The sequence below is a fragment of the Manis pentadactyla genome, chromosome 4 (assembly GCF_030020395.1).
Source record: "Manis pentadactyla isolate mManPen7 chromosome 4, mManPen7.hap1, whole genome shotgun sequence".
NCBI lineage: Eukaryota > Metazoa > Chordata > Mammalia > Pholidota > Manidae > Manis > Manis pentadactyla.
The window spans coordinates 181,453,027-181,525,115 of NC_080022.1; the positions used below are offsets into that span (position 1 = coordinate 181,453,027).

General features: G+C 40.2%; 1 long non-coding RNA gene across 1 annotated transcript; it reads right to left on the reverse strand.

Annotated features, from left to right (window-relative positions):
- Window positions 1-778: 778 nt before the first annotated feature.
- LOC130683713 (uncharacterized) lies at window positions 779-60,312 on the reverse strand. The gene is made up of 3 exons (XR_008997586.1): window positions 60,266-60,312; window positions 35,941-36,079; window positions 779-842 (listed from the first exon to the last, which is right to left on the reverse strand). It is a non-coding gene; the product is annotated as an uncharacterized LOC130683713 (long non-coding RNA).
- Window positions 60,313-72,089: the final 11,777 nt, after the last annotated feature.

Here is a 72,089-nt window from a genome sequence, read left to right on the forward strand (position 1 = left end):
AAGGGAGGGCTCCTGGCATAGCCCCGGAACTAAGCTTTTAGTCTAGCTCCTTTTTCTAATCCTAAATCAAACCACTATACTCAGTCTCTCACTTTAATAAGCACTAAATCCACATGCTAGGTTTCAAAAGAAAGAAAAAACCAACCTTAACTATTAAAACTTCCCTGAAATCTACTCATGGGAACAGAGAACATATGGTGTTGTAATTTTTTTTTTTAAGCAAGACATCTGTACTATTCAAGAAATAGCTAAAATCTGTTGGATTCCAAGAAATTTTATAAGCTGAACTCCAAAACAGATAAATTATTTTTATTAGATTCAGCAATGGACAATTCATGGAGATGATTCTAGCGGGAAAACAACTTTTTAAAAGAGGAACTTCGGTTAAGTGTAAGTTCGCCTCTTGATTTCAAACAGCAAGTGCTAAGAAAATTAATTATCAATGCATGTGTGACTGAGTACAGCTTAAAAAAGAATCCTGTACATAAACAAGGGGATACAATGGTGATCAGATCAATTCTCCTGCTGTGGTCTCTCTAGGGAGCATTTCTGAGTGTTGCTGGCTATTCACACAACAAATATTTTTGAGCACCTACTATATACCAGGCATTATGCAAAGCACTTGGAATGCAGCGCCACACAAAACAACAGAATACCAGCCCACAGAGAGCTTAAATCTAAAGACAGATATTAAAAATGACAGATAATTAATTGACTCTAATGCCTCTGGAAAAACTTACTGAAAAGGTTGGTTTTTACCTGAAGACTGAACGTTGAGTAAATGCTCATCAACGCAACAGCTGGCTGGGGAGTCTTCCCGGCACCTGGAACAGCATCTAGGGCTTAAGGAGAAGACATGAAACATGATTGAGGAAAGTAAATCTTCTTCACATAGTTAGAGCAGAGAAAATGAAGGAAACAGAAGTGTGCAATTCTGAGAGAGGGGGATGGGAAAAGCACTACAGGGATCTAGATAACACACAAAGGACTTAAATTTTCATCTGCATAATCCTTTTCTTTCTCCTTTCAAAAGTGGATTTCCCCAAAGCACTTTGGATATATACTCCATTCCCAGAAAGAAAACATGCCATGCAACCGGCTCTAAATACTTGGATACAATGCTTAAGCCAATCTTTGAGTCACTGCACACAAGTTTTACATCATAGCTTCTCTGTTCTGTAGAAATAAACAGGATTAGTTAGTAAACAGTTTATCTTAAAGGAGATGTCTGAGGTACCACAAAGAAGCCAAAAGAGGGAATGGGTGCCTAGTACAGTGAAAAAACATATAGATATTTCACATTTTTCACAGCGATGCACTTCTTTCTAACCAGAAAATGACTAAAACTACTTTCTAATGGAAACAAAATAAACTAAGTGCAACGGAACAAGACCTGTCACTGAAAAAAAATCCATTATAAAAATTCCACATAACAAATTCAATTGTCTGGGGACAGAGAAGGAAAAAAAAAGATCTCATCACTCCTATTATCAATGATTATATTTATTTTTATGCAAATTGTTGTCCTTTTTTGTACCTTTACACAATCATTCATTTAGCTTCTGTATGTTTCTGCTTAATGTTCTTTCCACAGTTCAAAAGATTCCCCATCACTGTCATTTCTAATAACTGCAGACGCACCGTGTCTAAGTAATTAACTGTGGCAATTGGGTCACTGTTGGATGATGGAGAAAGCTCTTTAAAAAGGAAAAGGTTTTCTGCACTAGGGTTTAATATATATTTGAGTCATTGAATTTAAGTTAAAAGAAATGAATCACTTTAATGAAATTATTGGAATGGAGCACGGGCCTTTCACCTTGAAAATCCGACAGTGCCAAAATGAATGGAATTAAATTTCAGAAATCTCAATATCTGCTAAACCCAGTTATTATTTAAATACTAATTATTTTTAATAAACTATTTTTTAGAGCAGTTTTAGGGTCCACAACAAAACTGAAAGGCAAGTACAGAGTTTCCATTGACCCCCACTACCGCCACCCCCAACACATGGCCTCCTCTACTACAAACATCTCACACCACAGTGGTACATTTGTTACAGCCAATGAGCCTACCCTGATACATTGTCATCACCCATAGTCCATAGTTTACATTAGGGCTCACTCTTGGTGTTGTGCCTTCTATGGGTTTTAATCAACGTATAATGACATGTATCCACCATTAGAATATCATACAGAACAGCCTCAGTGTCCTGCCTATTGATCCCTCCCTCCTCCATAACCCCCGGCAACCACGGGTCTTTTTCATTGCTTCCAAAGTTTTACTTTTCACAGAATACTATACAGTTAGAATCATATAGTATGTAGCCTTTTCAGACTGACTTCTTTCACTTAGTATTATGCACTTATATTTTGACCATGTGTTTGCATGACTTGATAACTCATTTCCTTTCAGCACTGAATAATATCCAACTGTCTAGATGTTCCGTAGTGTATCCATTCATCTACTGAAGCTTTGGAAATTATTAATAAAGTTGCTATAAACATCCACAGGCAGATTTTTTTCTTGGACATGTTTTCAACTCATTTGGGTACAGATCAAGGAGGGCAGTTACTGGATCATATGGTAAGAATGTGCTCCGTCTTGCAAGAATCTTTGAAACTGCCTCCCAAAGTGGCTGCAGCATTTTGCATTCCCACCAGCAATGAACGAGAGTCCCATCTGCCCCACATCCTCAACAGGTTTCGGTTGTGTCAGTGTTTTGGATTTTCACTATTCTCATAGGTGTGTAGCACTACTAATTTTTTTTTTTTTAAGGAAAAGAACAAAAAAAAATACTCCTACTTCAGTAATGACTTGAAATCATTTTGCCAAGTTTCTTTCTCCATACTTCTTGTTTTCACTAAGTATTGTGAAAGTATTGATACCGAAGAATTGATAATACAATGAAACTCCATTTCCTGCCACCCAGGGGCACAGTCTCAAACAGACCGTGGAGTCATATTTTGGACCTTTCTTATTTAACATTTTTATCAGGAGTATTGATGAAAATAGAGAGAAAAAGTCAGAAAACTTGCAACCAAGCACACCGTGTACATCATGATCTCCGTCTCTTCCTCTCCTTTTCTTTCTCTCTCTCTCTCTCTCTCAACTCTTCAGGCCACTCCCAGCACCCTTTGGCTTCCACCACTCCAGAGAAACTATTCTTGTCAAGATCACCGACTCCTTATTGCCAAATCCAGAAACCAACCATGTGGCTACTAGGGCAGCTTCCGTGTGCCACACTTCCCTGTAACGCCATGCACCCCCTTGAACACACCACCTCATTCTGTGTCCCTCACTGCTCTACCTCGTACCCAACTCTAAACTTCAGAATCCAAAAGGACTCAGTCATAGAAAACCTACTCTTCATGACATATACTTTGTTCCGTAAGGAATCTCATCCAATCTGGTGGGTTTAAAATCCTCCATCTGCTGATAAGTTTGAAATTCATAGCTTGAGTCCTGAACCCTCCCTGAACTCTAAACTCATAAATCCAACTCTAAAACTTAAAATATATAGAACAACTCGTTCATAAATCTTCCTTTTCACATACCCCATCTATACCCTAGATGCAATAATCTTCAGTCTCATGTATCTGAGAGAATGGCATCTCTCTTTGTTCATGGGTTTGGGCCAAACATTCTAAGTCTACCTTTATCCCTCACTACCTCCAATAGCCAAATCAATAGTTCAGTTTTTGAAGTTCTATCTTCAAAACACCCTAGTCATCACCACCTTCCTTCAAAGCAGTCACTGAGTCTCCCTGGGACTACTATTGCTCACCCAGTCTCACTCTTCCCTTTTTCCTAAGCAATGCATTCTTTACACAGTGGCTGGAGTCATGAACACAGTATAAGAAATGCTCTCCTTGCCCTAGTTTCACCAAAACATCAATATCAGGTACCAAAGCATGTGTCCAGCAAATCCTCCCATGCTGGTTTTCAAAAAAAATCCCCAACAACTGGTTGGAAGCGTATTGACTTCTCCCAGCCATTCTTAACCAGAAAGAGCCCGGCAGGAAGAGGATTTGGGAAGATGCTAGGTAAAGGAATAGTTTTTTGCCTCCTGTCCCATAGAGCTTCCAGGCAGACAAGGAACTTGCAATAGAAAGGCCTGGAATGCTCAGCAGCCTAGCAAAACTGTTTAGTGGTCAATTTTAAAGAGACAGAAAGAACCCAGGTCCAAGGAAATACAGGAAACCTGGGCCCACAACACTGTCTCTGAGGAACACAGCCAGGTCTCACCCCCGCCTGCAAGGGGAGTGCAGAGAGGCCCTGCTGGGTGGGGAGAGAGGTCAAAGCCACCCCTTTCCAGTGCACGCAGGCATCCCACAGAGGTCCAGCCTGACTGGGAGAAAGGAGAGAAATGAACACTACGTCAATTTCAAGATTTGGATTGTTACACAGGGCTGGACACTCTCCTGAACTTAAACTCTGTTTGCCATTTCGAGTCATTATCAAGCTGTTTATGATGAAAGAGGGAGCAGAAATGTGGTGGCCTGCCAGTTTTCATACATCACCAAGGCAAGATGATCCCCGTTGAATACATTTTAAAGAGATGGTGGGAATAATACATAAGGGCATTTGACTTTTGTTACCAGTCACGCATGTTCAGAAATCCAGTTAGGTGATCTACTAAAAATATAAAACAGATTATTTGTCTCCTCTATAATGCCCTCCAATGCCTTTCATTGTATTTAGACTAAGATCTAAATTTCTTCCATGGCATTTATAATAAAATCCACATTAGATCTATCTCACATCCTTCAACACTTTACCCAATCTGACCCCCGCTGAGCTCTGCCACCTCCCCTCTAAGCACCTTCCCTCTTGATGACTTTTTCAGCCACATGGTCTTCCTGACATTCTTTGAATATGTCAAGCTTTGTCCTTCCTGAGGGACTTTCGCCTTGCTGTTCCTCAACTCTGGAGTTTTCTTCCTTTAGATATTTGCAAATGAGAACCCTCATTTCTTTTAGGTCTGCTAACATATCACTCTATCAGAGGGATCTTACTAGATGGCATTATCTAATTATCACCCTCGTGCCAGCCCATGATGATCACATGACCCTTCATTAGCTGTTCTCATACCAATGATCACCACATAGAATTATATTTTGTATTCATTGATTTGTTGGTTGGTTGCATGTTCCTTCCTCACTACCATAGTCATAGTTCGCCTTGTTCACCACCATGGTCTGAGCAATCAGAAGAATGCCTGGGACACAGTAGACTCTCAAACACTCTTTTTGAAAAAATCAACGAGTCAATGTACAGAACTGAGTAATTAGATTGTTCTTAAGCACAAGTCATAGCAAAATGTCTGTGCCTTTTACTGCTGCCTGCTCTGGACTGAACTGCGTGCCCTGCCCAAAAATTCAGACGTGGAAACCCTAACCTCAGCTTTAGAGTGTGACCTCGCTTGGAGAGAGGACCTGCAAATAAGTGGTTAAGTTAAAATGCGGCCGTAAAAGTGGGCCCTGATCCAGTTTGACCGGTGTCCTTTTAGGAGGAAGAGCTCAGACACCTGGAGAGAAAGTGCAGACGTGCGCACACGGAGGGGCACCCAGGTGAGGCGGGAGCAGCAAGGCGGCCGTCTGCAAGCGAGGAGCGCGGCCAGAGGCATCTGCTTCCCTTCCGGCCCGCAGGAGAAGCCAACCCTGATCCTGGGCTTCCAGCCTCCAGAGCCGTGAGAACGTGCATTTCTGTTGTTTACGCTGCCCAGCCTTGGTGTACTGTGAAGGCAGCCCCAGCAGACCTGAACGCACCGTCCCTCCCCACCCACGCCCCCAAGAAGGTATTCCTGCAAGCTCTGCAAAGGAGAAATTTCAAAAAGTTAGTAATCAAGCACTTCATCACCATAATCACAATGAAGAGTATGGGATATGCAAAGACCCCTTTTAAGTTAGAAGAATAAGGGGTTTTTTTTTTTTTGGCTACAGATGACTAGCAAATGGACTGTTGAGAATAATTTTTTATCGTGATAAAATATATATAACATAAAATGTACCATTTAATCTGTTTTTAGTGGACAGTTCAGTGGCCTTAAGTACATTCACATTGTTATATTTCCTACCAACCATCTCTATAATTTTTTCATTTTTCCAAACAGAAACTCTACACCCATTAAACACTAACTCCCCATTTCTCCTCCCTCCAGACCCTGGAAACCCCCACTCCACCTTCTGACTCTCTGACTTCTACTACACACGATATTTGCCCTTTTATTCCAGCCTTGTTTCACTTAGCATAACGTCTTCAAAGTTCGTTCATGTTGTCACATATGTCAGAATTGCATTCCTTCTTGAGGCTGAATAATATTACATTGCATGTATGTACTACTTTTGGTTTATCTATTCATCCCTTGATGGACATCTGGGTTATTTCTGCTTCTTGGTTGCTGTGAATAATGAGGCTATGACTATGTATACAAATATCTATTTGAAACCTGCCACCGTTTCTTTTCAGCACGTATCTAGAGGTGGAAATACTAGCTCACATGGTAATTCCACATTTAAAATTTGTGAGGAACTGCCACACTGTTTTCCACAGCAGCACACGGACTTTTAACTATATGGTAACAATCACAAATGTGTGTGATTCATTTTCTCTGTGTCAGGTCTTTTGCGTAGGTGCCTGACTTATCACATTCCATTCGCTTATGAGACAGGCTTGTCTTTTATCCTCAGTGTACAGGAGAGGAGAGTTGCCCGAAAGGAAACATTAGTTCAGTTGCAAAGCCCAGACTAGAGTTCAGATCAGCCTGACTCCATTGCCCATGCCCTCGTCCACCGCACTCGGTTCCTTCCTCGATCACCTGTGTGGCATTGTCAGAGAGGAGAAGTGTGGCCCAGCTATCTGTCTGTGGCTTGCCTTGCCAACAGGTTTGTCTTATAAGCAGATGGCAAGATAATACATCGTCATCTCTAGAAACCAAAGAACTCTTGGCATCATAAAAGGTTAAGTCCAAGGAAGCAGAACTCGTATTTTACCTGTAGGAAAGGAAATGATGAATTGTTGTTTATTTTTACATGGTAGATTATTCTAGGCTTGATTCTGTTAGCGCCTGAGCCGTTTTGAATTGAAGGTCACTTTCTGAACTTTCTTCCGACTTAGATGTATGAGAAAAGGCAGACAACCGTTTCGTAGAAGAATTGCAGATGAGCCAGTATGTGGACACATGTCAGTGAGACAGAAGAAGAAGAAAAACAAGTGGCCTTACCAGGCAACCACTCATGGCATTACTTACTCCTCCAGCCGCAACCAAAGTGACCTCCCCAACAGGAATATCAAGACAAACAGGGGTCTCCCGCCAACCTGAACAAGGCCTCCTTCCACGTTCTAAACCAGGGTTAGGACAGCAAATTACACTGAGACGCAGACAACATGCCAGTAAGCAGCAGCCCAAAGAGGAAATCCCAGATTTTATGATTCACTGTTTTGAGCAAATATTAACATTGGCTAGCCAACATTTCTCTTTGTTTCCCTTTTCCAGATCGCCAGAGAGTTATATAATACTTCAAAGTAGTCAATACAGGCAGAATAAACTAGATAAACTAGATTACAAGTTTCATTACCAACAGCTTCAGTCAATTTACTATTTTTTTGAAACACAAAAGAGGGACGAAGCATTTCCCAGGGATTAAAACAGATTAGTCCTACTCTGAGAAGGGCCGAGCTAAGAAAGGATCTAGACAGCATTTCTTCCACCAGCCAGTTTCACATCATCTCAGTGTGTGAGCATAACTGGAGCATCACGGAAACCAAGTTTTGCAAACGTCCAAGCGCCCCTTCTTCAGAAACTTTTACCTAGACTAACCCATTGCACCGGCATACACAATATGTTAACAAATCTTTGGCAATAACAAACAAACATAAATAATATAGATTTCTCTGCTGAGATGGGTAAACTCACTTTTTCCCTGGGAATTACAAAATAATAACAACATTGTTCAGCATATAAATGTGCCACATGCAAAATGATAATCCCATTGACCTGAATCAAAGGATTAGGTTAGATGCACTATAAACTAAGTCCTTCCCAGACCTAAATCCTTAAGGTTCTTCATTTTTCATGAAAACCAAATTTATATTTTACTTCCATGCTCTCATATAAGCATAAGTAAGTACATTGCTCCTCCTTATTCCATTGTAGGTGTAAGGTGTGCAGAAATTTTGTGTAAGGTAGCTGATATGTGTGAGGGGATATGCTGGAGGAGATTGTGGATAAGGAAGACTGGGCGATTTATCCCATAGGATTTAGTGACCGCACAAGCTCTGGGATTTTCATCTTTATTATTTGCCCAAAAGTGTCCAGAAATGTCAGGAGGTCATAAATGTTTCAAAAGTGTATTGCATTTGCAGAATCCTGCACTGACTGTGGCATGGGTAACCGTATGTGAACACACATACTGGCAGAACAGAGGGCTTGTAGGGGAGGGTGAAGAGCAGTGGGTGAGGGGCATCGGACGGCAGGAGAGCAGAAGGGAAATTCAGTTTTTGGAACATACACATGAATTAGGAACCCTTGGAGACCATCAAGTAAAATAAATTCTCAAAGGACACAAGAATTTCTGTATGTCCTTCTCATCAAGTGATGAGAAGAAGTGTGTGTGTGTGTGTGTGTGTGCGTGTGTGTGTGTGGCTATATAATACTACAGAGAATAATACGCGTGTATATAGTATAGTAATTATAGGTACAATTATTCTGGAAGACATAATTTCTAAGATGAAGTTAACACCCAGGAGAGGAGGAAAGAAGACAGAGCAAAGAAGAAAAAGGAAAATTAGCAAGGTCATAGTTTGGCTTTGCTTGGACAATTATGGATTCCCCTTAACCTAGCTCTCGCTTCCTAGGCTATCGATTCAGCTTTGATTCGAACACTGCCTCTTGGATGCCACGTGCTTCAGAAACAGGAAAAAAAAAAAAAAAGTCCATTGATTTTTCTCATGGTCAGTCTGTTCCCGAGGCCCTTACAGCTAATCAGTTACCACCTCCTCTCACTTATCTTATCAGGGCTTTAATTTCCTCCATTAAGAGATGTCTGACTCTGTAGTTGCTGAAATCTCGCAGACTGGGTACATAAGGAGATTAAGTTGAGTCACTGAGACCCCTTGATCTTCTCTACTTCCCCTTATCGAAGGCGTGTCTCTGTTTACCAGGCAAGATAAGGGGCTGCAGACAAGGCAAGAACAGGACCTCAGCAGATGCAAAAGATTTAGGTATTTGTGTTGTGTATACAGTAGGTGACAAGAAAATTCCACATGGAAAAACTAGAAAGGGTTCTTCAACTATAGTTCATTATATCCAGTTTATGAAAAACCCAGGGCTCTGATGTCTGAGGGTGTAACCAGATTCCAGCCCTTTTAAAGAGTAGTGATTAGTTGAAGTGTGTCTGACAACTAAATAAATATTTTCTAAATAAAAATATACTGTATGTTTTAAATGGAGTATCAGAACCATTTTTAGAAAGAGGATTGCTACTCTGGGATTCCTGAGCTGCCAGGTTCTCTTCTAAGTAGAAACTGCTATTTTCTGACTGTCGCCAGCTGGAAGCTCCACTGTGCCCAAATTAAGTGGCATTTTGGTTAAACCATATGAGGTCTAGAGCTGCAAGAAACACATCCGAATGAGTAATGCAAGCTTTAGAAAAGTCAATTTGGAAAGCTTTGTGAAAATATGGGTAGACTTCCAGATTCAGAGCCTGAATAAATGAGCAATACTTGAAGAGATACACAGAGAAATATAGATTCCCAAAGAGTCCGGATGAAGAAAGAAACCCTTATCATGCAGTAACCAATCCCAGCAATGGTGGGTAGCATGGGAACGACAGAAATCAGTGTGGCAATGCTGAGTTTTCTCTCTCAAGATTAAAAAGGGTTTACAACACAGTAGGAGTGAGACGTAACCAAAGACAACTAGAAAAATTCACAAAACTGTGGAAGAACATTGTCAGAGTCCTTAAAGACCAGAGTGACTGGAGAATCTAGATTATAAATGTTTATGATTCTATTATAATCATACATAAACTGAGTAAAATCTTCCAATAGCACAAAAGTTACTCTTAATCCCTGCCCCTATTCCAAAGAAGCAATCCCTTAGTTTCTTACATATTTTCCAGGAATTTCCTACTTGCATGCAAGCATAACTTATATCAGTTCTCAAATGGAGGCAAATTTGTCCCCTTTCGGAGCTCATATTCCAGTTAGAAAATAGAAACTGAATAATTATTTCTATCAATGACTTCTAGAATATCTGGAACTAGGTAACTATAACAGAAAGAAATGATCTCAAGGCAAATGTCAGAAATCCTTACACTCACGAAAACCAAGAGACAAGTGAGATCTATATTGACTTCAAAGACAGAGATTGGATAATTTCTGATAAAAGCAGACTAGAATCAGAAGGTCTGTGTCTAGAATCAGACATTCTGGAACACACTGTCAAACAAATGCCTCATAGACAGAAAATGTGTAATCAACACTAGAGGTTAATGTGGGTCCCAAAGAATAAATCACATGAAGAAACTTTCTTTTACGTTTTAATGAAATAAAAATGTACATCAGGTGAAATATACACAGAGCAGTTTTATTCAGCAAAATATTTGTAGTTTTCCATGCTAGCATGATTCATAAGGTGGAGACATTTATACAGGAGAGTATTATTAGGCAAATTTGTATCTGGAAAACTTTCAGGAGTGTCAACCAGAAACATCCAAGTAAAAGGGTCTACATGTAGTAGTCAATGCAAATTCTGTCCTGTAGGTCATTTTAAAAGGTTTTTTTTGACAAAATTAATTTAAAAAGACCTTCAGAAAAAGCACATTTATTAAATTTTAAATAAGTTACATTGTTGTATAGGTAGCTAATTAATAGTAAGAATTCTTCTACGTATTCAGCACTTAACTATGTTCTTTGCTTTTTTTTCCCACTGTCTAGTCTTCACAAAACATTATCACCATAACAATTGAAGGGGATACTGAGGAACAGAGAAGCTAAATAGCTCATCTGAAGTCACACAGCTAATACTTTTGGATCAGAGCTATGAGTCCAGATCATCTGGTGCCAGAGTCTGTGTCATCAATCATGATGCCTTCCTGCCTCTTGCATATAATGAAGTCAGGAATAATACATATGGAAGTCAAGATTCAACATTATTTCAATAGGCCATAATATCATGAAAAAGCTTGTTCGTGACAAATGTCAAGTCTCATACCAGTCTCCAAAAAATTCATTATTTCAATTATAGCCTAGACATCGGCACTTTATAGGATTAATATAGCAATTCTGAACGCCTGACAACATCAGTTTTCACTCTGTCCAGCTTTGCTCAGCTGGTGCCTGGCAGGTGTGAGCCAATGCAGAGAAGGTGGGTTCTTACATGTAGCACCTCCTGTCCACCAGCAGAGCAGGACTTGGGAGTAACATTTCATCCGATACTCAGTTTCAGGTAGTCACTGGGGACCTGAGCAATGACCACACCAAACCTTTGCCTAACTCTCACAAAAGGCAGATTGCTCAGAAATTGAGTATTCCACAAGGCAATGGGCTTGGGTTTCTGAAAAACTTAAGTAATGACCAATGATATATTATCTACATCATCCATACTAGTAGGGGCTTCAGTATACTTCACACAAAAGCCCTCAGCTATATGTTCGTACAGAAAGGAAAGTAACTTTGGAATAAGCAGGTCCAGGAATGAAAGAATATTGGGGGGACGGTTCCCCACAGGGGTTCCCTGCAGTCAAAAATCATGGAAGTGGAAGGTGTGGGTGTATTTCAGGCCTTTCAATGACAAGGACAGGAATCTGGGGGTAGGATACAGCACCAGGGGTCTTTAAACTAGGACGAAAACTATGTTTCTTTCCATATGCCAAGTCTAACTGATACATGGTGGCTGCCTAAGGGTGTTAGAGAAAGCTTCTGAGGCTGCCCCCCTGCCCTGTGACCAGGTGACTGGTGATTATTCACATGCATGGCTTCCCTTTAGCAAATAGCACTACTTTATATTTAGTGATATGGGGGGGTGGGCAGTCATGGTTCTAGCAAACAGCTCTCTGGGCAGAAGCAAGAAACCCCAACCACTCTCTGGAAATATGTGTACAGAGGATAATTCCAGCGAGAAATGATGAGTCAGAGTTAGGCAGGCTTTCGGGACACAGCCCCACCCCGAGCAGGAATCAGAGCAGGGACGAAGAGGGATGCTACCGATCACAGCATCTGAATCCCCATAATGAGGGTTAGGAGGGAAAATCTGCCTGAACAATCCCACTGTTGTACACAGGCTCAACCGAGGCACACTGGACCCTCAATTACAGATGTCACGATACTTAGCTGTTGAATATACAGTCCACAAATGAAGTGATAGAGCAATTCTCACAAATATGTGAAAGAAGTTTTCACATTTTCATTTTAATTTATTTCAAATATATCATACTGTCAAATACGTAAGGAACTTCAAACACAAATTTAAATGTTAAAGGAAGAAGGCTACTCCTATCAGAAGGAAATTTCAGACAGTCCTTTGGAGAGCAAACAAAAAAGGAGACAAATGAAGATGTTCCCACCACGGTGGTCTTAAAAAGCTACCTGTATCTTTCTTTTGAATCATTTCTATCCCTGGGTGGAAACATCTACTTCTAAGGATTCTATTTACCTCTTTCACCCTAATAATCCAAATTCAGAAGTTAAACAGAGGCCTTTTTTTTTTGCATCTTAATGGAACATATGTTTGGGAACATGGTTCTCATTTGATATGATATAGTTAAGGTGTGAAATCAATAAAGAGAAACCTCGCAGAAGCAATCGGAAGCCTTCCAAGGGGCAGTTACACCACTTGATGTCTGTTGCCGAACCCAAGAGAGGAACACTCAATATAAGCACATGCCCCAGTAGGGAAAATGTAGATACATCTCCTATAAGAGACTGATTACCCTGAAACTCAGCCCATGAGAGGCCATCATCACCCTGAATTCTTACTCATCTCCAATGAACTTTTGTTCAGAACCACCCCTCCCAACTTTCTCCTTCTCCATAAAAGAACCTTCCTCTCCTTTGCTGGATTTGCCTGTGGTTTCGCCATAGTGCGCATGTGTGAATTGCCGTTCTTTACTATTCCCAAATATATCCATTTGGCTGGTAAAATGTATGGTGGTTTTATTTTTTAGGTTCACGTAGGTTTTGCCTGGTTACTCATGAGAATGCACTCTAATGAAGGGCCCATGCTCTTAAAACTGCTGTTACCGAGGTTTTATTACTTTTTTCTTTTGTCATGTAGGATTCCAGACATATTTCACTATTATCATTCAGCTGTGAATGAAAAATAATTGCAGTAATAATAGAAATAGGAATTACTGAGAAGCATCGTTTGGCTTTCAATAATCCCATTGACAGCCTAGATTTGATGTCATGGTTTAATGAGTGGTTGCTATTTTTCCCCTGAGAAAATGAGTAATGTCTCTTCTGTTAGAAAGTGCTCTTCTGCAACTACTATTTTCAGAAAATGCAAAAGTATTCATGACTTTTTAATGAATCAAGTGACTCGCAGCAATAAAAAAGAAAGAAAGAAGATGAGATAATTAAAAGGTAAAGAAGAGAATCCCCTTTCTGGAGAACTAGGGACACCCCATAAGTTCCTTTTGATAATCCACCTCTTGTCATTTTCTTAAAGTGACTTCTATTTCTCCTTACAGCCTTCCATGAAAAGCAATGTTTAAGTCCAAGATACGATAAAGCTCCAATTTAAGGACTTTCGAACCGACATTGAACTAAGACACCAGGTATTATCTTATCACTGATGCTATCATTAAAATGCTAGGCTACCCTGTTTACCAGACAAAGCAGATGGTAAAAAAAAAAGGATGAAGGTTTAAAACTAGGTAGAAACAAATTATTTCACAAACTGTTTCATTGGCCAACTACTGGGTTATAACTTTGGGGATTTTAAGGAAAATTGCTTCCAAGATATTTAAAAAATATATAAAAATTTAATTAAAGAACCATCAGTCCTATATCAGGTCAAAATATTATGTGTTCCATGTGACTTTGTAGCAAGAAACTCAGAGAAGTTTAAAATAACAATTAGAATTAACAATTAAAAGAGACTTGTAATTATCAATTAAAATACAGTTGTCCTGTTCCATAATAAGATTAACACCAGAAATTGAGGCATTCTTGGTGTCCCTCAGGCCTCCCTCAGAAGGTGTAGGAGATTTAGGATTCAAGGAACATTAGGACCACTTTCATTGTCTTTTGTATCTAACCAGTTTAAAGATAAACAACTGGGTGAAAAGAAACCCCAATTTTTCTCTCCTCTCTGTAACCATCTTTTATTTCTTCATTTGAGACCCTGATTGCCAGCATCTCTACATTTATCCCTTTAACACATTTGTCTGATTTCCCACTCATAAAAAGTTTCCATTTAGAAATAAAGATTATGAAAATCCAAGACTTTCTATCTAGAGTCCTTTCTTTCCCAACATTTCTGCAGAGCTAAATTTCCATCTTTGCAGTTCCATCTAATGCAGATTGATTTTTTTTTTTCTCTCTAAAGATCATTGCAGTGTGAGAGATTTGATTTAAAGGAGGTATGGGTGGAGAAAGGAAAAGTCTCTATTTAACTTCTGGTGAGAAATTATACTTACAGACCTCACACTAGCCCTTAAAAGCCATGATTTTTATGATGGAAACACTACTTTCAATTTTTGCTTTACGTCTGCATACCAGCTTCATTGTGCATGAATTCCAAAGATCACAGATCACCAAAAGGTCAGGGACCCTAAGGCCGAGCATCGTCTAAGAGCTGAATTGCTGATCATAGAATTATTTCAACCATGAACACTACAGTGACTTCGGAACCTTCCTCTCTTTACCTGGTCACCACACAGTGCAATTTAGTGTGGGTTGATAATCCACTGTTACCCTACTAGTATTCTTCAAGATCATGAATAACCTCCATAGGCCCACACCCACTGATCATTTCTCATTTCTGTATTTTACTGACTCTCTCAGCAGCACTGGGGGACTCCTCTCTTGTTTGAATTATTCTTCATTTGGCTTCCATAATACCACATTCTCTGTTTTAATCTCACTTTACAGACCACCCTTAGAGACTTCTGTATGGCTCCTTCCTTTTCCATCAGACCTCTAACTATGAGAACAGCCCTCCCTTCTATCTACACACTTTCGAGAAAGCTCACTCATCGAATCCCTTCACTTTAATCTCAGCGTAATTGCCAAAGATTCCTGAAGTGGCTCCAGTCCTCACTTCTACTCAGAATTTCAACTGCCTTCTTGATATCGATATTGATGCCTAATAAGTACAATTAAATGCATATTAATCAAACTATTGGTGTTTTCCCTACAACTCTATCTGATCACAGATTTTTTTTTTCCCTACCAGAATGAACCACAGCATCACCCTCCTTTATGCTGAAGCCAAATATGTAGGAATTATCTTTATTTCTTTTGCTCACTCCCCAACCAGTTCACCCTATACCTTCAAAGGCAGACAAAAATCTAGTCATTTTCTCCCCATCTTCCCTACCATACCACTAGCTAGAGCCACCATCAGGTTTTACCTGGACTTCTGAAATGGCCACCTTTCTTTTTCTCTTGTTCTTCTGCAGCTGAGCTTCTGCTCATTACAGCCAGAGGGTGTTTAAGATACACAAGCCAGACTGGCTTGTGTCTCTTCTCAAAACCCAACAGGTGCTTCCCTCAACAATTAAAATTGAGCAAAAGTGATTCCTCTCCTTTACAAAGCTCACAGAGCCGTGTCGGCAACTCATTTTGTACCAAAGTCTCCTTCCCCACTACACTGGAGCATATGTGCCTGAAACACATCAAATTGTTTTCTATTTTAGGAGGATTGCAGCAGCTGGTCCCATAATCTTCTACACTGATGACTTCTGGACATTCATATTGAGACAGGGACCGTGGGTGTAGTCAGAGTAGGGTGAGGGCCTCCAGAAAAAGTAAGGCAGGATATTTACAGTCAGAGCAATGTAACAATGTGTAAAGAAGTCCCTTTAGAAACTCTATGTTAAGCATTATGCAAAGTTAAGGTCACACTAATTCTCTAGGGTAAAGATACCAGACTAGGAATATAGACATTCTTCAGTGAGATCGGTTAAAGCTCAAAATTGCCAGGAGAAACTTGGCCTGGAATGTTTGAGTGTTCTGCAAGGGTACCTCAGCATAACCTGTGACTTCACTCTCTCTCAACTATAAATAGCAAACAGACAACAACCCAGCCCACCTTGGGGAAAGGGCAGGTGGTACAAGTCTGCACCCCTAGCCCTTACCGACATTCCTGAAAATCCTTAGCTTACTATAAATCCCCTAGACAAACATCATCACGGGCTCTCTTGTCCCCTCCTGGCAGGAGCCAGGAGCTCTGTCTTCTCACTGTATCTCTCCATAAAAGCCTCTCCCTGGCTCTCCAACCTTGGGTGTTTGCTAAGTTCATTCTTCGACTTCACAAACAAAGACCCCGGCATCAATATCACTGCCAAACTATCATCTCAATAGACTTTCGCTGAACATCCACATTTTCAGAACCTACGTAGTCTCTAATAAATTATCAGCGTGTTTCTCCTCATGACGGCAATTGTTTATTTCTGTCATTTTCCATGGAGAGGAGCAGCTTCTCCAGCTGCTTTGCTGATGTGCCTCCACCACCTAGAATGAGGCCTGACACTGAGTAGATAGCTAAGATTTTTTTACTAAATGTGGGTAAAATTGCAGTATTTCCAGAATCTCTCACCCAGACTTAGTGCATCTCCGTATCAATGGGTGTTTCCAAGGGGTGGGGAGAAATAGTCCATCTCCATATCAAGAGGTGATTTCAAGGGGGTGGGAGGAGCGAGGGTATATCTGGACTGGGGAGATTCGGTGGGGGGGTCCTTTTGCAGCCAGGTCGCAAGAGACACAGGCGAGCAGAAGTAGATGACTGCTTGTTGGCGATAAATGGGTTTCTCCCACTTTATTTCTCCCTTGGATTTTGGCTTCAGAGGTTATTTGCCTCAGGCTGGGAACATATTTTCCCCCTGGAGTTACACTAAATAAGACTAAATTTTAAATAAGAAGACAAAATGAACGGCAATTCCCATGTAGGTCCGCTCATAGCTGACTGCTACAAGCTCGTAGCTAGTTACAAGATGCAGAAACTCAGACTCAGAGGCTGTTTTTTACTTCATTCATTTGCATCCTGATCTACTTCAAACAGGCCTTATTTATGGCTGGGGTTGTTTTTTTTTTCAGAAGTGTACCAAGTGTTTACAATAAAGAAAATGGTCATTTATATTACTTAGGAAAAAGAAAGAAATAGAGGAAAATGGAAGGAAGGAAATATGGAGGGAAGAAAGAAAGGAGGGAGGAAGAGAGAGAGAAGGAGGGAGGGAGAGCAGGAGAGAAGGAAGAAGGGAGGAAGGAAGGAAGAAAGCAGCTGAGGAAGGAAGCAGTACTTAGGGGTGGAGGAATGCTTTTATGTATTTGAGCTTTGTGTTCTAAACAAGGCTGTCTCAGACTTTTCTTTTCAGTTCTTTTCTGCCCTGTCAGTGTTGTCTCCATTCCTTTTGGGGTAGCCCTCATTCACAGGGCCCCCAGACATTTTCAAGGCTACAGTATGAAGCCAGAACCAAACTTATGAACTGGTAGACCTCGCTTTTATGACCTGGTGGGTACCTGAGCCCACAAAGGCTGCCTACCCATAGATTTCTTCCCACCCACTGCTCTGTCCCAGGGTCATTCAATGATTTCTTTTCTGAAGGCTTTCCAGGTTTTTGGGCTCCACAGCAAAATGCTAAAACCTCGGTACTAATTCCTCTTGGGAGCCAGAAGGCTTTAAACCATTATCACAAACACCTAAAGGGAAGTACTTGAAAAAGGGGAGCCAGATTAAAACCCGATGGGGTGAGGAACGAAATACCCAGGAAGGGGAAAGAGAAGCACTGAGAGAGGAGGGAGAGGGAAGGTGCCAAGACAAATCCCACCTCCCTGCCGGATGTCTCAGAGGTACTAAGTGAAGTGAGAGATGCTTCTGCTGATACCAAGCCTTTCTGAAACCAATACTTTCCATGGGAATAGAAAAAAGAGGATACGATGTTGCCGTTGATGTATTCATATATATTCATATATACATTCATTGAAACATAATCAAAACCTTCTCATCTCAATTTGGGAATGGGTTCAGTTTTCTGCAGTCCTTAGTGGCAGCCCATTCTGTCTTTGAGCTTGTTTGTGCTGGTGAACTCCCTGGTGACAGAGCAGTCTTCTGAGATCATGTGGTGGAGTCAATTTCTAGAACTCTTCCCATATTTTCTGATGCAATCAAGTGTAACAACATTGTATCCTAGTAAACATGGGAAAGGAGCAAGGGAAACATTACCCTGTCCATTTCTGAAAATAATAGACTGGGTTAGAACTTAGGTTTGAATCCAGGAACTTGCTTGAAGTCTTCGTTTTATACTAGGCTCTTATATTCTGTTTGCCTACAGATGAAAAAAAATTAGCAAGAAGAACAGGAGCCAGCTATGTAAAACCCATTATGTATTCAGTTATACAGATTTCAGAATGAATAGGTGCCAAAACAGGCTGAAAACATACCTGATCTTTAGACATTCCAGCTGTCTTTCCTATATACAGAAAGTTGGATTTGATCTCCTGCTATGCAAATGTCTTTCCTTTTCATGCTAATCTTTCTGGCTAGGTGGCAAGGAGGAGACCCTCTTCTTGTTATGAAATCATTCACCAATGTCTGACCTTGAGGAAGCCTCTAATATCTCTGGACATCTATTTATTCATATATAAGATGAGAGAATTATATTAGGTAATGGCTAAATTCTTATGAATATGAAATGCTCAAGAAATAGACTTCTAAACTTTGTTTTTCTATATTTTAATTAAAAAAAAATGTATCCTTAAACAAGTGCACAGCTTTTGTTTTAAGAAAGTACTTGGATTTTTCCACATCAGAGAACATTCCAGATTTCCTCCTTTTTATTTTTAAATTGTGCTAAGAGTATTTAACATGAGACCTACTCTCTTAGTAGAATTTTAAGTATACAATACAGCATCATTATCTGTAGGCACAATGTTGTACAGCAGATCTCTAGAGTTTATTCTTCTTGCATAACTGAAATGTTATACATGTTGATTAGCAACTCCTCATTTTTCCCTCTCCCTGGCAACCACCATCCCCTTCTTTGCTTCTTTGACTACTTCAGACACTTCGTGTAAGTACAATCATGAAGTATTTGTGACTGGCTTATTTCACTTAGTGTAATGTCCTCCAGGCTCATCTATGTCATTGCATATTGCAAGATTCCTTTTTCCTGGCTGAGTAATATTCCACTGCATTTCTGTATCCATTTTTCCATCAATGGACATTCGGTGTTTCTATATCTTGGCCTGTGAATGACACTGCAATGAAGTGGGAGGACTAATATCTCTTCCAGACCACAATTTCAATTGTTTTGAATAAATAGATTCAGGAGAAGCATGAGTATTTGGTGCCTTATTCACCAACATTAAATCATAGCTAACTAGAATAACAAGCTCAGCCGTTCAAAAACCTGGTAGTGCAGTGTCTCACATAATTTAGAGAGAGAATGATTTAAACTTATTAATTGTAATTAATACATGTGTGTCAAAAGTAACTTAAATGATTCACATCTACTGCACCATCTAACCTTTACAGCAACAAGGGGTTTTTGGAAAAGGAAGCTGAGACTCAAAGGTTGAGGAACTTGTCTTAGGGCCTACAGATGTGAGGCACCACAGGTAGCCTTCAAACTCTGGACAGGGACACACTAAATACTCTATTTTTCATGCCACATACTTTCAGTGCCACATATTCAGAGCTACTTTGTTGTGTTGTTATTGATGTGAAACATATTGCCAGAATGTGCAAAACATTAGTATTTCCACTCCCGTTTAATTTTTTTAAAATCACTGTTAACAAGTGATCTGCAAAAACTAAAGATAGACTTGTGCAGAAGAACACACTTCACTTTAATTTTTCAAACGCTTTTGGGTCTTTGCATTTCATGATTATGTGACATTTAATAATAAAATATCAGATTAAAAGATTTTAGTAGGGTTGAGTTACATTTCAAATATACCCAATAGATAAGAACATGCTTCTTGCATGTATTTATTGCTTGCTCAGTACAGTTGGGAAAAGTTTGGGGTAGAGATAGGAAGTAGGCTTTTGAATGTCAGAGGTAAGGATTTACACAGCAAACAATTTTCTCAGCCAAACAGGTTACCCAGTCTAGACCTATGCTTAAGGTAGACTTTTTGAACTAAAGCCCTCTTAGAAGAACACTCTAAGGCTTACATCAATATGTGATGATTAAATGCCTTGGCCTTTTTTCAGTATCTTACTAAACAGGGGAGATTAAGAAAATCGGGCACCATAAATCTCCTTATCCCTGGCTACATATGGTCTAATAATAGAGTTGAAACTTTGAAACATCTTAATCTTTTCAAATGGAGGAAGATGAACTCATATCATTGGACTAGATCCTTCTTCAGTTCAGACTATATAGTTGTGCACTTTCACTTACTGAAATGAAGACAATTTAAGGCTGCTCTAAGCAGAATGAGGTATCTTACAAGTTGAGACTTTCTCCCTCAATACCAAGATGATGGAGGGGAAAGCTGCCTTTTGTCAAGAGCTCACATATTGTTGGACTTCTTCAAAACTGTGATGAGAAAGGAGGCACAGGAGACAGAGAGTCTTGGGGTCCCACTGTATACAAGACAGTAGTTACACATTGCACAGTATTACAGAGTGAGTCAGGATGCTACCGGTCAGCTTTTAATTTCCACGATTTCCTCTTTTTATTCCTGTTTCTGGAATGTTCTCAGTAGAATGTGATCACAACAAGGCTGAAGTGAAAATGATGGAAAGCAAAGTAATGAGCTTTTCTTTAAGAAAGTCTCTTTTGATGGCGACATTATAATTTGGAAAATTAAAAGCCTATAGCAGTAGCTTAGACAGAATTGTCTGTGACAGGCCTAATTCTTCCATAAAGGGTTCACTGTGGTCCTCTGTTATTACAGGTGTCTAATTCCTATCTCCCATGCTTGCCTACAGCTGAGTGGGCGTGAGGGGGCAGGGGATGGTCCCTCCTTTATAAGAACTCACCCTACCGGGTGGCCAATTATCAAATAGGACTTTGTAAGTTTCCTTCTCATTTTTCAGTCAGTCCAAACCTAAATCAATGCACCTGTTTTAGCATGAGTAATGCTCTTCCCCACTCCCTGCATGAGAAACTCTCTTTAGTCCACAGCACAGAAAGTAGGATTGGTGTTCTATGCTCAATCTTTGCATAACACGTTGCTAAAAATCTAGGTAAAACATGACTGATAATTGCCAAATATCATTTCCTTTGTTTTGACAAGTCAGGGGGTGAAATGCAGAACCTCGTTTGCATCAGCAGAGTCAAAAAGAACCCATAACTGAAGGAAAACGAATCAGCGTGAAATATCACAAGGAGGAGTAAAACAGAAGTGATAATTAGGTGGGCCACAGGTTCAAGTGAATTCAGTGGCCTCATTACAAACACTTTCAAGTTACAGTTTTAGTTAAAATGATCACTACCCAACCAAAACTCCTTACACATACCCTTCTCTACTTTTCATGAAGAGACGGATGCCAAACCTTTCTGGTCTGGACTATTTCTTCTAACCCTCAAATATAGCCCTAGAGAGGCTGACTTTGGAAGCAACAAAAATAGCCCACTGTCTACCACAAAATAGAATGTTTCTACTACTAGTCCAGTCCTTCTTTAACCAATCCGATCTGTGCAGGAAGGTATTCAAACTGGGATCGGAAAGGTGGGAAGAGATGCTTTTTCCAAGTCCCAAAAAATAGTTTTCTTCTCCAGTCCCGTGTAACGCACCTGAACAAACAGGGGACTGGCCTGGACCGATGCAATTGTCTTATGCGAACCTATCTTGATTTTCCAACTGTCAGGTGTTCGTTACAATACCTTGCCTTAGAAATCCCCCCAAAGATCTGTTAGAGGACAGGATGGCACAGATTACAATGAATAAATAAATAAAAGAAAGAAAAGGGGGAGAAAGTGCAGCCCCGTGTTTCCTTATTTGTGATAAGTTACAAAATCCCTTCTCAGCCGAGTGCCAGGACGATGCTCGGGGCCAAGGGAAGGTTTGTTAGAACACGACTCTTTCCCTGACTGAGGTATTCTTTTGTAAGGTGGAGAAACCTCCTTTCGCTTTAATGACTTTGACAAGAGGTGGGGAAAGGCGCTCATCATTTCTCACAAAGGCCTCATTGACGAAAGTTTATGATTTTTGTTCGAAAGCACTTCCTACCAAAGAGCAAGACTTTGAAGTTTATTCTTTGTTCAGTCATGCTTGCTATGGTTTCCTGAAGAAGAAATAGATGACAAAAAGACCCTGCTACCTTTATGACCAATTCTCTGCACACAGAACCTTTCAAAAATGCTTTTGGTTTCAAAGGACCCCAAGTCAAATATCAAATCCTCCCTCCAAGTTGTTCATATCACACCTTCGATTGCTGAAGCGTGAAGTTCCCCAAGTAGTGGCTGATATGGTCCTCTGTGTATGTAGTTTATCCCATTATTATGGGACTGTGTGTGTGTGACTGTGTACAGTGCTATTCAGCCTGGAGAATGCAAACACAGTTCTGTAACGGCCATCACTTCACTTTCTAGACCTGTATTTTTGGGTTTGTCCATGTTCACACAATTTTAAGAGAATGCCTAAAATGATCCCTGCTGAGATTTTTCACTTGCTGCTTTTTTTTTTTTTTTTTTGCATCATTTTGGACATGGCAATAGCCTTGCAACTCAAATCTACATTAAGCTTCATGGAGCCGTGTCACTTTAAATCACTGATTTCTGGAAGTTATTCTTCCAAGGGAAGGGGTACATATTGCTGGCAAGTACTTGCCACATGTTTGGGTCTGGTTACTCCTAGGGGTGTTTCACTCTTTTGGTTGTGCAGTCGCGGTGGTCTAACAATTGTTTGTGTTGTTCCATCCACCTGGCCCCCAGCTGTCCACTGCTTCTATAAAATCATGTTGAAAGCTCACGGTGTAGAATACAAATACCAGCCAAGGAATCAAAATGTCAGGAAAAGTGTCCCACCGAGGAAATGCAAATGCTCCTGTCCTCCTGTGGCTGAAGGCGGGAATGCTGTGTCTTTGGTAGATATTTCATGAGCAATTTTATTTCAGACTACAGACATTATAAAATCACTACAGAAGATTTCCTGTAGCTCGACCCTCTGCTCCTTCTGCCAAGTACACTAAACGTATTTTACTTCTTATTAACTTTCTTTTCATAGTGAACTTTATATCGTACACTGCCTCCTTTTATTGTTATCCACCAAGGAGCGGTTTCTTGGCATAGAATGAGGGCGAAACATTGCCAAAAACATTTTTTGGCATGGGGCATCAATTAAAACTGATATACCAGCCTAGCAAAGACAGAGTCAAGTATTTCCCAGCACTGTTTTCTTGATTATTTCAGAACAAGGCAACAGAGTTGTATGTGCTGTTTCTTTGGCATGGACGTCATATCCAAAATTATTCATTTGAACAAAGTCCTAGCATTGTTTATCTTTGTATTATAGTATCCCTATTTGAAATCATCTCTTGTTAAATCGGTTGTTTTCTTCACTTCATACCTTTTCCTTGTCACCTTTCCTTACAGCTACTAGTTTTTAGAGTTTGAAATACAGATTAAAAGTAAAGACACTGCTGTTCTGTGATTAAGTTGCAGTAAGAATGCCAGATAAACGGGACACAGTTAAGTACATTTAACATCAATAATACGTCTGTTGTTGAAAGTGACCTCAGATATCAAATAGTGAGAAAAGGCTCCTGCAGACATTCTAGGAGCAACGGATGAATGGTCAGACTGAACTTCCTTTGGCAGCAGCTCAAATATCAAGCTGTTTAAATGCATAGCCCATAATAATATCACCGCCAGTCAAGGCCACTTGGGCTTTGTGGTCTTTTCTGATGCATCTTTTCATATCCTGGCCCTAGGAAGCCAGCGTAGCACAGAGGGTTGGCCTGGTCTCTGAAGTCAGAATACCTGAGTTTAAAGCCCAGGTTCACTATATTCTAGTTGGCTGACACTTAGCCAGTGACATTTCCTCCACTAGAATGAGGGGCAGTCATAGCAGCTACCTTGTAAGCGTCTTTGAGGGTTAAAGGAGAAAACATATGCAAAGCATACAAGGTGAACTACTATTGCGTTATGACGAAGACATCAGTAACCACCGTCAGTCCTAAACATCCTGGGATTTCTGCTCAATGAGAAATCTCCTTTATTTTAACGGCAATCAGAATTATGCTCTAAACACTTAATTCACTCCTCCTTCTGCCACTGTGCTAACTGGGATTCTCTGAGGGATCCTCTCACCTCAGAACAACTAGATTTTAAATACTAAGACTTACCCTCAGAGACACTGATGTCCACTCTAAGCGTGGGCTGGAACTGGAACAGGAGACAGGGGAGTCACGCCACGAGCAAACACGAAGGACAGTGGCCCCATTGGAACACTGAGCAGGAGCCCACTCCAGAAAGCAGAGATCGCCATCTAGAGGCTCTGCAATTCATCAGAGACTTCTAGATTCCAGCAAAAGCAAGCCTTCTCCACAGGAAACGTACCCAATTCAGACCTTCAGATACTAAGAAGCTCACGATCAACATCACCAAGTTCGTAAAAAGGCAAACCTCTGTGAATGAAGTCACAGACATGAGCAACAGCAGAAACATTGGCTAAGTATGTGGGTGCCAATAAAAAATGGACGACAGCCTCCCTCAGAGGTGGCCCTAAAGGTCAGCAGTGAAAGAAAGACCTCCTAGTGGGCAGAATTTTGGCGAGTGCACCTGGTTATCCATTTGATATGTACAGAAAAATGGCTGGAAATAAGAATAGACATAGTCTCATGGCCAATGGTAAATGGTTGGAACTTGGAAATATTGGAAGACTGGGGACAGAAGTGCTGGGAAAGAGGCATGTGGATGACCCAATGGGAATGAACGCAAAGAGTGAGAATCTTTGTGTCTCACGTTCATGTTGAGCAAAGAGCAATGCCCACCACAGAAGAGAAGCCAGTCTCACCATGGACCGAATTATGCCTCCAGTAGATGTCAGCCAGCCTCTGACAGCTCTGGCCATTCTAGGGCTCAAGCAGTGTGCTTGTGTACAGAGTGCTCAAAACAGCTGAGAAGGAGCTTCTACATAGGCTCAACAGCAAGGGTCGCCTCTCACCAATGCTAACACACCTACCACCGGTGGATGGCTGACCTAACAGCAATAGGGACCAAGGCTATGGCCCACCCTCCCTACTAGAGTCCAGTTCCTCCAGCCAGCCATTTGCGACAAGTTGGAAAGGGTGGTATTTCATTTTGGCTTGGGTTCATTCCAGTTGCAGATATGGGTTTGTCATTTTTGCACATAATGGTTCAGCCATCACCACTCTACCAGTTCTTACAGAGTGTCTGATCTACTGGCCTAGGATCCTACATGACATCCCATCAGACACAGGGACCTGATTTACATCACACAAAGTGTGGCAATGGGCACATGACCACGGGACCCACAGGTCCTCCTGTATGCCACACCCACCAGAAGCTACTGCATCAAAGGAACATGGCCTCTTAAAAGCTGAGCCCAGGCACCTGGTTGGAGATGACAACCAGAGGAGATGGGGCACCACCCTGCAGGATGCAGCACACATGTGAAGCCAGTTTCTCATGCATGCTGCTGTGTTCCCAGGGGGTAGAATGCATGCGTTTGGGAATCAGGGGCAGAAGCAGGATGGCCCCATTCACATGCCTGGTGACCCACGTGGACACTGTGTGCTTCCCATCCATGCAAATGTAGGCTCCCTGATCTAGACGTCCTGGTTTTCAGAGGCGATGCTGTCAGCAGGGAGCGCAGTAAGCATCCCACTAAAATGAAAGAAAGCTCATGCTGGCACATATGATTTGGGGGTTTTCATGACAGTAAACAACAGGCGCAGGAAGTCATGACCCTGAGGAGGTAGGACCATTGCTACAAAATAGGGTCAGAGGGGAATATGTTTGCCACCGGACATCTTTTGCTATCCTCACATCCAGTTTGAACTATAAACGATTAAGCAACTAAATCAACAATGACAGCAAACAAACTCAAGGGCTCAGCCTCCTCAAGGATGAGAATCCGTGTCACCCCACTAGGGGGACCAGCCCACCCGGACCCGCAGAAATGCCAGAGGAGGAGAAAGAAGCCTAGAAAGAGTAATGGAGGAGAGATGAGGATCAGTTACTGCCTTTGGGACCAACTGCAGGAGCGGGGACTGTAGTTAATCTCACTAACACTTCTTTTTCCAGCATTGCTGAGGCTGTAATGGGGTATGGGATCTGGGGGAGGAGATGAATTTAAGTCTGATTCATTCCCTTGCATGTGCCAAGTAGTCCATAATCAAGGTAACACATGTATTATATGACCTAACTCTCCCAGATATCTCCAGTCTTCAAGGATCACACATCCTTTTAGTGATTTAAAACAATTCTGGCTTTCCTTTCTGCTCAAATACAGGAAGTTGGTTTTTACCGAATTGCCTACCCCTCCCGCCCCCTGCCAAAATCTTCCTGATACTCTCACTAAGAAATGCTCATTCATTGCCCAAATCAGTCAGCCGGCCCCCCAGACAGAGGTAACAAGTTTGTACTTTTTAGGTTGCTCTTAGTGCATTTCAAGCCTGGCTTCTACCGTGCTAATGCCACTCCCTCTGCAAAGCTGTACCTCTTAAGGCTCCCTGGGCTGCAGGTCACAGAAAGCACCTTTCAGATCGGCTTGCACAATAAAAAGGATTTACCAGCCTCCATACAGGAAGCCCATCTAGAGCGAGGGCTGCAGCTGATGAACCAGCGGCTTGAAAGTGTCATCAAGTACACATTTCTTCTACTGTTTTCCTCTGCCTTCAGGGTGTCCGCTTCTCCCTAGGTCTAACTTCCCTCCATTCACACTCCCCGTTACCCCATGGTCATGGAAACCTGCCAGTAGTAATAAGGCCATGTTTCCTCATTCTTGTGTGCCGGGCCCAGCATTCCAAAGAACAGCGCCTAGATGCCCCCTGACTTACATCGGCTTACGTTGCATACCTGCTACAGACCGAACACTTGTGTCCCCCCAGAATTCCATATGTTGAAACCTAGTCGCCACTGTGATGGTACCTGGGGGTGGGGCCTTTGGGAGCCAAGTCATGGATGGAATTAGTGGCCTCATAAAAGGGGCCCTGGATGGCTCACTCCTCACTTCTGCCAGGGGAGGACAAGGCAAGAAGACAGCCATCAGCGAATACATCCTGATAGGCTGAACCAACCAGAACCCACCTCTTGAGCTCCGTTTCACCCAAGCGTGCTGTCTGTGAGGAAGACAAGTGAACAAAGATAAAACTGGGAGGATGAGTATAAAAATCTGAAAATAGGTGATATATGGAAACAATATTTACTAGAAGCATCTTTTTTATAAGCACAGAAAGCACCTCCTTTTAACTCCCTGTGGAGCTGAAGACTAAAAAATAAAATAACAGAACAAAGAATATTTACAAAGTAAAACCAAAATATCTTAAAACAGAATTGTAAGAATGACCTCCACAGGCCAGGCTCTCCCCCATGGGAGATTCTTTGTGTACTAGTTTTCTTAAACTATGTGCATACGTGTCCTTGGACATCTTGTGACGGCTGAGTGAGGCCCAAGTGCAATTCTAACAGGTTTCAGGTGATGCCAGGATACTGGTCTGAGGACCCCAGCTTTCCCCCACATCTTCTGGTCCACCACCAAAGGACTCCCCTCGGATGGGAGGTGTACGTGAGCAGGACTCTTCTCCTAACTCCCTTGATCCCACAGGAAGAGGTGCCAGTCTCTAAAATGAAATGCTTGGCAGAATTGTAAGTTCCCCTCCAAGAAAGACACATTTTATATAACTACGAGAAGAGTGTAAGTCCTCATTATTTCCCATCTTTCCTTCTGAATAAAATGTTTGCTTTGCCATGGCAGAGTCAAAGGAGTCCCTACGTGTCTCTTCTAAATGCAAAGGTGTATATTTCCTTGATGATGAATTTAAACTTCTGTAGCCAGAAGAAAAATCAGAAATGCTGCCATCATTAAAAACTCCATAAACAAAAACTTGAAAACGTAGCTCTTCCACATTTACAGCTTTCAAGAATTTTAAATCACAGGCTCTCAATAAGGAGATATGTATGTGTGTGTATGTGCACGTGAACATATATGGACATATGCATATATATAAGTAGTATCTCCATATGTATATATGTACACACACATGCTTACTAGAACAAATTATGCCAATAGCTCATGACATACTTACTTCCCCTGTCCTCTATTTACTTATTTATTTATTTTCTGATGCTTTGAGTGGTTAGCCTGGGACTCTAAACAGCATTTATAGTAAGATTTCCATCTGACTATGTATTTCAAGTCTAAGCAACTTTTCAACTTTTCAAAAACAATTCATCTGCCTAGAGGAGACGAGCACACAGGTGTGGTCCCCACGGTACAAGGTGTCATATGCCAGCATGGATTACTTGCGGGCACACAGGGGGACCACAGAGGCACGGTAAGTGAAACACATAACCAGATTTCCCCAGATGAAGTGAGCTTGTGATTAATATTAGTTCTTGGCCATTCTATTTATGCTGCTTCTTTAAAGTAAGCTTTTTGATATTTAATTCCCTTGCATTCCTGATCATATTTAGTTAGCAACAGAGAAAAATACTTCTGTTCTTAAAGAACCGGGGATGGGCTTCAAAGGGAAAGCTTTCCATTGAGTCCGGAGCCTGCGGAAATGCCTTTTCAGGTGAGGATGGCACTTCTTCGTTCATGAGCCTCTCTTTGTGGTTCTGCCTTTGTCTGTAATTAAAGGGCCAGGAGCTAGTTTTATATATAACTCAAGGCAATTGTAAAATATAAGTATATTGTCCCTCTGTTTGAATAAATAGAATAATTTGTCCCATAATCGCATTGGTCTCTGTGAGCTCTTGAAGTTTTATTAAGGTGTAACTCATGAGTCACACTATTACTTGGTTATTAAGCTTGAATCGTACAGTACTTTTTAAAAATATGAATCCTAACTTTGTGTCATTTTAAAGAACGGAAAGGTTTAAAGAGACAACCCTCTGGAAAACGTAAGGTCCTGGCATATCCCTCTTGATCTGAACATAACCCATTGCAACACCAACCGTGTGTTAAGAGTCGAGAGGCAGGCAAGCACGGTGGCTAAGAGCACATGCTCTGTAGTGGGACTGTCTGGATGTAAAGCCTGGTCACCTCTTAGCTAGTTACAGTGTTTTGGGAAAGATGCCTAAAACATTTGTACCTCAGGTTCCTCTGCTGGAAAAAAAAAATAATGATAACACCTCTTACTCTGTTGGTAGAATAAATGAGCTAATAAATGTAAAGACTTTCTCTTCTGAATGCATTCAATGAACGTTAGAGATTGCAATCAGCAGAGTTCAGTGGTACTCAACTGGGGGAGATTTTACCCACCCACCCCTGGGGATACATGCAATGTTAGGAGACATATTTGATTGTCAGGACTGGAGTTGGAGTTGGGAGTTGATGCCCTAGCATCTAGTGGGTGGAAGCCAGATCAAACACCTTACAATGCCTGGGATGACCCCTCATCTCCATCTCTAAGAAGAATTATCCAACATAAATACCATGAGTGCCCAGGTTGAGAAACCATGCCATTGCATAAAATGTTTCTTGTATACCAAGGGCACATCCCAGAAAGAAGTTACAGTTAGTGGGTTAAAAAACTGTGGCAACCTATTCCACCCTATTCTCCATCTAGTAGGAAGCAGAGCTTACCTCTTCCAAGTGTAATACAGAAAACAGTGCATATATCGTAAGTGAACAACTCAGCGTTCTCACACACTAAATACACACATGCAACTAACACTTGGATCAAAAGTTAGCATATTAAAAGGACTCCAGTTATAACCTTCCCTAAAATTGCCCACTTTTCCTGATCTGAAACAACATAGATTTTTTGATGCATTTACTTTAAAACATGGAATTATATACAAAGTACTTTTTGTAACTGGCTTTCTTGCTCAAATATTACATCTTTGAGATTTATCCATGTGATTGCCAAGTGGCTGTAATTTGTTCACTCTGTGCAGTACTCCATCGCATGGAGGCTCCAGAAATTATATATTCATTTTACTCTTCAAAAGCATTTTGGTAGCTTTCAGCTTGGAGTTACAATGAATAGTGCTGCCACGTACATTCTAGTGCACTTCTTTCGACATACAAACGCTAGAGTTTCTGTTGGATGGATACAGCATGACACTTTGTTGGATGGGTACAGAAAACATAGTCATGATTTTCTATTACATGTCAGGAAAACCCAAAGACCTTTGAGCGGGCACACTTCCTGCCAACTTGTACCTTCGTGTCCTGACAGTTGCTTCACTTCAAAAGTGTCCCACTTTGGACAACAAAGATGTCTATTACCCTATTCACAGCATCTTGCCTAACCTTTCCTTCTTATTTTGCTGACTCTTTACCTGCCAGTGTCCCTTGCTCACTCTGCCCAGCCACACTGTTCCCTTTCTGGTTCCACAAACATGCTACACATTCTTCATGACTCCATGCCTGCATAATATCCATTCCTCCACTCTGGGAAATAGTTAGAATCCCCTTATCTTTCAGTTCTGAGTTTAAATGTCAGCTCCCAGCGGGGTACTACCTGGTCAGGCTAGACATATCTTGTATGTTCTTCCCACAGGCTCATGTTCACTGTGCCTACAACCCTCTTTCCTTCACGGCATTTATCACACTTTGCAATGGTTTATTTATGTGCATGAGTGTTTTTTTATGCTCTTTGAAGGGAAATATGTGGGCCGAGGGGCAGTAAAGCAGATTAGTAAGATTGTGAAAGATGGAGCCCCATACAAATCGCAGCTCTGCCGCTTCTTATGTGCCATTTACTTTGGGCCAGACAGGTAACTCAAACCCTGTACTTTGGCTTCTGTATCTGTAAGATGGGGACAATTCATTTAGTACTTATTTTTACTGTATTGTGAGAATCATAATAAAAGTTAATAAAAGAAACAAGCTTAGAACAGTGCCTGATGAATACTAAGTGCTGTCCGGATTTTGCCTATGATTATTATCCTCATCTAATTCACCAGGGTCCCTGTGCTACTGAGAGTCAAAGCAGACACCCAAACTTGGCACCCACCGATCCTACCTGACACCCACCATGAGTAGCGTCCGTACTCTGGAAAGGACTTCCTGTGCTTTTTACTGTAGGGTGGTTCCAGAAAAATATAAGATTATCTTAGGTCATCTAAAAACATTCATTGACTGAGGTTGGACATGCAGAAAAAAATAATGCAGACAAGTAGAAGGTTAAGCATCCAATTCACAGACAAAATCTGTGGTTTCTACCTTAAAGAAAAAATCATTTCTCACTAACTCCTCTGCTGATCCCTAGACCAAGCTTTGATCACCTGTTTCCAAGACCAACGCCAAAGACATTTCTCTCCACTTCTCCGCCTCCCTACACTTGATTCCCTGCACAGACTTACACTTTTAAAATGCAGTGATAAGATGATCACTCCAGCACTCAAACCCTCGGCCGGCTTCTGTCCTCCCACTCGCAATATGGTCCGAGGTCCCTGCCAGGGTCCACCAGTTCTGCACGCTCCTCCCGCTTGACTTCATTGCCCTCCTACCGCTAGAATATAAACTCCACGAGATTAGGGACTTTGTTTTATTCTCTGCTGAGAACATCAGCTGGTATGGAGTGACTATACCTTACAGGACTAAAGAGATATTAATCACAGGGGCACTAACAATTAACCACATGGTGAACCCACTTCAGCACATATCATCTGTGGGCCTCTAAGCTGGGTACTTTTTATACATTATCGAATTTAATCCTGCTATTAAATGAGGGCTATTACTATCCCTGTTATACATAAAAAGAAACAAAATGAGAAAGGTCAGATTTGCTTCAATAACACAGCTAGTAATGAGCAGCCTGGGAATTCATTCACATCATTGCCTGACTCAAGAACTCTTTATAATGACACTCCATGAAACACCAATGATCAACTCCAATTAATTCCAGTTTCCTTAGGACTAGTTGCAAATGACAGTGATGAAACAGAAGCAGTTATAAAAGCATATCTGATCCCTGCTTTCTCCTGTCCTTTAAAGTAAAGTTGCTAGTTGCCAAAAGGCAGGCAGCGACTTGAACTTTCACATCATAATGCTTATCAGAACGAAGAGAATTTGGACATAGCTGCATGGACAAAATGCAGAATTCTCAGCATAAGAGATGCCTGCTTTCAGAAAGAGCCTTGAATTTATCTCCATTTTAATGTCTTTCCACATTTTAAAATATTAGTTGAAAAGGGGGATTTGAGAGGGCGGCCTAGCCAAAGCAAACATTCAACACACTGTTACACTAGAATTTTATTATACTCAAGTTCGCAGGCGTCTCTGCCGCTGCTGTTCCCTGTCCAGCAACTGGTGAATCAGTGGTTGTGTCTGAAAAGGAGACAAATAGGATGGAAAAAAATATCCATTTCTCAGTCTGTGTGTGCATTTTAAAAGGCAGGGCAGTTGCATCATGCCCTTATGATAACAAAGTGGTAAAAAAAAAAAAAAAGACTGGTTTAAGCATTAAATTAACTTCATTCTTTATACCACCAAGACACAGGGTTTTTTTTATCCTTTCTGTGCACCAGACATTTATATTTTCATATTGTCATGGAGACTGAATGTGATTCAAATGATTCAGCACGTTATTATAGAATAATTTGTCTTCTGTGAAGTCATTTATACAGTGATATATTCTGTGGCTACAACAGATTAAAGAAGCAAGCTAGAGAGGGTCTATTTATGCAATGCGACAAGTACATACACAAAGAAGGATGATGTAATAATGTAAGTAATTTAGAGGTTCAGGCACGTTTCTGGGTGGTAAGCTATGATTACCATCGACTTTTAAAAGTTGGGCTGCCTGCTCCTGGAGAGATATCTTGTTTATGTTTTTTCAAGAAATGTGAGGGTCTAGATAGGATTTGCTCAAGGCTAAGAGTTGCTAATCTTCCAGTTCTGTGAGAAATAAAGACAGGTAGGTGTGCTTTCAATTTCTTCATATATAAATTGGGATTCTGTTATGAAGTGTAAAGTTTCTTCCTGAAAGATGACAATGAAGAAGTTGAAGAAGCAAAAGGCAGCTCTGTCCGTAAGCCTGCTGAAAGGTCTCTCCAGCATTGACAGAATCCCCTTGTGCTGACCTCCCCGTTCATACTTGGCAGAATCAAAATCATTTCAGTTGCTGCAGAGTATGTAGCAAAGTGTGCGATGTCTGTAGAGCCTATTTGGGGGATGCGTTCCAAAACCGATCTGGATTAAAGTAGCAGAATGCCTTTGTTTTTTCTGCAATTGTTTTCTTTTAGGAAGTACATTTTTATTTTGGAATAATTTTAGGTTCACAAAAAAGCTGAAAATATTTTACAGACAGATCTTGCCCAGTGCACTTGAAAGTTGTTACATTCCTATGAAATTTGTCAAAACTAAGAAACTAAAAGTGGTACATTCCTGTTCATGAAACCTCAGTCTTTATCTGGATTTCAGCAGTTTTTCCATTCACGTCCTCTTTCTGTTCCAGGATCCAAGATACCGCATTGCATTTAGACTCTGTAATTCTTTAAATGGGGTCAGGACATGTGGGAGAGCGTAGGGCCCACTGGGTTGGGCAGCCAGGACCTGCACCCTAGACCTGTCACTAAGGAGCTGGGTGACCCTCAACTATTCACCTTGCTGCACTTCTAAACTCCCTACAAGCCCATTCTTTGCAAAATGTGGGGCAAGTGTGCCAGTATCAGGCAGGGAAGGACACTGGTGAGACGCTGCCTTTCCTTGGCCCTGCCCGCCTGAAACAGAGTTCGTGCTACCAAGACAACTCCAAGGAAAAGAGACCATGGAAGCCCTCCTCATTGGCCCCGAGTTCTGTGTTTGTCCAACTGCAGTGGACTCTGCCATTCAGGAGAGAGGAAAAGAGAGAAACCACCCATCTGTCAAGCTCTAGGCAAAGGATGTTGCCGCCTGGGAAAACGAGGGCAGCGAAGCATTCGCCAGGTTTCGGCTCTGAAGAAACCTGCTTTGGAGTTGAGATGGGAATGTGTTTGTGGCACAAAGAAAGGTGGGGGGTCCTGCCTGGAGGAGAGACCAGGCGAATCAAATCCAACGTTTCAACTACTGCGCCTCTCCCTCCAAACCCACCCCCCTTTTCCCTGCCCCCTGCCTTTTCCACTCTGCCTGCCCTGTTCCTGCCTGTTACAGCTTTAGCAACGTCCCTCACCCTCAGCAGGACACCAATCCTGCAAGCCTGCAAAGGCCAAACAAAACCGGGACTCACAAATATGTAACTGTTTTCCTTAGCTCGTGGCATAAATCAAAAAAAAAAAAAAAGAAAGAAAAAGAAAGAAAGAAAGAAAAAAAAATTCTGTTAGCACAGGGCTCAGGAGTGTTTATTTTTTTGCCAGCTGCAACATGCTACCCTCACAGGGGATCACCTAAAACCAGTTATGGTTTAGGTTGGAGGGGGATGTCAAACTTAAGCTGTGGGCTTGGCCTCTCTCAATGAATTACGACCTTGTCAGGAACCTATTTTTTTAAATCAATGCAGGTTTTCTATCAAATCAAATACCTGCACACTAAATTATATTTTTGGTGCCAGGCTGGCTCTCCAATTTTTTTTTTTTTTTCCCTTTGCTAGTTTTTTCCAGCCTCCTACCTCAAACCTCCCCCTACTTCTCACCATGATACAGACAGTTTTTGTCCCTAAGAAGAAACTGAAAAGCGAGCCCTACATTTGGGGCGGGAGAGGGCACTGTCCTTTGCCATCCTGGGTGCCTGCACTACCACCGAATACCATCTGTCTCAGCTGCTGAAGCAACGACGTGGTCCTGTGGACCCAGAGTAGTGGGGCCCCCTGGGATCATCTATCTAGTAGCAGTAAACACATTTGCTTTGGGAAGAGAACCGTTTGCCTTCTTCTTTTAAAAAATTTTGGTGGTGGGCATGGGATAGGGGTTGGGGGAGCTTCTAATACACGTGTTGTGGTAGAGTCGCATCTTTAGATCTTTTCAGTAGGGTTTTGAGACATGCCTTCCCATCGTGTGGCTTGATAAATGTGAACAGATTGTAGACAAGCAAGGACACACTCTTCCTTCTTCCCTCCCTCCCTCCCTCTCTCCCTACCCCCTTCTTTCCTTCCTTCCTTTGGTTCTTCAATTATTTCTTTGAAACAAGGGAAGAAACTCTTCTGCCCTCACCTCCTGTTCTTTCTGATGCGTTTGATACCTGATTTTAGAAGTGAGTTCAGCTCCTAAACCGGAGGCTTAGCGGGGACAGTACGAGAGCCGGAACTGTCTGCCCTTACGACCCCTAGTGGAGCCAGCAGAGGCTTGAAGCGCCTCTTCGGGAATTGAGGCAAGGATAATTTTTCAATAACGGGAATCTCCGTGTATCCAGATCCACTTACGGCAAAGCCACGGAGGCCTGTAGCTCAGAGCTGGCACCAAAGGCAGCCCCTCTTACATGGCCCGGAAGTCTTTATTTGGTGGTTTTTTCAATTAAATGCCACATATACTTCAGGGCATATGTAAAGAATCCTCAGATGAATTGCGAAGTGTTTTCAGTAGCAATTGCAATGGATAAAACACCGACCAGGAAATCCCAACCAGCTGCATTTGAGTCTCCCAAACCCAAACCAAATATTTTCTGGTTGGACTCTAGACATTTCTGATAGGTTGTCATGGTGCCAATACTGTCTTCTCTGCACACGAACAGCTGGTTTGGCAAGGATTCCTCTCCTCTCGTGTCTCCTACCTTATTCAGCTGGAAGCACCCACTCCTGGTACGGCCTTGGTTGCTGTAGGCATGCTTAAAATGTTCCTCCGTCCAGCAGTCTTGGGTGTATTTTCATCACTTTAGAAATTCAAGGTGGGACGACATACCAAGTCTCATCCTGGAGGGGGAAAACAAAGAAAGATAATAATCCGCAAACTTAAGTCCAAAAGCCAAGACACAGGTATGTCAGGCAAATGCCTAGGTGCACGAGGCCTACCGGCTTTGACCATCTCTTCCAAATACTTGTATTTCAGTTGGACCCTTTGTCTCATGAAATTCTTACTATGCTAAAGTTTCCGGGCTTGCTGCTATAGGATAGGACCTGGTTCCTAATCAGAAAAAGCTACAGTCTGAATGGAGAGAGAGGAACATAAACCACCAGTGATAATACTTCCCACATAGATGAAAGCAAATGATGAGCGGACAGGTTGCTTTCAAATGTCAGCATCCACTTACCTCTTCTCACTGTTTATTGAGAAAAACATCCCCATTACCCCTGAACCCTCAGTCCATCTGATTTGGATGGACTTGATCTTGGTCTCAATTTTAGAATTGGGTCCTGATTGATTTTAGCAAAATGAGGAATCCCATCCTTCTAGTTTCAGTGAATGGTTCAAAGATGGGGTTACCACCTACTTCTTGCTGATGAGAACACAGTGTACACAGACTAGAGTCCACATCCAAGAGGAAGAGGCCTGGAGTTGGCTCATGTGAAGTCAAAGACCATAATCCAAGAAAGTTAAAGAGTAAGCAATGTCTGTAAAGCTCTTAGTGCAGATTCGGGCAAATGGTAAGAAATCAATAAATACTAACCATAAAAATGAATGTATTTTTCTCACTCTCAATAGGACTTGGAGATCAACTACACTGGGGAGGCAAGAGTAGAAAAAATTAAAACTAAATCTTAGGGATTTTTGGTGGTGTTGTTTTCAGTTTTGTTTTTGTTTTTATTAGGGTAATTGAATCATGTTCTGCCCAGGCATCTATGACAGAGAAAATACAAGTGAACATTCATCCCCAAAGTACAGCAAGCTCTTTAACTAATAAAGGCAGGCATGGTATTCAGGAAGTGTCATTTCATTAGAAAAGTCACTGGTCACTGAATTCCCTCATTTTATGGTTTTTGCCTAGGGTCATCCTCACTGGGGTTCTAAGCATGAAACTGCCGCTAAGCGCTCCCTGGGCTAAGTTATACGCATGCTCCCTTCTAACCTTTTGGTTTCTAAATCTGGTATTTCTTGGGGGAGCAAATCTTTGTAGGAACTAACTAGGCAAGAAAACAGTGCCCTGGGATAACTTGTTCCTGTGGGATTTCAAATCCCTGTAAATCAGGGGACCCCAGAAGAGGCCATTGCTTGCCGGAACTGAGAGAATAACTCAAGTCTGCTCATAATTATCCATATTTATTTCCACTTGGGAGTTAGTGCTCTTGAACCACCATGAATAGAAGCATCACACAGTCATATGTTATTTCTATTCTGGGACTTTAACTGAAAAGGAAAAAGAAGGGGGGATTGCTGACTTTGGCTGCTTGGCATCAAGAGCAAGGCAGTGAAGATAAACTTAATTTTATTACAATCATTATTAAATAAAGATCTGGGAAAGCAGCAAGGGTATATTTGTGATAGAAATTATAAGAAATTTATGTAAATAACCATGTAGATTTTATACATCCCTTAGGCTCCAACGAATATTCCAAATCCCCACTGCGCCTGTGGAAACTTTCCTTTTTTTGAGGAGTTATCAATCCTGGGGTTCCTATTAAATTGGGCCTAAATTGAAAAAGTATTTTCAAGATGAGAAGCTGGCTTTAATAATCAAAGATTTGTTTACAAAGGGATGCCCTTTCCTTTCAAGAACTTGGCTTTTAAATTCCGAGATTACGGTTTTGTTTTTACGGCAGCACTAACCAATTGACATTTTCCTACTGCGTCTGGTAGCTAAGGTATTTTGTTTCCTGTTCACAGAGCAGTGTGCTGGCATAGGGCAGCAGAAAGAATACAAGGGCTGAAGGCCAGGGTTTGAGTTCAAATCCTTCTGGCCTTCCTATCTGCCTGCGGTATGCAGCAAGTTGAATTATTTCTCTGACCCTCAGTGACTCTCAAGAAAGTACAGATTGCTGATACTCACTATGCCTGCCTCAAAGGAGTGTTGTAAACATCAAATAAGAAAATGCACAAGAAAATGAACTGCCAATGGCCACTTTTTGTAGAATATTCAATGTTTGATAAAAACGAAACATTGATGAAGGACCTGGACTTTGGCCCAAAGGCAGAAACACAGGAAATGGAGAACAAATAGCGGTCTGGAGGGGAAAATAGCTCAAGAGTGTCATGCAATGAGGGCTAGCCCAGCATGGGAGCAAGCAAAGATTCTAGAAAAGCACAAAAGTAGGACATCAAAAGCATAATAAGACATAAGGGAAGACAGGGAAGATGTTATCAGAGCCAAAATCTGAAGATTCCTTCACCACCTCATTACATACTTAAAATTAAATTCCTGGTAATCAGCAATGGATGATTCTATTGCTTGATGTTCCTGGCACAGAAGCCAATATGTTTCATGAATTACCCAGATTATCTACCCTGGCCAGATCTCCCCACTGGACCCTCCCACCAGTTAAGCATTCAGCCCTCTATTCTGTGCAAGGGGAAGGTTTCCGAAGTGCAGGGGAATTGCCAAAATCCAGTTTGAAGTCCAAGTGAGTAAAAGAGGTATTATTTTTTTCTCTCTTTTGTAAAAGCACAGTGATGGGTTCTTAAAAGTCTTGCCATTTGGTATTAGAGCATGGATATTTAACATCCAGAAGTTATGGGACTTAAAGATGTTAATGGCTTCAGGTTACTTTCCACATACAGATCCCAAAGTTGCTGGTCGTTACATACACTCCACTTGGACCAGCCTCCAGGATAAGAAATTACTCTGGGAGATAACATACTCGCATTCAGTAACGGCAAGAGAAAAATGGGGCAGAACACACTCATTGGCACAAATGCTGCTGTTGATATGTATCATGTTTAAGGGTATGTTTTTGAACAAATTATTCTGTTACTTGTTATATAGTGGGATTTGCAGTAATAGAGAATCCTCAGATCATTGCTATTTCTCCACTCCATCTGTGGTGTGAGTTACTTCATGAAACACTCTAAGGAAAAAAGAAAAAAAGAAAAAAACCCTCTCCCCACCCAAGTTGTGAAGGTCATTGGTTTATTTTACCTGTTACTAATATCAACTTTATAGCACATTTTTGCCTGCTTAAAAAAAAAAGAAAAGTGGCCTGTATGAATCTATCCAGTATATTATTTATGGTATTGTGGCCAGATCTCCTTATGATAAAAATGTAAAACCTTCCTGTAAAAATTCCTTATTTTAAATAAAACTTACTCATTTCTCCCCAACTCAGATCAGCTCTTATTTTGCTCCATAACCACCAAACCTTGAAAACTTCATTGCCACTAATCAATAGACCAGTCTTCAACATGCATTTTAAAGTCATGCTTTCAATCCACTTTTGCAGTTGCAAAATGACTTCTTTCCCTGTCTGGCTAATTAACTGATACGACACTAATCCTTTGCACATCTGGTACTAAATGTTTGTTCACACCGGTTCCCCAGTGAGGAAGTATGGCCAAACAGTGACTTTTGAGTGTGCTTGATTTCACTTTAAAATCTTTACTCTCTGGAATTAAAATCTTGAGATAAAACATCTGGATTTCAACAGTGTCCCCAGGGATTGAAAGTTATAGTTCTATAGAATACATATTGCACATAATATGGTCTTGTTATTTCTACATTAGCACTGCTCCAGCCAGTGCCCGCCATTAGCATGTCAGTCTCCTGACACATCATTAATAAACAGGTAATTTCATAACCGATTTCCACCTAGTGTCATGTTGAAAACCACCTGGGTTTTCGTTTTCACTAACATTAAAGGGATAGGCTGGAGGGAGGCCGTTATTATTAAACTGGGACTAATTTAACTGAGTAATGGATTGAATCAGCAAAAAACAAATGCATATGTAGAAGGATAAAGGAAATTTCCAGGCCAATGGATAGGTCTGGATCCACTAATCAAAATGTGACTGTTCCTTCCCCTTCCCCTCACCAAATGTACACATGAGGAATTACTCTAAGAAAGTGCCCACTGCCTCCAGGGAAGTTCCAAGAAGCACCAAAGAAGCAACCATTAGGGCAAAACTACCCTTTTTAAGTTGGGACATGTGAAACCAGGTCTACAACATGCTTACCTATGCACTGAATTTTAAATTAATACTGTATGTATTATGTTATATGCCATTTTAGATTAAAAACACACTCACCAAGGTGAGCCATTGTCACATTTGACCTAGAGAACTACCCAAATGCATAGTGACAATCACATTGTTAAACGTAATTAGAAATGGTAAAGGGGACAGAATCCACATCTTGGCCCATGATGGGAATTTGGGGTTTTTTGTTTTTGATTTTGAATCCTGATGTTATCATTCCAACTGCATGGGAAAGTAGTCGAGAATTGCTATGTCCTGCCTTCACATCACCAGACAGGGGTCTATCTAGGGTTTGTGAAGGGGCCTTTCGATCTTGTGGTGTATTTGCAGAGGAATTTTTAACTTTCTTCATGAACCACGGCTAACAGTTTGACCTCTTGGTCTCTGACTTGCGCTCACTTGAAATCACACTCACAGCACGGGACCCAAAGAATGTAGAGCAGTATGACAGCATCTGCTGTCCTGACCACTTGTATTTAGAAGACTCGTATTTAGGGGAAAAAAGTTGTGTGCCACAACCACTCTTTGAACCTTCTATTCCATTTTCAACTCCTCAATGATCTGCTGTCCTTCCTCCCACCAAGACTTTAAAAGTACAGATGACACAAAATCTACTCTCAGTGGTTTAGGACAAATCCCAAGTGGAAAGTGGGAGATGAAGAAATGTGATCCCCAAATGTCCCTAGTTTTGTGTTTTTGTAACAAAAATTATAAGAAATGATTCGGTTTACATATAAGCATTGCATCCCACTGGTCCTTCAACACAACGTAGGCAGTGAGAAATCTGAACATATCTATTATATTATCTCTATTCAATGGTTGAAAAAACCAGAACAATAAAGATAATTGTCTAAAGTCAATAGCTGCCTAAAGTCTGTCACAGAGGTTATGGTAGAGCCAGGATGGGAATTTCAATACTTCTAAAGAAAAAGTAATGTTACAGTAGAACATTAAACTTTCTGAACGAGGCTTCCACTATAAACTCACGCTTATAAGCTATTTAAAACATTTCTTCTTCATAGTTCTTCCTACAGCTCTAGAGGACTTCTGTTCATGCTCGAAGTGATACAAGCCATTAGATGACAAATTAATGAAAGAAGCCAACATTTTGCATGTATATAAGGTTCACCAAACTATGTACCAAACTTAGTTAAGCCTTTCACTGACTCGTGGTTCTCAACGGGGGCTTATTTTGCACCCCAGACCAGGAGACAGTCGGTGATGTCTGGACACATTTCTAGTTGTCACAGCTGGACAGGTGGGGAAAGCTGCTAGTATCTAGTGGGTAAAGGCCAGAGATATGGTTAAACATCCTACAGTAAAGAGACAGACCCCCATGACAAAGAAATATCTGGTCCCAGATGTCAATAGTGCAAAGATACAGAAACTCTGATGTAGACTATTTGCTAGAAGCATCGATAAAGCTAACCAGCTTGTGAGACTCTAACAACCAGAAAGGTTTCTATAGGGTGTGTATATTTCATCTAAGCCCCACATTGTTCCATTCCCAAAGCAAAACGTTACGCTCTCCGGAATCTCCAGGGAAGCTAGAAGCATAAAGCTTTGGGTGAAATGTAAATTTCTTAAAATATTTATCCATCCATAAGTGGCTACATTTTTGACATTATTATAGGGTTTCTCAGTGTTCCATTTTATTAAAAAATATTTATTTGGTTTCTAAGATTACTGCTTCTCTGACCACAGAAAATTCAATTACTGAAAACTGCAGCTATCAAATTGGTTGAAAATAAATAGCCTTTTATCCAAAGCTGGCAAAGATTGGTTTGCTTTTAATATGCAGCCATTTAAAAAAAAATAAAATAAAAATAAGAAAACATTTCCATTGCAAGCTGATGGACTGCAGAGTCAGAAGCCAAAGAGTCCTTTGCATCATCAGGTTTTATTTAAAATAGGATGAGGAAGGAGTGGGGGCAGTTTAAGAAAAGAAGTCATCCTAAAAGCAATTTACCGTTATTTTTCCTCTTTTGTTTTACAAGACAGAAGAAATGTGAGCCTTTTTTGCCAGTGGAAATCACTTTCTCCTGCTTTCTCTCTGTCTCGGTTTGAAATGTTTAGTAATATACAGGAAATGTGGTAAGTGAGATCTACAAACGTGGGCTTCCAATATCAAGGCTAATTATGTGCGAAGCAATGGGGATGGCAGCAGCCCTGCCAGGGAACCATGAAGGGGGCTGAATGGGATGCCTAGATCTTTCTCTCATTTGCTTCTCATTTGCATTGTAATCACCTACACACCTTTTTTTCTCTTTTTTTTCATCTCTAAAAGAACACTGTTCATACTTCCTCCGTGAAAAGTAGTCACCCCACAAGGAGGGGTACCTGAACAATTGACAGAACCATATTGTAAATAAAAGCAGAGTATATTCACCCTGTGAATTTTACACAATAATATTTCCATCTCCAACCTGTTGTCCTCTCATCACTGAACATGCACGTAGGTTATCTCTCACCTGAGTGAGGTTGGTCTGCACACCATTTGAGTTAAATGCTCTATCAGGCAAAATAGAACATCACTGGGTATTCAATGCTACTGAGAAAAGCAATTAATTCCTAGGTCAGTGATCCAGGACATCACTCAACCCCTTCTGGACAATTTGCAGAGGATTATTAATGAGGTCGTGAATTAGAAGAAGCTCTTGAAAGATGGGAATCAGGAGACGTAGCTTTTGCTTGCTGTTCAGCCATGCATCAGCCGGGTGAACCTTAGTAGGTTAAACCTCACCGAGACACAGTTCCTTTATCTGTGAAATGAAATGGCTGGAAGAAAGTATCTAAGGTCAGTTCTGTCTCTGTGATTCTTGGCCTGTTTGGACAGGCTTTGATTCTGTTCACCCGGCAAAGCATGAGCTCTGGGTTAAAGACAATGCCACCGTGAGCAAGAAGCATCACTGCTTCAGTTTGAGATTAATTTGTGCAAAAACAATTTCCATGGTGCTGATAATGAAAGCATCCTCTTTGCCGTTTTATTTTCACAAGAAGTGCTCCCTTAAGATGGAAGTGTAAGTGATGATGGGTGATGCTAATCACGGCCTTGGAAACTTGGATTGCTTTGTACATATGAGTCACGCACAATACGTGCTTAAGTGGCACCAGCCATGGGCATTCAACCTGCAGCAAAGGACTCTGCCTGCCGCTCTCTGCGTCTCCCTCTCTTCCTCTTTCTCTCTCTCACACACTCCCCACCCTGAAATGACTCTTCTTTTAAGAGGGTGAGAGAGGACTGGCAGAGAAGGTTAACCACAGTAAGAGTATGGTGTCCGTGACAAAGCACACGATACGTGGAGAAGACAGAACCATCTCTGTGCAGTGGTCAGAACTGGAGCTGAGAAGGGAAAGACTGACTTCATGAGGAGTTCCCTAACACAGCAAAAAGAAAACATAGTTGCTCCGTTTTCTTGTCCCTCTTGGTTAGGGGGGAACCACAGGCTCCCAGCTTTTACTGTCTGGTTTTGTGGTCTTATTGAGGGCTAATGTGACGACAGACAATAATGGTTCTGGGGCCTCCCATTCTGAAAGTTCTTTATTATTTTCCTTAATCCTACTTACCATATTATAGTTGTGGGTACAAGATAAAAGGTTTGACTTCTTGGAGCTAATCCCACCTGCTTGAACCTCTCCCACTTTGTTACAGATTATAGCTGGAAAAGACCATATCTGGAACTTCTTTTGACAAGTGACAAAGATGAGCATGGAAATTAGCAAGTTCTGGGGATTCAGTGTGGATGGAGAAAATGGTATTTTCAAAGATATTTTTGTCTTTAATTTTAAGATTGTTTCGAAACCTATCTCCACCAAGGCAGAGCAATTCTACTGCAGTTGGGTTAACTATTCCAGACCAGTGACTTGAGATGAGGGGCTGATACCTTCCTGTCAGAGAGCAAAGGGCATCAAAGGATGGAATTTAAAACATCTTTAAAGAGCACAGGGTCAGCCGATCTTTGTTAACAGCTTCTGTTAGCAGACCTGCCAATGTGTGTCCCACGCTTTTTGGTGGGGCAACTCGGACTGATGATGGACAACACTGTGCTGACGAGAACTGACAGTATCTCCCATCCAGGCAGGATGTGCAAAAGGGATTAAAAGAGATTGGGGGCGGGGGTGAGGAGGCTCCGTATTCCAAGTCTTTTTAGCTCTAACCAAATGCGTAGCTGCAACTGCTAGATGACGATCATAACTATAATGCTGACATCACAGAGATTTAAAGTCAACATCTGATTTAAACATTTCAATATAATTTAATTTGACATACCCAGCAAAATTCTAAAGCAATAGTCAGATCAGGCAAGTACAGGAGTAAGGTTGTTTGTTAAAGACGTGCAGTTGATGGAAGAAAAGCATTTAAACCTAGCTCTTTATTTACTAGAAAGCAAACGTATTAAAATAATTGTCAGAAATGAGAGCCTGGTGAACAGGATTAACTGATGAACAGATGAAATGTGCTATTAAATCAGGGTAGACATAGGCAGAGCACACAGGTGTTCTAGGGCAGTAAATTACTCTAAGATACTATAATGATGGATATCTTACATATCAAACCTATGGAATGTACAAGGCAAAGAGTGAACCCTAGGTAAACTGTGGACTTTGGGTGATTATGTGTCGATAGAGGTTCATCAAGTGTCACAAATATCACTCTGGTGCAGGATACTGATAATGAGGAAGGCTATCCCTGTGCAGGAGCAGAAGGCCTGTGGGAGATCTCTGTGCCTGCCTCTCAATTGTGCTATAAACCAAAAATTGCTCTAAAAAATAAAGAAAAAAAAAAAAATATATATATATATATATACACTTCGAGTAGGCTATATGACTGCACCATTTAGACAAAACCCAGATATAAGAGGTACATAAAATTCACCCTGTGATACATTGTTTACATCTTGGAGGTATATGGGCAAATCTAAGCAGAAACTTGAGGCTGTGTAGGGAAAAAGCGGATAGGTGGTAGACTGACAAGGACCACATTAACTAAAACCACCAGAATAAAAGATCTAAATTCTTCATGTGCTTTGCCTAAGTGAACAAAACCTTAGCATTAATAGCAGAAAGGAAATATCTTTCTATTTTAAGAATGACTATACTAGTTTCATGAAATTAACTACACTTAAAAAAAAAAAACTAGCTCAGTTTGACAAATTAATTGGTGATGTACTACTATGTGCCAAGCATGAAGTCTGTAGGGTACTGGAATTCAAAGATAAATGAGTCTTTTCCTCAAAGAGGTTCTCCTCTTACATGAATGTCCATTGTACTCTTCTAATTATTCTTCTGTCTCCTTTTACAAATACAGGAGTTATTGAATTGGAAACTCAAACAATCACACAGGAGACGTTTAACTTTTTTTTTTTTTTTTTGGAAATCAAAGATTTAGGGTTACAGAGGGAAAATATCAAACCATATTTTCATTTGTCTTACTGCCATTAAAAATGTTTCTGCATTTTTGTTGAAAAAAGGTTTAGACGCAGTGTACTCAAAACTAGGGAAAAACCATATGGGCACAGTCTGCTGTTGAATATGTGTGGCAAGAAGCAGGGAGTTTCAAAGACAGACAAATATATTGTTTGAACATACATGGCAGGGAGAAAGGCTGAAAACTCCCACTCTAATCTACTGTCGATATGATTTCCAAGTTCATCTGGTGGCTGGTTAATGAAATCCAACCGCTGCACATTTGAGACATAATTATGTGGAAGTAGGAAGAAACCTTGTAATTTATACTGGTGCCGACCCTGTGCGAGCTTCCAAGAGACCTGACCCCTTTCCCCAGCCTCTTTTTGACCATGCCAACTCCACTCATTCCCCAGTCAGATTGGAAGCTATGGGGTCCACTGGAAACATGGTTTATGGATAATGTATCTATAATGGACTCTCCACTCAAAACCAATAGAGAGCAGTAGCCTAGCCATCAGCAATCAGGCCATAAAATCTGCAGTTACCTTCTTTTTTTTTTCTTAAAAGGGGCAGGAAGCTAATGGATTTGAAATTGCAGAAGCGGACCACAGGCCTTTTTAATAAATGAAAATAAAATTGAGTCTCAGGTTTATGTTGATCTACAGAACTGTGAGTCCCAGAGTCCTCCCACTGTTTCCTTCAGGGTTGATTCCTAGCCTAAACCACCCAACATTTATAGCTGATAAGTGTCTACTGAAGGGTAATAAAATACGGTGTGTGTAGTTGTACAGAATGTAACTTATCACTTTCATCAAAAGCTCCCTGAAAATGTGTTTATCTAAAAGGCTTGTATGTTTGTGTATATTTCAAATATCTCTGCCGTTAGATTGAGCTGCTTGGGCATTAAAAGCTATTCCTTGAAAAGGCTTCTTTGGAAACTATTTAGCTGTGGGTTAATGGTTACATTTCCTTGGACTGGAGATATCCTCCAGGTTACAGAATTCATACAAATATATACAAATGAGACATTGACTATTGCCCAATTTTATTTTCTCACTAAACCAAGGTAAAGATTTAAAGCCTAATTCATAAAGGAGGAAAAAAAAATCTTTTTGTGGGTGTTAGGTGATTTTTGACTCCAGCACAACTGACGCTGGGAACTTTCCAAGCAAGCAGCTGCCTGGTAGAAAAGAAGAAGAAAAAAGAAAGGCTTCAGATGTTGAGAAAATGTTTAGGACTCTCTGGCAATAGCTGTGGAGTATGACTGCAGTCACTTGTAAGAGTCAGCTGTGCCACAGATGGATTATAGCTGGGGTATGGATGGTCTTATCTGAAAATGATTCTAGACCACTGAAGAAACAGACAAAAACCAGATTTTTCCAATCAAACCCTGTTCAAGCTATAAATGTCCCCTGATACACTGAGGTTTTCCTAAAGGAAGGTGCTCACCAAGTATCAATGATGGAATAGTTGTTAAGGGAGTCAGAAAGTAATATATTTCCTATTATATGTATTACCTGCTGGCAAGTCTGGATGTGTCCATGCATACCTAGGCCACTTACAGAATAATGCACACAAAATGTTGCAAAATGTTGAGTATTTTCATAGTTCAGAAAATAAGTGGTCTAATTTGCTTCCAGATGCCCAGTATCTGGATCATCAGGCCAATCTACAGAGCATTTGTGATTTCACTGTGACAGTTTTATGAATGGGCTTTCATGTAGCACGGTCAGGGAAAAGCCCTTTGTTTTCTCCCAAACAGACCATCACGGCATCGCGGGGCAGCAGGCTCACTGCGATCAAGCCTGTTAGTCTCAGTTAATTTCCTTTCTGCAGAGTTTGGAAAATTCATTTCCAGCTAACATGGTGGCTCCTATTCTGGACCGAACCAACTCAGAAGGACACCATCAGTGCAGGTCTGGGGGTAGCACACAAGACTTTCGATCTGGAAGGCTTTTCTTTTTCACCCAGTTTGAGGAAAGATCTTGGTGAATGAGTTGTGACCACTCCTATTTGGTACCGTGATATTCACAAAGAGACTCCCCTAACAGAATGAAGCAATTACTATATTTTTATCCTCATATTTATTTCTCCCAGTACAAAAAAGAGTGTGGCTGTAATGAGACTCAGTGAATAACGGCTCATCACTGACTGATAATTTAACCTCTTCTTTAAATTCCATAAGATAGGGGAAAATGCCAATTAGGGACTTAAAACCTGAATTTTCTAGATCAGTAATCTTACACTAACCTAACTAGCTAGACAGTTGTTCATTTCTTGACTTTTTCCACATTGGACACATCCTTAAATTAATATCTGGGTATCAAGTTATTTTAGGCTTTGTAAAAAATAGAAATACCACTAAAAATAATGTGTATGTTATAAAATGGAACTTACAATAAAAATAATAGCCTGTAATGGCTTCATTCATTCGAAGATCGTGCCAGTTTCACAGCTCTAAGTGGTGGAACCAAGTTTCAAGTTCATGTCTTTGAGCTCTGACGCTTAGGTGCTCACCTACCAGGTTACATGTGACACACAATCCCAAGCTGAGCTGCTCTGATGTGGGAGCTGCATACACAGGGTACAGAGTTATAGTTCCAGATAAACTAGGAGGGCAAACCAAACCAGGACTGGATCTGAGGAGTTAACCTAGGTCTTATGTGCTGTTTTTTCTTCTTTGGAAGGCAAAGACCACATATCTAAAAAGGGTTTTCAGCTTCTGCAACAGGTAATGATCAAAATAGAGAAGTCGCCTCTACATGCCTTGCGTGTAACTCCACCCAGGCTTCCTATTATAAGTGTACAAAAGTACTGCGGCAAACTAAGACCAGCAGGGGCAGGGATCACTGCGTTTTCATTTGGAAACCTGGTATTTGGAGACTATAAAAATGGTAATAATAGTGAATTTCTTTAGGAGTAATGCAACAGAATAGAATATAACCTAAAGACTTCTATCTGCACCTCATTAAAACCAGTCCTACAGGAGATCCACACCCTTGAAGACCAAAGTCCTCTTCCTCTGTTGTTCTTCTGTGTGTTTCCCAAGATTCCATTTGATGTTTCGATTTGAATATACATACAAATTTATATATATATATATATGAATTTCTAGTTGACAAATAGCTATTATATATAAAATCAAAATGCCAAATGGGACCTTGGAAATAGCTAAAGAAACAGAATCATTTAATGTAAATAGTTAACAATTTTTTCATTTTCAGGAGGGGATTCTGAAGCTCTGTGGACACATTCAAATGGAACGTCCTTTTTATCTTACGATCTATTTAGGAATTGACTGAAATAAACCAGCTACAACCCCAAAAACATTTTCTGGAAATCTGAGGTAACTTCCACTCAAATCCACATGTCAAAACTTTTGATTTCTATTTGGAGTAATGCCTGAATTCTCTGAATTTCAAAACATAGCACTTACTAAGTGCCCACTGGACTCACCAAAATGTTCAGAGAACGAATCTTTTTCAGAAGGCCAATTACCAAACATTAAGGTAAAGCGCTTTCATAACAGTGATGCTCATAATTTTTAGTATTTTAGAAAATTCTAAGGAAATTACATGCATTTCTTATGTGAGTTTTGATGTCTTTCCTTTTTCTTTTTCCTGTTTAACTCCTTTCTTTGCTATTTCACACTATCCGTCACATTCTGAACTTCGGTGCCCTAAAAAAATCTCACCAAGAGAATTTCAAAGAAAGACAGGGCCCTATTTTGATTCTGTAGACTCTATTACAACTTCTTTTTATAGAAGCAAGCCAAGCCAAATGGAACTCAGTTCAATAACTGACAAATTACCAAAGTAGCCCATATTATAAATTGTGTCTCCTGGAATATATTGAGCTTCTTCTGAAAGAGGAAATAAGAGATAGATACCATTTTAACCAGTAGGATATATCCAAATGCTTTTAATTTTAGAATCAGGCTGTCAAACAAATTAAAAGTCTGAAAACCTCTCTAGATTTTGGGCACACATATCAAGAAGGGTGGAGCAGACAGGAAACTTCAGTCTTTTCTGTACATTGGATAAAGGCACCCTTGCCTGGGGGAAATGAGGGTGGAAAAAACACCCGTATTTCTCTAGTTCAGGGATTCCCTCCACCCTACAGGGTATGCAAGGTTTCAAGTCTGACTTTTTCTGACAAAAAAGGGAGGAACAGTTGAAGTTAGTTCAAAAGAACTGTCAGAGAGTCTTGTCGCAGGTAAACCTGAGTGCTTGGCTATTAGCAACAGAAGCAGCCACTGATTTCTCTGCCACATGTGCTGTCAAGGGATTGTAGCAGTGTTCACTTTCTTAATGCACGACTTCATGTGCACGCACACACACTTCAGAGAGGATTGTTTTTCACATGTATTTTAGCTCCGTTTTAAAAAAGTTAACCTCCTTGAAATCAGCGGCTAATGGAATTCCCAACTCTGGTTACACTGCTGATTTATAGAGCTTTGGCTGGTCAGATGTATGGCTTCCCCCAAGAAAATGATAATATCTGTGCTAATCACTTCCTGAATAAGCTAGCACTACTTTTAAGTCTCTCCTTCGGCTCCTGAGAGTTTTATTTCATCATTTGCATTTTTTATCTCTCCTCCCCAAGCATGTCAGCTTGTATATAAATTTTTATTCCACCAGGTGCTCTAAAGACCATCTTGAGTCAAGATGTGAAATGTGGGTGTATATAATAAAGGCATTTTATCTGTGAAAAAATTAGTGTTACCATTCTTTGATAATTCTACCTTAAACTCAGTCAAAGTAGATGAATTTCTTTGTGACAGGTGATTTTTACTCAGCACCCAATTGTTCAGATCAAAGATAAAATGATCAGTCATCTAACTGAATGTTTTCTGATTTGTTAAAGCTGGGAATCTGTTCTCCAAAATGGAGTGTTTTTTATATATCGGTATTTTTCAGAAGGTAAAGAAAGATACTCAAGTGGAAACTGTCGTGAGACCGTCTGTGGCCACAGACTCTCGCCCAAATGACTTCTCTGTGCCCTTCTCCGGGTGCTCGGGAAGCACCGCTGCCTCACATTAAGCAAGTCGCTAGCCCACAGGTTTACCCATAAGACCCAAGTCCCCAGCCACCAAGGTACCTACATAACAAAACTGCTCTGACTCATGATAGCCAGCTGGGTGCTCGAGTCTTTCTGTGTACTGAGCAGTAAAACCAATAGTTAGAAGATAAGCTTTATTAAAGCCTGTACGAACCACCTACATACAAGCCTCTGTGCTGGACTTTGAGTTCTATAAATACAGTTTTGGAGGGTTTTTTTGTTGGTTTAGTTTTTGAGAAGTGAACAGCAGGATGTTTTTTATTCAAGAAATCTTGACTTAAATTCTACCTCTGGTACTATGTGACTTTAGGCCAACTTCTACTTTTTTTCGATGTCATTCTCCTCAGCTGTAAAAGGTGTATTCGGTATCCACTTCTAGTATCTGTAGGGTTGAATTAGATAGTGGGTGGAGAAGAGCAAGCACAATGTCAGGCATATTGTTGACACTTAAAGGATATTAACTGAATGAATAAATATATAAGAAACTATTACTGCCCTCCAAAAGTTTACCGTCTACCGAGCCATAGGAATTCATACTAATGTGAGCTGATTTATTCAGGGTCTTTTTTAGGAATTGGTTGATTTCAATGGTGAGAGTGGTAAGGCTTAGAGGTCTCTTGCTCCACAACCTCATGATCAGGTAGTATGTTGCCGGGAAAATAATCAGACTAAATTCTTCCAGATATCCAAGCCTTTGAATGTTAGTGAGCAGACTCAGATATTGTCAACCAGTCTGTTGTGGTAAAAGTTCTTTCCTTTAGGTAATCTGACATGTGCAATATTTTGCCTGAAGGTTTTCTCAAGGGAGATGAGACAGTAGGACCCAAGTAACCTTCTAGCCTGATTGGAGAGTTCTCAGTTACATGACGTCCCCTAGACTCCCAGATTCTGTCTCCCTCTGTACACAAAGGCAATACCAATCCACACCCTCAGACGTTAAGATTCATTTCACCCACGCAAACTTATTTGTAATATAAGCTGCTTAGTGAGCCCTCTAATGTTGATGTAGGTTAAATAGTTGAAGCCTTTTAAAAGCTGTCTGGGGAAAGAGCACTCATAATTAGTGCCTTTCACATACTAACAGCTCCTAGGGTCTGTATTGCAAATTAAAGTGCTTCACCGGTTAGCTAGGCATCCTTAAGGTATTGATTAAAAGAATGCATTGTTGACAGTATTGCAAAGAAAACTACACACTAAAACCGATATATAAAAACCTTGACAGGATGCCTAATAAGGCAGGTGCCTTATTTCTTATTACTAAAATTTTGTGAAAGCTTTAAAATTTTATGAGAGCTTTATTCATGAAATCTGGACTTAAATTCTGCCTCTGTCATTATGCTATGTTATGCCAATATGTCTTACATATCCACAGACCCTTACAGGGAGAACTTCTCTAACCATTGTCCTTGGGGGAAAGGATCCCTAAGCACGACTGTAAAGATAAGATGCTGTCAGCGGTCTGTACAAATCCACACCTGACTGGAGCAGATCAATGGGTCCATTGATTAGCCCTGTGTTTCTCTAGTGCACATTATCGACATTTTGGCCAAGACAGCACTTCACTGCGTGTGACTGTCTCATATGTTACAGGACAGATGATACCCCTTGTCCTTTCTCCACCAGAGTCCATGTTTCCCTTCTCCAGTCATCTCTGTGGTGGGAGGAAGTCTCCACCACCAGCTGAGGACTTACTGGGCTAGCTGATGAAGTGGCCTGTTGCAGTGAGAGTAACTGGGTACTTTGGTTTCTAGGCCTTAGGGAAATTATAAGGAAGCCTGATGTCTATACACACATACCCATCCAAATTATGGGGGGTCTGGACAAGAATCCAGAGAATGAAAATGTCACATACCTAAGTAAGTTATATGCATTTATTTAAAAATTATAAATCAAGGTAATAGGCTGTGTGATGAAAATTGGACCACCTTCCGAATTTGACAAATATACCTTTGCAGAGTCCTGGAATGCTCTGTTAAAACTTGGGATTCTCAGAATCCTTGGACTTTTCATGCCAGAATGTTGCTGTGCGGGGAGAGGCAGGGACCGCTCCTGGATTGGCACCTGCTCTCCTGTTTCTATCCTGTTTCCTTCCCACATCATTGAAGACCTTGTACTCGTCCACATGGAAATCGCACATGTCCAAACTCTAACTATATTTGCACAAACAGCTGTCTTTTGGCCACCTCTCTGGAAGGCTCTCGGTCCCTTTCAGGGACCCTTGTTACTGAATGTGGTTCAGGGGAGACAGAGCGCAGGCTCTGAGTGAGCATGTCTGCTTTGCCTAGAAGACTCCTTGCCTCATGGAAAATGGTGTGGGCAGAGGAGGATCTCTCTCTAAGACGTGTGGTGCTGGGAAGGGTCCTCTCTTTCTATTCTAGGGACAGAACTGATTATAAGCTACTGTGTCAATGGAGCATAGACCATGAATACACAGAAACTATCAGGTAGAGAAAACAAGTGTGCAATAAAAGGAAAGAATAAATCGGTTGAGTGTGAAAGAAGAAAAGTGTGCAAATACACACAGGGCAGCAGATTCACAGTGAAGATCAATCAGGGCTCCACAAACGCCAGTAGCCGGAGTGTCGAGAGCTGCCTAGGACGCTGCATGGACCTTCTGCTCTTGTGCCTTCCTGGGCCATTTAAAGACCATTGCTTTTTGGATTTCCCTGTGTCCTCATACCTATATATACTTCCAGGAAGTCTCTCTTCCTAGAGGTAACTTGAATGAGTCTGTTGTTGCAAATAAAATAGACTAATTAATTCAGGAACACTTAAAAGAGACCGATTACTCAGTTGAAAATCACTAACTAGAGAGCTCATTCTAGATGTAAATGGAAGGGAAAATCCCCTTAAGTATTTTATATGTGGAAGTTCAATTTGCTCAGATAGAGTATCATCGTATTTATTATGATGAAAAAGTGGTATATTATTTAATGATTGGGATAGTTATTAATATAATGTCCTAAAGGAATTAAGACTTTCAACTAGTTGAAAAATAATATATAAAAGCACAAATAATAATTTGTTGTTTAATATAAATAGTAATATAATATTTGTATAAATATTTAATATTTAATATAAATCTTTTAATATTTTATATTAATATTTTATATAAATATTAAGAAGGAGCACTAATTAGAAAATGTAATAAAACATTATTTTCTTATGGTGCTATCAAATGTTTATAAAAATTAAACAATAATATAAGGCAAAATAATAGGAATTCTATCCTATCATAATTATTTGCTATAGTAGCATCCCTAACATCAAACAAAATACCCTCGAATGTGCAATTAACTTACAGTGAATTAACTAAATGTAGTCCATAATATTTTTATAAAAACGTTAAATTTGGAATTTCTTGACATCTTGCAAGAACTATCTAAAAAAATACATCAACTTTTCCGCTTAAAAATTTCATGCAAGGATAAACTAAAGTCCAAAAACAAATACAACAAATGGGGAAAAACCAAAAAGAAACGAACAACACAAGGAGCCCTTTACAATATCCATAATAAATCATCTTTCATCCAGATATAGTCAACAATATAAAGAATATGAAAAAGGCAGAAAATGTTAGAGAAAAGAGAGGTACTCAGACACATTTTGCTTCAATCGCTTACTCAAAATCACAGATTTTACAAAAATAATTGAAGGAGATGATTCTGTATAGTTTTGAATCCTTGTTGGTTACATTTTTAAACAAAATATACTGAAATGATTGCTTATAGACTGACAACTATATTCAGTGTTGATGAGAAAAGGTTTTTGATATTTATGTTGAGTCATAAATCCTAAGAACAAAGTTCCTTCAAGAAAACATGCTAGTGAAGACTTGTGTTATATTCCCAGCTATCAAAACAGTTACCAACATTTTAAATATACTATTTGAAAATAAGAATGCATTTAGTACTGGAAATGGGTTTTTTTAAAAGAGGTTTCAAAAAAAAGATCTAGGGGCTGATTCTTCCAAGAAATAATTGTTCCTACAGTAGAGTGTAACACACACGTATTTGACAATTGTAATTTTAATGATAAAATGTGAAATTAATGGGATTTCTTAATAAAATGTCATATATATCTTCATATCCCAGCAATCATTTCTATGGTAGTGATCTTTAATTTCAGTTTCTATCTGAGGTTTGGACAGATATTGGCTAAAGTGCTAGGCCATGTGGCACTTGGCCAAAACGAGTGTTTGGTGCGTGTCTAAGTATATATTGAAGTGTGAAAAAGGCTGAGAATCCAGTTTGGAAGCTATAATCAGAGGACCTCAAATGCCTAGAAGATGAGACCACTTTTAACTCAATTAGCAATTGAAAATAACTGAAGACATTTCCTCCATTTCACAGTCAGTTAGAATTTTGCAATTTAACTAAACATTTACTGTGTTGTAGATACAAAACTAACTGTAGGTATTAATTATTCGACCACTTTTTTTCCTGTTTAAAGTTAATTTCTTCACTTTTGACATTCAAGTAACTGGTAGTACATTTGCTGTCACAAAAAAGAGCTCATATGTATTTAACAATTACTATATGCCAAGACCCCTGAAAGGTCTAATCATATTTAATAACTAAAAAATAAAGTTGCTTAGAAATAGTAAAGAAAAGATTTGAATCTACAATCAATACTCTTTCTTCTATTAAAAAAATGGTTCGAAGACTTAGAGGCCTTAAATCAGATCATTTTATAATCATAAGTAATCAATCTAGTGTCACAAACAATATTTTTGTGTGTATGTTTATATTATTACCATCAAATCGGTTCCTAAATTAACTTTTACAAAAAAAATATTTCGTTTGATGTTTCCTTTAAGTTTCTTTTGTTGCAATGTAACGAATCCCTAACACATGAAAACAGGCCCGAATACAGAACACCCTTTGCATTGAAGGTTTATTCCTATGAACTCAGCCTGGAAGTGGCTATTACTAACGTTGAATGCAACCTCTACTAGTCCTCTTCCAACAATTAAATGTTGATTCTTATTATGTTTATTTTCATCATGTATATCAGAGATTGTGCTTGCCTCTCTTACATAATATCTTATCCTCCTGCGAATGTGTCACATATTCCAGACAGAATGCTTATTGTACCAGCCAAGACACACCATGTGTCTGAAGAGTCTTGCTCATGACTTGTTGTAGAAGTGATCTAATCAATTGGAAAAGGTCTACCCATGACGTGTGAGGTTTCCCACTGTCATTTCTGATCAAGGAGCAGATGTGCTAGGTTTAATGGGAAGCACAATATGAAGACTGAGCAACCAGGCTCTCCTGACTTATGTGAGCACAGGTTTTACCCAAGTGCAGCTGTTGTCAGAAAAAGGAGATGGTAACCATGACATCTTTTAGGTGTCATTTTATCACCTGATATGACCCTTCTTCATGTCTTAGTCAGCTTTTCTGCTCACTCTCTAGAACCAAAAACACTGGGATCTGGGAAAGTCAGTCCAGGCTTGGCCATGTGACCTCTAGCTGCATGCCTTACATGTAACATAACACAGACAGGGAACCACGTATCACCCAGGAACCAGTGTTACTAGTTCTGAAGCAAAGCCATGATACCGACTTAGCAGCCCAGATCCCAGACAGGGCAGCCTGATGTGACAGCTACAAAGAGTTTTTTTGAGCTTCTCAGCCAATCAAATACCAGCTGTGGTTGGCTAAAATCTGGACCAGACAACTGTACAGAGAACTCCTCTAGAAGGCACGGTGCACACAGAAGCAATAACCTCTCTAATAAATCTGCTGTGAGCACTTCTTAGCCTCCATCAGCAATTCCAGGTACTCACTTAAGAATAGAAACAGTTATTTTAAAATATATATATTCCTTTCTAGTATAGCTATAAAATGTGCATGAACTCGATGCCAGCTTTTGACAGGGAAATTTAGTTTTAGGTCACTCAATTTATGCCTCTGTGGGGCACAAACTCCCCAGAAGATTAAACTTTCATTAAGTTCTTTCTTTTATTTCCTGCCTCTGCACCCATCATATCATAAGTTCCATAACTGATGTCTTACTGTGGTCATAAAATGGCTGGGCTTAAACTTTAGGGAACTGTCAAACACCTCTCTCTCTCCCTCTTCCCTCAAATAAAAAACCTTTTAGAGAATGATTCTTAAATTGACAGTCTTAGTGGTCACCCTCCCCAGCCTACGTCAATGAGAATGTGCCTAGAAGAGATGGACAAGGTAATGTGCACTTGAGACAATCACATTGTGAGGCCAATATTCCACACTTCCCTGTCCCCCACCCCCCTATTGTTATGACTAGACAAGGGATCATACTGAATAGATTAACCAGTCATTGACTCAGGACACCTACTGCTTGGAATGCCATTGCGCTTCAAGTGAAAGGGGATAAAAACGTCTCCCCTCCATGCCTGATCCCGTACTCTGTGGCAATATTTCTGCCACAGAAATGCTTGGCTGTCAGCTCCAGCAAAGCAACCCCGGATAGCCACAGTAGTTTGTTGTCAGAATGAAAAATGGTTCCGTGCAAAAGGTCTCGGGGCTGAGATGCTAACAGTCAAGGAGCCCTAAGGCAGGCATTTGACAGAGAACTTTGGTCTTGCTGTTAAATACCACTTAATACTGTCCTGCCTGGTAATCCCTGCTGTTTAACAACTGTGCAATCATGGCCCAGCCACGGCAGAATGCCTTTTCGACAGGGGGGAAAAGAGCCAGATGTCATACATTTGCTTGGGAGAAAAGAAAAAAATCTCTTCGCATCCAATGAAAATAATAATGCTTCAGAAAAAAAAAGACAATTGCAAATCCATTACAGCCTTGATTCATCATGAGAGTTCACAGCCAAGAGAGAAATGAAATTCGATCTGAGGTTAGCTATAGGTGAAGAGCAAAGCAGCTTGATAGAGCCATTAGAACTCCAGACAGCACCTCTGTTACTCCAAATAGTTGGGTGGGTGGTAGTGAAAAAATTCAAACTAGTTATTTGGCTCTGGGCTTTAAGTAATAAACTGACTTTTTCAAGCATGTGTAGTCTTGGATTTAGAATTGTGTACCAATTTATCTATTTGTGGGAACTGTTTTTTTCCTTTGTGCAGTTACTTTGCAGAGTAAAAGTAAGGCTGTAACTCTAAGTTGATTTCCGCACTTTTCTAGTGGTTTCTTAGATAATATGCTTTAAATTTGACCATGCATATGTATATTCTGTCATGCTTTGGAAGGAAGAATTTAAATAGACAAGCATATTTATATTTTAAAAAAACCTAAATTCAGTTTAAGGGAAACAGAAGTTTATCACTGTAATGAACCAAGAGAGGAAGCAGAAACACTATTAAATGTAAATTTGAGTCCCTGAGGATGTTCAGATGGGTCAGTGGCCTCTCCAAAGCTACAGAGGATGAGGTTATTTTTCTGAGGATGAGACTATAAAATATCACCTGTACATGACTTCATAGGATGCCAAAATACTAAGGAGATGTATGGAGATGACATGAATATATTTTTGAACCCACAAAGATATGGAATGATTTTCTTACTGGTCTTAATACTCTATACTTTCAGAATCACCTTTATTCCCTGGCTTGGAGATTGACACCCACATTCCTTTTTGGTAATCTTTTTTTTTTTTTTTTACTTTATTCAAGAATAATTAAGGCATAGCAGGATTATTTGACACCCTTAGAATGATAACAGATATGATATCAGCCATCATAACTTGATTTTGCGGATAGGGGATGGCAGTGGTTATGCACTTAAACCTGAATCTAATCCAATGGACATCTTTGACACAGTCAAATATGGCATGGATATGCTTCATATCATGGATATGTCACCCCTACTTACTCTTCTCACTAAACCTCCAACCTCAAGCCACCAAAGAAACAGACAAAAGCAGAACAAAAAACAAACACGTAGAAAGAAACCTATTAGACCTCATACTTGTGGTTTATTTTGAAATCTCTGTGAATTCCTAAAATAGTTTACTTGTAACTTCTCTCATGGCTTTGTCACTTCCTATCACATAGAATAGCTATTTTTAAAATATGCAGTATCTTCCCTCCCATTGTGTAAGTTCCTTGAAGTTAGCACTGGTATCTGATTAAAATACAATGAGCATAGTAACTCACTATCAGCAATACTATTCAATACTGTGCATCTCGTAAAATATGTAATAAATGTTCTTAAACAGAGGGTGGTTTGGTTTTTTTTTTTTTGCCTACATGAAAATAAAACTTTCAAGGAGAAAAAATAACTTATTAACATAGTAACTTATTAATAATCCCATAGTATATTAAATGAGATTAATTTAGAATCATTCATTTCCCCTTCATATTTCATAAAACCATTTTTTTCAAAAACTTGAACAGAATTTTTTTAAGAAACAAAACTTTTTGAGCCATTTATAATACTTTTTTCAAAGCAAGTGACTTTTACCTCTTCCTAAGTACTTGTGACTCTGTCCTTTATGCATTCATGAATATGTTGTTACTGGAAGTTTTATCACAAGCCATAATCCCCATTTGGAATAGATATTTGTTTGGTTCAGTTGATTGCAGGTATGTTTGTGATCATCATACCAGACTTCATTTTTAAAGTGATCTGTAAATGCCTAATCCTAATTTACAAGGACATGATTTTTAACTTTTTTTAAAAATTTATACTCTCAAGTAATCCTATATGCATTAAAAACTAATATTGATTGATGTACTTACAAGTTAATCTGTCTTTCTAAACTACTAATTGCATTTCAAAATAACTAACTAAAAGAGTATCCTATAATAGGAGAGGCTTTTTAAAGATTGAAATTTAAGGTGAGTCTTTTTTTTTTTTTTTTTTTGATGGATGGTTTTGTCAATAAAACTGTCTTACAGTCAGGCATATTTATGTGATTCCCCCTTAGATCCTACATTCCACTTAAGACATTAGGTTTTAAAATGGTCTGAGCTGTTAAAAAAAGAAAAAGACTGAAATTTGACCATTTCTTCAACCATATCTTATTTTTGTGAAGCATAAAAATAATGTGTCTGAAGCATCTGATCTAGAACAGGCATACAACACACAATAGCTGCCAATTTTACAACTAGTATTTGCTCAGTGTCACCATAATAAATGATGCTAACAGCAGTCAGTGAACACTTACTATGTGCTGCATGATTTGCTTACAGAGAGGTGTTGCACAGAATTCTTCAGTAAGAAAGGCAAATTTCAATCCCACATTTTCAGGTGAGGAAGCCAAGATTCATGGATGTTAAATCATTTACATATCTAGATGGTGGTGCCGCTAAGTTTGACACGGGGCTTATTTAACTCAAAGCCTGCTATGATGTTCTCAACGGGGGTGTTTGCAAAACTATTTTTTATCAATGCCATATTTGAAACAATCATGCAAAGCTGCGGAGAAAGATTTCTACCCGAAGAGAAAATCGCGATCCCTATCTCAGCCCCTCAAGATCTTTAGTAAGAAGGACAACTGGGCTCCTTTTTACCAAATACATCCGAACACTGCTTGTTTCCTTTCCTCTGTGGGCTTTCAGACCTGTGAGCAGAAAGAAGCTGAGACGTGTGCAGCCAGGACCTGCTGCACATCTGACTCACCTGGGCTGAGTCAGCACTCCTGCCCCGGGACCTGCCTGTACCCTCACAGGCTCCTCTGCTGTTCTCTTCTGGCTTGTGTTTATGGTATGCACAAATTGCTATCTGGAGGATCAGCCGATGGAAACCCTATGATTTGCTAATTAGATTTCCCAAAGATACTGTCAAATTAAACCTGGCCCTCTAAATTCATGTAAACATCAAGGGATACAACAGCCAAAATCTGGGCTCCCCTTGAGAACTGGCAGCTGTTTTCACCCTGCACAACCGTTCTCTTATCTGAGCTGAAGAGACCCGCCTCCAGCAAGCGATGGCCTCCAGCACTTAGTACTTGAGTAAACCAAAGTGGTGCCGAGCTCAGGGTGTTTTCTTGGCCCTGGTGCTCCCTCTTAACTGCACATGAAATTCAGTGCTGGGCAGATGGAAGGAAATACTACTCTCTGGGTAGTTTGGCCACCTGGTACATAAGAGCTGCCGTGGATCAGCTAGGATTTGACTCTCAGCTCCGCTGTGCAACCTTGGGCAAGTTACTTCGATCTTCCAGTCTCCTGTCGAGTCCTCGGCTTCCTCATCTGAACATGAGTATCCCTGATGTCATGGGGTTCCTACAAGCTTGGAAAACAAGCAAAGCACCCCCCCACAGGCCTGCTCTTCAGTAAGCCCAGGACAACATAAACTCACTTGCTGCTGTTTCTGGTATAAGATGTTGCCCAGCTGCTGATGGGATAAAGGAAGATGTCAAAACATCCCCAAATCCTGTCTACACCAAGAATAAGACTTGAAGTGAGCAGGGACAGCAGCCTTGATTCAGAATGGCTGGTCTCAGAAATCTGAGAGGGTTCACTGAGACGAGGCCAGGAGACAAGGTGGAGAACCCACCTGGATAGCTCAGTCTCTGGCTTGGCGGGGATACACTTGAAAGGGGGCCCCTGGAGAGGATGTGTTAGAGACACATCTAGTAGGTAAGATGGTCAAATACAAAGCATATGGGTTTTATCATTTAACTTTGAATGGCAGCTCCATCACTCAACACTTCTGTTAGTTTTGGAAAGTTCATTTCTTTGAACTTCAGTTTCCTCTTTCTTTTTTAAATTTAGAGGGGATAATAATATTTCCCTTCCCAGGTTATTATGAAAATTAAATGAGATAATACTTCTAAAACATTTGAATTTTGTTCCCAGGAGGTGTTAATCTTTTTTTAATTTTTTCAATTCACCCTCCCTACACTCTTGTCTTCATTTTATGATTCAGATGACAGTAAAAAGAAGTTGCAACGAAGTGAGAAAGAAAGGATAAGAGTTGTGAGTAGAACCAATGGAAAATGTGTAGAAGAAATGAAACGCATGAAGCCAAACCGCTTCTAAGCCTAAATATAGTACAACACAAAAAATGCTAAATATGTTTAGAGGGCATCTAGTTAATTTTGAGATTCTTATCATAGGGAACAAACACCATATTCTGAATCAAAGCATTCATTGTGACAACTCTAAGAAGCAGAGAGCTATTCTGAGACCAGATGACCATTCTTTTGTTCTTCATTATAAGTATCTTTTCATGTTGTGAGGCTCCAACTTTTCAGTCATTTACTCAAATAATCCCATACTTTCATAAAAAGGCATTTTGTGATTTCAAGAAGACCATATTTCAAAGATGCACCAAGGATATCTTTAGTTGCTAATGTCTTAACTCTGAGTTGAAGCATTTTGGACTCCTTAAGGAGGAAGAAGAAAAGGTTTGCACAGTGAAAGGGTTTGTGGCTGGATCTATTTTCCAAGATATTAAAAACACCAAATACTTAGACCCCATCCCTACAGGGCTCCTTTCCAGTTAAATGGAGCAATCAGGAGGCACAAATCCACAGAAGGCATGGGGAACGGCTGCCTGATGCCGTGGCTCCATCAGGCACCTGGTGAGAAACGCCGGGCAAGTCAGCTCCGATTCACTGGCCTGATCACCAAATGCCATCATTCATCTTTTTCAGAGAAAAAACTTGAGTCTCTGATGAAACACCTACACGAGGAAGGGCATCCCGCGTTTCACAAATGGTAAAAATGTCTAGGTAAAGAAACTAGGAAACAACCACAAAATTGTCCAAAAACAAAATGTAGGGCCTTATTCATCTCCTGTTAGCTGAGATGAAGTCATAGCTGCATGCTCCTTTCCTGCCAGACCGAGTGTTCTTTAACCATCCCTTGTACCAGTCCTGCACTATAGACAATAAGTATTATCTTCTTGATATGTGAGACTTAAGATTTCCAAAATTCCTAGCACAGATGTCAAACCCATAAGACAAAACCCCATCAAGGTATGCACATTGCTCTTTTAGACATAATGCTATTGCCTACTAAACTCTACAAATAGGCAATAGCATTATGTCTAAAAGAGCAATGTGTATACCTTGATTAAAGAATAACTTATTGCTAAAAAATGCTAGCCATCATCTGAGCTTTCAGGAAGTCACAATCTTTTTGCTGGTGGAGGGTCTTGCTTTGATGTTGATGGCTGCTGACTGGGGTGGTGGCTGCTGAGGTTGGGGTGGCTGTGACAATTCTTTAAAATAAGGCTACAGTGGAGCTGGTTATGTTGACTGACTCTTCCTTTGGTGAACAATTTCGCTGTAGCATGCCATGTTGTTTGATAGCATTTCACCAAGAGTAGAAATCTTTTAAACTTGGAGTCAATCCTCTTAAACCCTGCCCCTACTTTATCAACTAAGTTTATGTAATATTCTAAATCTTCTGTTGTCATTTCAACAATCTTCACAGCATCGTCACCAGAAGTAGATTCCATCTCAAGAAACCACTTTCCTTGTTCATCTACAAGAAGTAATTCCTAATTCATTCAAGTTTTACCATGACATTGCAGCAGTTCAACCACATTTTCAGGCTCCACTTCTAATTCTAATTTTCTTGCTATTTCCACCACATCTGCAGTGACTTCATCCACTCAAGTTTTGAATCCCTCAACGTCATTAATACCAGGATTGGAATCAACTTCTTCTGAACTCCTGTTAATGGTGTTATTTTGACCTCTTTCCATGAACCACAAATACTCTTAATGGCATCTAGAATGGTGAATCTTTTTCAAAAAGTTTTCAATTTACTTTGCCCAGACCCATCAGTGGAATCACTATTTATGGCAGCTGTAGCCTCATTGAATGTATTTCTTAGATAATAAGACTTTAAAGTCAAAACAACTGATCCATGGGCTGCAGAATAGATGTTGTGTTACCAGGCATGAGAACAACATTAATCTCCTTGCACATCTCCATCAGATCTCCTGGGTGGCCAAGTGCATTGTCAGTGAATAGTAATACTTTGAAAATAATTTTTTTTTTCTGAGCAGTAGGTCTCAAAAGTGGGCTCAAATATTCAGTAAACCATACTGAGAACAGAAAAGCCGTCATCTAGGTTTTGTTGTTCCATTGATAGAGCCGAGTAGATTTAGCAAGGTTCTTAAGGGGCCCTAAGATTTTTGGAATGGTAAATGAGAATTGGCTTCAACTTAAAATCACCAGCTGCATTAGCCCCTAATAAGAGCATCAGCATGTCCTTTTAAGCTTTGAAGCCAGCCATAGACTTTTCCTCTTTAGCTATGAAAGCCCCAGATGGCATCATCTTCCAGCATAAGGCTGTATTGTCTACACTGACAATCTGTTGGTTAGCGTAGCTGCCATGGTTAATTATCTCGGCTGGATCTTCTGGATAACTTGCTGCGGCTGCTCCATCAGCACCTGCTGTTTCACCTGCACTTTTCTGTTACGGAGACGGCTTCTGCCCTTAAACCTCATGAACCAACCTCTGCTAGCGTCTGACTTTTCTTTGTAGCTTCCTCACCTCTCCCAGCCCTCCCAGCCTTGAAGAGAGTTAAGACCTTGCTCTGGATCAGGCTTTGGCTTAAAGGAACACTGTGACTGGTTTGATCTTCTATCCAGACCACAACTTTCTCCATATCAGCAGTAGAGCTGTTACACTTTCCTAGTGTTCATGTGTTCACTGAAGTAGCATTTTTTTTCCTCCTTCAAGAACTTTCCCTTTGCATTCACAGCTTGGCTCACTGTTTGGCACAAGAGGCCTAGCTTTCAGCCGGCCTTGGCTTTTGACGTGCCATCCTCACTAAGCATAATCGTGTCTAGCTTTTGATTTAAAGTGAGAGAGGAAGCTCTTCCTCTCACTCGAACCCTTCGAGGCCATTGTTAGGGTTATTAATTGGCCTAATTTCAATATCATTGTGTCTGAAGAAATAGGGATGCCTGAGGGAGAGAAAAGGGAACAGCTGGTTGGAGGAAGAGTCAGAATACACACACCACTTATCAATTAAGTTCACTGTCTTATATGGGCATGGTTCATGGCACCCTAAAACAATTACAAAAATAACCTCATAGATCACCAGTTACAGATCACTATAACACCCATAACAATAATGAAAAAAGCTCAAAATATTGTGAGAATTACCAAAATGGGACAAAGGGACATGAAGTAAGCAAATGCTACTGGAAAAATAGCACTGATCAGCTTGCCTGACACAGGGTTGCTGCACACCTTCAACATGTAAGAAGTGCAGTACCTGTGAAGCACCATAAAATGAAGCTCGATAAAATGAGCTGTGCCTGTACATCGTAATTGACGTGCACAAGTATGTGCACATCATAACATCCAGTGAAAGTTAATCTAACGAAAGATGAAGGGAAACATACACCCACCTAATATTCCTTCATCTCACCATGGTAGCTTGGGCAGATAATACATTTTTAAGTTAAAAAACATATGATTATGTTTATCATTTAAAGTTTCCAATACTTGTTATATTCTTCTTCTTTTTTTAAAAAAAACTTCTTCCAAACCTATACCTTTTAATGTGCACTTTGGCTTCAGCTTTGATTCTAAGGGGAAAACAGCCATAATACAGAGTCTGTTGAAATTAATGCAGCCTTTGCTGTTGGACTCTGTCTCTTTCCCTCTCCTTTAATTAAGTTTAGGCCATATCCTCAGCAGACATTAGTCAACCGAAAAACACAAAGAGGGAGGGAAAAACTGAGTAGTTAAATGTATTATTCCCCTCTCTGTATGTAAAAGACCAACCAATAACCTCACTTCCTGGTGTGATCGGTATTATTACAGTGCAGTTCTTGATGCTTGGTTTCATTACAGTAAACGTAGGGTTTCACTAAGCCGTTTTCCCACGAGAACATTTTAATTAATTTATTAATTGCAAATGAAGCTACAGGTGTTTGAGTGGGTTGGTGGTAGTGGTGTGTGTGTGCGTGTGCGCATGCGCACCTGTGTGTGCACTGGAGCACATGCACGTGAGTGTGTGTGTGTTTTAATTGCTTCTGCATCCACTTCCCTGGCTCAACCTGTTCAGGCCAGTCAGCAGCCCTAGCAACTGATTCTGAGACAAGCCTGTGCGGGTGTCCTGTCATATGTTGGGATGATCCTGTCAGGCCCATGCAACTATGCAGGAAAATAACATTGTCATAATCGGGTGCTGGCTTCTTGGCAGCTGGACCTGGCTCTGGGGTAGAAATTGGCAGCAGTCTCCTTAGAGATGGTTATTTCTGACCATAATCAAATGTTTAGATTTTTTTTTTAAGGCTTCTCTTTCATGCCAAAGAAGGTATGGTCTCCCATGCCAGTGTTAGCACCTTGCTAATGATTCTCAGATCTAGGTTCTAACCTAGAGGTAGCATCTGGGCAGCGGTCCTTGCTCTCCCAGCATAAAACCTTGCAGATGCATCTTGGGGTTTCAACAAATTACACTGGGCAGCCAAAGATGTGAATATGTCCGTTTCTTAGGAGGAAATTGACGTGGTAGGATCAGAACTTTGGGGTGAGACTGGGAGCTCTTCAATGCACATTCTGTATTCAACTAAATATTGAGCAATTTACCTAAATACCAAGGAATCGCATTTTGCTCATTAATAAAATAATAAAAACAGCTCCTTTGGGGCCATTGCCTTGCCAAGTCAACAGAAGAGGAATATGAACTGCTTGACACAAAGTAGGCACTCAGTAAATGTCTATTATTTCTTAATGTCATTACTATTATTTCCCCACAAGCTCTTACCATAACTATTGAATTGTCTTCATTCTTAACTCTATGATTTCCATTTTTTAAAAAAGATTCATTTCCATTTATAAAATAGAATATATGAAAATAAATTAAAGCAAAGCAACCCAGTTCTATATTTCCCTTTCCCCTCTCATGCCAACTTAAGAATATGGAATATGACTTAATATGCTTTAATATGGTTAATTATCTGTTTGCTTGCTCTGTCTTATTTAAATTAAAATGTAAATACCTCGAGGGCAAGAGCTAGGTATATTTCACTTTGTGTACTCCCTATCTTCTTCATTGCGTTAGGAATTACTACAGTCTTATGAGAGCTCTGTGAAGCTTTATTGATATACTTGGGGGCTATAATCAAATCTTATGGAGTAATATCTCTCAGTCTAATTAGGAATCTTTAAGTCATATCACAATAGGGTCCATAACCTTTAAAGTGCCTGTATTTACAGTTTAACCTCAAATGGGAACTGTAATTTGCAAAAAATACAAATACAAATAAATTATAAAAATAATGAATGTCACTGGATGACAACATCAGCACTTATCTTGTAGGGATGGCGTTCAATGTGCTGATAAAATACACCTCGGTGCGTTTCCCTGTTCAAAGGCTTATTGCTAATTAAAGTAAACATTAGATTCCTGAGGTTTACTGAAACTTTATTGCCCTTACTTTTTTAAAAAAAGGGCAAGTGTGTGTGTGTGTGTGAGAGAGAGAAAACGACCGAGAGAGAGATAAAAGTTAATTAATAGAATCTGGCCTTCCTCCAAAACATACTCTCTGAGTTTAAGGTATTTGAGATTGGGTAATTCAGGTTGGTTGGTATGTGAAAAACATCTGTCATGATGGGTCTTGCCATTAAACATGGCTCACTGGGAAGACACAGAAGCATCTTGGGCACCATAATAATGACTTTCAAAAATGTACCAATTCTGGCATGGCACCATTAAGTGTCTGGGTCCTGCTGGGGTGATATTCTGTATCGATTATTACGCTTTTCACCTTCTGAGATTGGCTTCGAAAGCTGAGTGGCAAGTGAAGTCATTAGTTCCCCTTGGAATTGATTTATATCTCCAGTGGGAACTAGTTTTTCCACTACGTTTTCTTAAATGGAGTTGGGAAAGTTTGATTGGGTTTGGAGTACCATATCTGGTGCTATTTATAATCTACTAGTCCCCATTTACTACAGGGCCTGGAATTAATTGCACATAAAAATTCCCAACCAGTTTCAGAATTAAAATAGTTACTTTTATGGCAAGAGCTAAGTTTCCCAAAGGGTGTTCCATGAAATACTAGCACCATGAGATACTCTTCAGAAAGGGATTTGTTGTTTAAATAAATTAGAAGGGAAACAATCCACTGACTCCCCCTCTTGTTTTCACGTGGCCAGATTTTAGGGTCCACCATAGCAGTATCAGTGTAGATATTGTTTATCTTTAAAGCACAGTGAAGAGTATAGCGAAGAACAAATGGTAAACGTGTATTAATATTGCTGACAAATGAAATTAATGAAGGCTCAGAAAGTCCTGTAGTAAAGAGATTCATCCATTTTCCAAATTCGTAATGATGATGGAACCATTCTCCTTGTACAAAAATATTAACATTACATAGAAGTAATCTTCCCAAGAAACAATTTAGGAAACCCTGTTCTAGAATACTAAACACGTTCATTAAAATAATTTATATATATACATCCATTTGTTCCACAAGTCTTTTAGTGCCCACTACTTCCTATGTCCTGGGAATACAGCAGCTAGCAAAACAGAAGCCCTTCCACTGGTGAACTTGCAGCCTACCAGGGGAAATATGATACATACATTTTTAAATACAAGGCAGCATGTGGTGTCATATGAGGAATACAAATTACAGGACTACAAAGTGAGAAATGGAAAAAAGTACACTTGGATATCCTCTTCATGATATAAAAAAATGGGGGTATTGCTTGTTTGTGTGACCCAAGTATGGTTTTCCTACACTTGGCTTTAATTCACAGGATGTATCGAGAAGAATGTCTACTACCTCTAGAGAGAGTAAAGAGAAAGGGTAAGGCTGCTTTGATATCATCAATTTTTAATGAGCCACCTCTAATGGCCCTTCAAGTATTCTGCATTTAGAAATATAACAAGTGGCTTTATTCAGAGTTATCAAAACTAGCCCCTGCATAGTTATTATTCCTGCCATCAGCAACTATAATTTATTTTATTTGAATTAAAGGGGCTACAAACTTAAAAATCCTATGGAGGCCAAGCAAGCCCTAGGAATGAATGAAGTGCTCTGGATGTAAGACAATAGGGAGTGGTGGGGACTGTGTTTAACAAAATAGTGCATGCTTTCTTTAAAGGGGGCAGTTACAAACTAGATACAACTACCTACCGTCATGAGCCTTCTATTTGTTAAGAGAAGCCATAAAACTGGATTTTGATCTGCAATATTTTATTATATCCTTATTTTTACATATTGACAAACATTTCCATTATATTTACATACACACACACACACACACACACCTACATACATATATGGTAGATTAAATAGACCCATTAAATTTCCTTTTCCTCATCTTGTTAAAAATTATAATAAAGTGATTAACAGAAAGATGTAGACATCAAAGCTGTGTAAAACTGGAGAGAGGCAACAGCAATAAAATTCAGGAAGCTGGGTAAGGGGATGGGCCAGTGGTAACTGACTTAACTGGTCCAAGAAAGCCAAGTCTCAGGCTTGGAATAAGGAAAGGTATTTTCTATCAGAATTTTAAGAAAGCTCTGTAAGTGGCACCTGATGCCCCTGAAATGAGGAAGAATTCAAGAAGTATAACACCAGAAGGACTGAGAAGTGGACTAAGAAACACTCAGATTCTCACTTGCTCACTCTAACACACTCTGAGCAGCTGTTCCTCCCCCACACTTCCAATAATTAATACACTTGTCCTGTGGCCAGTGTAAAATAGACGCCAGGCAAGGATGAGCATGTGGGTGTGTAATGAGTCACAACAGGGGAATCAAGGAGCCTGCATGATGAATCTCCAAAGGAGACACCCTTCACCCCGGCCCTCTTTTCTCATTTGGCTCCAAACCTGCTGGTAGCCTGACCTTAACCCTCAGACAAGAAAATGTTCTCTTGGGGATCTGGCCAGTATTCTTTCAGGATCCTAAGGCAGTGGCCCATCTAGATCATCCTACAGTATTACCAGCATAGTCCCAGCAGCATAATTCTAACCAGTGTGTAGTCTCTACCGTTCTTCATCAAGCTGACAGCCAAGAATCAACAGATAACTCAAAAGCCTCTACTGTGTTGGGGAGGGGACCAGAAGAAACCAAGCAAGATAGAGGAGAGACTATAAAGGAAAAAAACAAACCTTCAGACAGGGACCTAGCATTCCTATTTCCTATTTAGATATTTATTTAGTCCCAGGCTCACACTATAGCCACACCAGGTACACCAGCTTGGTGAGTCCTAGGTGACTCAAGCCTTACTCATCAACTTGCCTACGAATTTCCCCAGGAGGAGATTTGTCAAACTCTCAGGGAACTGAAACCAGACCTGATGCCTGGTTGTTTTGCTCCGTGGCCTTCTTGTATATCTTTTGGCAATACTGCCCTGTCCTTACCCAGCAAGAATTGGGCTTGCTATTCAGGATTACAAACTTAACAGTGCATCATTTAAGGATACACGCGTAGATGGTACAACTTTCAAATCAAATATACAAGCAAGTGAATACTTATCACAAAAGGCAGGACAGTGGCTTTTGATGACACTGTGCATGTTATATGTGCAGATGGCTGTGCATGTTACATATGTGGACCAGATTTAGTTAAGGGTGTCCAGTTAGCAAACTTAATCTAGGAGAATATGTCACAGGTCTACAATAAATAATAAGAAAGATGATGAAGAGTTTTTTGGTGTCTCCAATTTCCTCTGGACTTGAGTCTGTAGGTGGGGGAACCTGTCTATGTCCCTTTAGAAACATAGTTGGATAGCAGCCCCAGCAGTTCTTTTGAATGCCCATCAGGATATGTCATCAAAATAGCAGTTTGGGCTTGATTTTGTTCTGTCTTGGAGGAGACAACATAGGGTTTTATCACTTCAAGAAACCAATATCCCAAATCATTCTATATTCTCTTCCTTTTCCCATGTTTTCCAGACTCTAACAGACTTTTTAGAAAGAGCCAAGTGTCTGAGTCTAAGGAATATATAGTTTTAGAATATATGTCTAACTTATCACCCTATGTGAGATGATAGTATTTTTTGGCCACTCTCTTGACATTTTCAGGTGCCAATTTTTCTTTTCCTTTATCCAAGCCAATCTGTCCTCTAGGGATGCTGGGAAACCTACAGACTTCATGAATTTTGAAACAGCAAATAAGTTAGCACATTAAAAATAATCAGTAAAAAAGAAGTCTAACATCAGAGGCTACTTTGGAAACAGGGTGGGGGGGCGGGGTAATCTTGTCACCGGGAGTTCTCCAAGTAAATTTCCATTCAATCCTAAAGCAAGATACACGGCCCCCATGGCATCTGGCAGATATCCTTAGAACTGCACTTATCAAATGACTGAGCTCATAATTTCTCTGGAAATTAGGGCCAGGAATTGAATGATCCCAAAATGAAATTTTCTTACTGGCAGTATTTGTCTTTTATTTTTATTTTTTCTAATCTGGGCAAGCAGCAGAGGAAAGAGAAAATTTAGAAAAAATTAAGTACTTTCAGTTCTTTCAAGGACAAAAAGTTAACGTTCTAAAATTGTCAAGCAAGCTGGGAGACTATTGTTATTAACGGTCACAAATTAGAGATGAGCAGCTAGGAAATGTCATCAAATTTTCAAGTCTGAAAACCTTACAAGTATACAAGAACAAGTGTATGACTTCTTCACAGCAAAGTTTAAAGCAGTTGTCTTCATTTAAATTAAAGAAGCAAAAGCTAAGCGATGATATTATATAGGAATAATAGGCAGGCGTCATAAGCAGAGTATTTAAAATTTGTATTTTTTAACCTGTATAGGTGTGAACAAGACTAGGTTTCCACTGAGTCAGGGTTGATGTTATCTGGATATTATTTACCCTAAACCTATGCCTGAAACTCAGCCTGACCCACTCAGGTACCAGTTAAACCCAAGTCCCAGTTGGAAGCAGAAGTCCTGGGCTGCTTCCGTTTCTGCTCATCTCCAATTCCACGTGGTCTTGGATCCTGACGCTCTGGGCCTGGTCTCATACCTGGTCTTGCTCTCACGTTTTGGACTTGGGCATAAGGTCTGTCTGGTCTTCTTGGTTTGGCCCCCTAGTTACTTGGCACACAAGACCAAAGCCAGCTGCCCCCCTTAAATGGGAGGTCCTTCTGCCGTCTACACCTCTACTCTAGGCTAAACTCACTTCTTGTCCCAAAGGGGAAGATACTCCCTTACCTTAGCCTACAACTCTCTTTCTATGTCTTGATCTCCTGCCCTTACAATGAAGTCTCAGCAGGTTATTTTACACCTTAAGGCTTTTCAGCAAAAATCCTATCCCCATGCCCTGTGATGGTGAGGTCGCTTCTCTGATCAAGGTGCAGTATCGCTGCATCTCACAAAGCCAAGGCTTGTAGGAGTTGTCATCCCTGCTCTGCTTTGGTTTGGATTTTAGTCTTAAAGAGCACTGGATATGGGTTACGATCACCCAAGTTCAAGGGGGGCTGCGTGAAGTTCAGCTTAGTGCCTTTTCACTTTCTCTTCATTTGTGATTTGCAGAATCTTGGGAACTATTTTAGGTCTTCATTTTCCTTAAACCT